This window comes from Pectinophora gossypiella, chromosome 1 (genome assembly GCF_024362695.1).
Source record: "Pectinophora gossypiella chromosome 1, ilPecGoss1.1, whole genome shotgun sequence".
Taxonomy (NCBI): Eukaryota; Metazoa; Arthropoda; class Insecta; order Lepidoptera; family Gelechiidae; genus Pectinophora; species Pectinophora gossypiella.
In genome coordinates this window covers 3502822-3574910 of record NC_065404.1, presented here as the reverse complement: position 1 = coordinate 3574910, position 72089 = coordinate 3502822, and the positions used below count along the sequence as shown (strand labels likewise).

The window sequence follows — 72089 nt, the reverse complement described above, 5'->3', positions numbered from 1 at the left end:
TACGTTATATGTCCAAACTGTCACTTTTCATACTTAAATGAGAAAAAATAAGCTTGGATTATAGTCTTTTGGCGTAAATTGACGTGGGATTTAACGAATTAACACGAAAAGTATGCATATTGCCAAATACAATTTTTTTTTTTTTTAACAAAATGGCTACAATTATTTTCCACCACACATTACACACATTGGCAATGGTTAGGTTGATCTTCAGGTTAGGTGAGCGGACTCTGTGAAAAACGGGACAATGCTAGAGAGATGTTGATGGCTACATTGGTTTCCCGACGTGATAAAGTTTTATCGTGACGGTAATTTTATCGAGCGTGACACGTATGTTAGGGAAAATGACAAACTTATCGATTTCGGTAAAATTTTATCGTTTTGCGCGTATTGGAAGAGCAAATCCTGGCCTGGGGCCTCTTGGGGGCCTTAAATAGCTACATTTTCTCAATTGCGTCATGTACGGTCACGAGCATTAATATGTATACACTTTGGTACCATGTCACATTAACTTTTTTGACAAATTGAACTGTAAGTCTCACTAAATGCCAAATATGTTAGTGCGACAGAGTCCTAAAGTGGGTACATTATATTGCTCATGACTGTAATAGGTTCAGGATAAATTATGAAATTCTGATTACTAAATAAATACAGATCAAAAGGTGACAAAAACATTTTCTTTTTTCTTTTTAACTTATTTATGAATTTTAATCAAGAACAACGTAACAATAAGTTCGACAATTTATCTCACGTTTTTCTACGACATCATAGTGTGTTATTTCATACAAAGTCCATAGTAATTTCGCGTTTTGGCGTTTAATAAAAAGTAACTGATTTGACTAGTTGGAAACTTGCCTATTCACCTAAAATCAACAACAACATTGCTATTTGACATTTTTTTGACATGGCAGACTTTTTTATATGCGCTTATGTCAAATTGTTTTTGACGTTTTTAATGACATTAACTGCTTGGCCGAACAAATGGAAAGTGCTGAAGGCTCTCACCTGATCCGGCTTGCTTTCATATTAGCAGTGTTAACTGAAACTACGTTTAAGTTCAAACAATACGTGGCTGTATTTGACGAATCAGTCACGTACTTACCTAAGTCTAGAAATAACAAGATAACGTGTTAACTCCGAAAATTCTTGCCTTAACACGAAATCATAATTCGTTTACACTAATATGAAAAATAACGTCAATGCTCTCTGGAAAACTCGTATACCTATACCACGGACACTCCATACAAAAATATTATTACTACGCGTGCCGCCTGACGCGTAAGAGCGAGAAAGACAGTATGTGCGCAACCCCTTACTCCTTAATGGTTTTGCGCTATTAAAGACTTAAAGTAAGATCCAGAGGGGGTGAAGTCAGCGCCCGAGACGTATTTGCGCGGGGCGGAGAGTTACCGTTCTTTTGTTTTATACAGGGTGTTAGTGACATCGTAACGAAAACTTTGAGGGATGATTCAGACCATGATTTTGAGTTGATATCAAGTGGAATATTTCCGTCGCAAAATTCGAGATTTTTTTTAGTTTATTTTTTTTTTTCAATTCTATACTTTTGCGATGGAAAATTCCACTTGATATTAATTTAGAATAATCAGCTGCACCCCTCAGTATTCGTTACGTTCTCACTTACAACCCGTGCAATTATATACGGTAGCCATACAAGTAGGTATGGGTGTTAGTGACACCATAACGAATACTGAGGGGGATGATTCAGACCATGATTTTGAGTTGATATCAAGTGGAATTTCCTGTCAGAAAATTCATGAAAATTTTAGTGTTTTTTTTTTAATTATTTTTCGTTCCATGCGACGGAAAATTGAATCATGGTCTGAATCATCCCTCAAATTTTCGTTACGATGTCATTAACACCCTGAATAACTCAAACAACACTTAGATAATTAGTTGTTATAGGTACTTCGGAATAGACGGTAAATCCCGGTAAGAGACGGTACTGAGAAATATCGGAGCCTAAAGGACTTAATATACGTATGATCCGGCCAATCAGCTCGTGACAACAAACACTTCAGCACCTCGATACCGCCCCGTCGCGTCGGCTTGGTCGAGGATTTCCCTCATTCAGTGCTTATCGTTATCGACCAATACTTTAAAATAAGATAGAGGAGCTCGGTGGCGCAGCGGTAAATGCGCTCGGTCTGCGATTGTTGAAGTTAAGCAACTTTCGCAAAGGCCGGTCATAGGATGGGTGACCACAAAAATAAAAAAAGTTTTCATCTCGAGCTCCTCCGTGCTTCGGAAGGCACGTTAAGCCGTTGGTCCCTGTTGCATTAGCAGTGGTTTAAGGCCCGATCTCCCTATCCATCCATAGGGAAGGCCCGTGCCCCTGCAGTGGGGACGTTAATGGGCTGGTGATGATGATGATGACTTTAAAATATCTCTCAGATGCCCTGAGCCGATGTTTGCACCTAAATGAGCACCCTCAGGCCTGTTCTCTTAAATTTTGGAGTGCCCTCAGCGCTCCTCGTTTCTACAAATCTACAATAAATCACCGCAAGAAAACAGTGAGAGAAAAATTACACACACGAAACGTCTTTCACATGCTCGAAAACAAGCCTTAACGACAACTCGTCACTAAAATTGCATGCCATTACATTTGTATGCTTTCTGTTTAAACTCCAAATATATCACGACCTGTGACAAATCTTCTCTTCTTAAAAATAAAAGCTTGGTTTGATAAGTATGTAGATGAGAGAGTTCCAAGATGGATGGGTCTATTTAAATTTGTCGAGGATATGGCACCGTAGTGAGGCAGACGTGCATCTCTTTCTATCTATTTAGGAAATATGTGAGAAGAATAAGTCTTAGTAAAATTTCTACTAGTTGTTTCAGCAGAATTTCATTTGTAAAAAAGTGATATAATTCGTCTAGGTACTGCAGCTATTTTTTTTATATTAGCTTATTATAAAGAAAAGCAAGAATCTTATTAGTAAGAGAAGTGAGTCAGGATCGAAGCAAATGAAGTCCATAGTCTCTGTTTACCCCGGTGGGAAATAGACGTGAGTTTATGTACATTTCATAGCAAGTCCACTACCTACTTCTTGTGACTCTCCGTGTTAGGTCAAATGTGTATATACACTAAACTTGTACAAATTATTATGCACAATATTTCAGTTAAGCGGGTTACGATTTGTAACAAAGTTCGTCCACAAATGGTTCTCGTATTTGAGATCACAATTTCATACAAAGTTGCGTTCCATCGAAACGGACAAAACAATAATAGGTTTGACCAAACTACTATCGCGTAAAAACGTTTTACGAGCTTACGAGCTTACGAGCGAAGTGAAGGATTTGGCGGGAAGAAGTGAAGAAGGGCGAATTACTCCACCGACAAGAGCGCAGCTCTTAAATAAAGAGAGAGAGATTTGAAGTTGAAATGGTGCTCAATAATAGCTGCCCAATTAGTGCCGCCTAGTGCCTATCACTCGAGAATTGCTTCCTAGTAAAAAGTTGCTCAAAATTAAGTCTAACTTTAGCTCGTAAAAAGTTTTTACGCGATAGTAGTGTGGTCAAACCAATTCTCGTTCTGCCCGTTTCGATCGAACGCAACTTTGTATGAAATTGTGATTTAAAATACGAGAGCCATTTATGGACGAACTTTGTTACCAGAACTTAACCCGCTTGATTGTAATATTGTATACCTATAATAATTAAGTTATAGATTTAATTATAATTATTAATAATATTAATTTATTGAATTGATGTGACATGATAATGCATGATATTATATATATTTTAATTTGTATATCTGAATTATAAGGTCGAATATGGCGGACATCTTACAAATAAAGCACTTTGAATTAGAATATAGGTTCACATTCTACCTAACAAAACGTGGAGACTCACAAGACAAGTAGTGGATTTGCAATTAAACATACATAGATATATAAACTCATGCCTATTGCCCACCGGGGTAAGCAGAGACTATGGAATTCCATTTGCTTCTATCCTGACATACTTCTCTTTGATCACTAGTGGCTTTGCCTACCCCATTTGGGATTACAGGCGTCTATTTACGTATGCACAACTCGGACAAAATTTTGATGAAGTTAAAAGACAGAACCATAGCCTGTAAAATGGCCGCTTTCCCTTGTCTATTTATTCGGGCGATCTTATGAAGTTACGCTAGGTTAGGACCCTCTTTCATAACCCATTTGCTGTCTCAATTTTCCGTCAAACAATCTTCGTAGACGACGCTCTATGACGTAGTAGAAACTTAAAATATAAATAATTTACTATGTGATAAGGTTTTCTTACAATACGCCTGCAAAACTAATTCTGCCTTCAAGAGCATTAATATGTATACACACTTTAATTATGAGACTGCCATATCCCCATTTAAACGCGGTAAGAACCCGTTATTAAGTGCTTTAATTATGATAATAACCGCGTAAACTTAAAACAATGTATACACTTTGGTACCATTAACATTTTTGACAAATTGAACTGTAAGTCTCACTAAATGTCAAATATGTTAGTGCGACAGAGTCCTAAAGTGGGTACACTATATTGCTCATGACTGTACCTCCGGCGATGTATAAACTAAAATCAACGTTTATGTCCTCAGTGGTCCAGTGGTTGAGCATTTCGGCTCACGCTACGGAGAATCCAGGTTGGAATCCCGGCAAGGACATATCACCAAAAATTACTTGGTGGGACCTGGTTCGGTTTGGAAATTACAGACTGATCACCAGATTATCCGAAAGTAAAGCGATCCGTGCTTTTTCAGGGGCCTTTGGCGCATGACGGCTCAATAATAACCCTGACACCAGTGTTGCTGAGGTACCCGTACTATAGAAGATGGTTCACATTTACGTTTGACAGAACAGAAAATTCTAGCGAAATCCAGATTGTTCGTAACGTTTCCACTTCACTGAATCTGAATGGAACAGGCGTGATAATGTCTGCAACAGATTTTTCCCTTCGCTTCAGGCGAAGAAAATATTACAGCGATACGCCACGTTTCGTTTTTCCCCTTCTCAGAATTTATTGTAGTCGACAATATTATTCGAGTTTTCAAAATGTTTTCAATTGTCTTGAAACGTAATATATAGAATACGTAACAAGGCAAAATACGTTGATAATTGCAGAGATTTTTCATATCAAATGCTTATCGTACTTTGTATATGGTTATTACGTGCTCAACCGTGAAGGAATTCATCGAGAGGTAACACACATTTCCGAGATATGTGACTTTAACTAGTATTGGGCTTGTGTTTCCTTCGCTGGTCGGGAGGTCACACAGGCAGTCGCTTTTGTAAAAAACCGGAGCTGTCAAATCTTCAGGTTAGGTAAGCCGACCCTGTGAAAAAGGAATAAGGCTCATGGAGGTTTTATACATACATTTATCAAAAAAGATCTATAAAATACAAATTCTTCGGCAGTTGATACGTTGAGCCTAATAGTAACGATCCTCTTTACATGTACCCGTCCGGCCAAGTATTTCATCCGGCCATTTATTATTATTATTTATTTATTTTTTATTTTTTATTATTATTATTTTTTTTCATGTAGTTAATCCGGCCACAAAGTGAATCCGGCCAGGTAGTTCATCCGGCCAAGTAGTTAATTTCGACCAAGAATTTAATCCGGCCCATTAAACCGACCAATTAAAATAGATATTCAGGTCAAGAAGTTAATCCGGCCAGGTAGTTCATCCGACCAAGTAGTTTATCCGGCTAAGTAGTTCATCCGGCCAAGTAGTTCATCCGGCTAAGTAGTTCATCCGGCCTAGTAGGTAGTTAATCCGGCCATGTAGTTAATCCGGCCAAGAAGTGAATCCGGTAGGGAGTTCATCCGGAAAAGTACTTAATTTCGGCCAATAATTTAATCCGGTTAATGTCATCTAGTTAATGTCATTTGCGGCAAATCTACAATAAGCCACGACAAAAAAAATTCATGTAGTTCATCCGAATCTACTAAAACATCGAATTGAAATTGGATCACGTTATCGCTATCTATGACGTTTTGCTTAACAAATTAAAACAAATAACTCTTGTCTGTATACAGTACGATAGACTACATTCATATGAATTATTAATGGTAACAGCCACTTTGTATTAGGACTCCATTTCCCGGTAGCTTATGAGGTACAATCAGAAAAGCAATCAGATAGAATGGTACAGACTTAGGGGCCGGCTAGGTTTGAATTAATGTTTGGATCATCTTTTTCTTCTATCGTGTGGTTTGTAACGTGAATTACCAACTTCATCAACCCTGGTGTCATGGTTATTGTTAAGCCGCCAAAGTAACGACTACTTACTTAGGTACATCAGTAAGTAGTAACCGGGACCAACGGCTTCACGTGCCATCCGAAGCATATCAGTATACGTTACGATGTCATTAACACCCTGTATGTAGTGAGCATAACTTCCAAATTGTTGTAACCACTTGCATCCCGAAGTCCCTATCATTATCATCATCACTAATTCAAGAGCCACGCTCTTGTCGGTGTAGCAGTCTCCATTCTTGTCTATCAAAGACCAATTTCTTCACTTGCTTATAAGACACGACGTTCACCTTCTCTTTGATCTGTTCCATGTAAGCTCTTCTTGGTCTTCCCCTTCCTCTCTTTCCTTGTAGCTTTCCTTCTATGATGTTTTAAATACATTCGTCGTGTTTTATTAAGTGTCCAATCATTTTGCCTCTTCTGTCCTCAATAATTCTTAATATTTGCGTCTTTTTCCGCACTCTTCCTTCTACTAGCATTCCTCATTAATAGCTCTTTCAGTCCAACTTATTCTTTCCATCCTTCTTCAACACCACATTTCAAAGGCCTCGAGTCTCTCTCTGTGATTCTGTGTCAATACGAGTTATTATAAACACGTTTACAATCGGGGATAAAAATCTATCCTGCACGGACGTTTATCAAATCCTATTCAGAACATGTCAAATGTCCTTTAATCTTGCACGAATTGACAAGTACCATGTTTTGCTAAATCAGAGCCAGTCGGACACCAATGGTATTCAAATTGGAACATGACACTGTGATGGCCCGTGGTATTAATAATTCATGCAAAATGTCGACACTGTAATACAATTAAAACGATGACGTTTTGCGATTAATGAGGATAAAAACTGTCTATTTCTTCCATCAGGTGTCGCTACTGTTGAGTGTTTTTAAGTATTGACAGTACCTTATATTATTTGAGAAAATAAATAGACAATTAAAAGTTAAGTTTCAAGTAATTTTTATGAAGACATTTCATTCAGTCTAAAAATTGTTTAGTGCTTTTTATTGCGAACGCAGTGGAGTGTGATAGTTTTGAACTGAATGTTGATTTTTCTCCTAACAAATAGTTCTATCCGAACATTTTACGATCTGAGTACCGCAATTTCTTGTCATGTAGAACCTCAAACTGAAAATACTGTACGGTGATCGTTAAGACACTTCCTGCTTCATTTTTGGTAATCTTAATTTGATATTCAACATATTATTATTCAATTACATGTTACGTACCTAAATGGCGGAAAATTCTAATGACGTACATGAGAAAATATTTACAAACAAACATGAATTTCAAAATGTAAATTTACTTTCTGAAAAGCTTTTATCAGAATGTTTAATTGTTGGAGTGAGATTCAACATTATTTCACACACTGATAATCTCTTTCCGTCAATCGCTTTTTCGGGTCATTTACAATTTAAACGATCCTGCATTTAATCTTTGCAATTCGCCAGCTCTATTATGATTAAAAAAGACATTATTTTGAGCTATTTGCACGCTGAACGGGCCGCTGATATCCACGTTAATTTATTCATTTTCGATTATACAATACTTTTTCTTTTTTTAAATAATTAGGCTCGCGTTTGACCGCAATCTCACTTGATGGTAAGTGACGATGTGGGCTAAGGTGGATCACGCTTATCCAGCTAATGCCTATTCACCCTAGCCTTGAAGGCTCTCAGATTATAACGAGTTGGAAAAACCAGACGACGACAGACAGTTCCAGTCCTTTGCTGTTCGCATCAAAAAGGAAGAGGCAAAATGTTTAGTGCGAATTGGTATATCCACAGCATAAGGATAAAATGCCCGCTGACGACTAGATTGTCTGTAGATGGAATGGAACAGACAATAAAAAAGATTCAATTTCTTCATTATTCAACTTCAACTATTGAATCACTTTTAAAAGTGGGTTTAAATGATTTATACTACAAAGAAATCTTAACACTCACTAGAAAAACTATTAAATAAAAGAACCGAAAAAAATCGTAGCTGTTTAAACAGCAAATATATAATATACTATACTTACAGAAAAATATATTGCCGATCGGTTTCACAAATCATTGAGCTGAAAAATTAAAACTATGGCGCGTTGCCGTTAACACAAGCATCGATTTATCATAAATACTATTAAGAAAGTTTATTTTTTCTCAACAAACAATTTTGCTTGTAAGGTGTATTGGAATTCTGAGATAAATGGTGGTAGTTTGTATGAAAGGGTTTCCGTTTTCGCATAACAAAACAAAAAGTGGGCTCAGATTATTGATATTTTAAAAACTGTCCAAAGCAGTCAAATAAGTAAAGGACATACAAGCTAGGAACAGGATGCCTCTGACTCAAAGAGACTCTTTTCCAAAATATTCCCATACATACATTCATCACATAAATAACATAGGCTAACGACTACATACCAATTGGTGTAGTAGTAGAGGTACATCCATCTCAAGGTAAAATCCATTCTGTTAGACCAACGTGATTGGTGGTGAGCCGTATCGCCGTTTATAAGAGTAGATCCAACAAAAGGTAAATTAATAAATCGATGGTGTAATTTCGTTACTGGCAGTCATTTCGAAATAAATAAATAAAAAAAACAAATACAAAAGCGCATTAGAAAAACACGCAGAAACTAAAAAATTAAAAGAAAGATTTTTCCAGATCCGTCCAGGCGTCTTCGAGTGATGTGGAAACATACATAAAAAAACAAAAACAAAGATCCCGACGAATTGAGAACCTCCATCTCTTCTGAAAAATAATCAGAATCTGAAGAATCTTTTTGAAGTCGGTTAAAAAGGAATCACTTCCCATAATGTTCCTTTCCCGAATCCATTCGTAACCTTTTAAAACATACATACATAAACTCACGCATATTTCCTACCGAGGTAAGCAGAGACTATGGAATTGCATTTAGTTCGATCTTGATATACGAGTACTTCCCTTGATTCTTTCACATTTTTCAATGGGTTCATACACGCACCTTTTAAAACACTGAAACTAAACGCAATAAGTCTTCCTCTGTCCCAACCAAAGGAGACACCAAAACTGCACGGGGGAGGGGGCGGTTTAAAAAGGCTACATCGAAGCAATTCATCTAAAAAAGCAATAGGTGTTGCAATTTGACATTTGCGCGTATCTTCTTCTTCTATCGTGTGGGTTGTGAGGTGGATTACCAACCGCATCAACCCTGGTGTCAGGGTTATTATTGAGCCGCCATAGGCCCCTGACATGACTCATGTGACGACTACGTACTTACATCAGTAAGTAGTAACCGGGACCAACGGCTTAACGTGCCTTCCGAAGCACGGATCATCTTACCTTTTGGACAATCAGGTGATCAGCCTGTAATGTCCTAACCAAACTAGGGATCACAAAGTGATTTTTGTGATTTGTCCCCACCGGGATTCGAACCCGGGACCTCCGGATCGTGAGCACAACGCTCAACCACTGGACCACGGAGGCCGTTTGCGCGTATAAAAAGTAAGTACGCAATGCAAACAAATGTCAAACAGCAATATTGCGTTTTTAGGAGAATAGTTTCTATGTGGCCTTTTTATTCCCCAGATGCTAGTAAACACACGTACGAAGCATCGTCTGGCATTGACACTCGCCAGATGTTTCACTATTTCCAAGCTTTACTCCGAGTTTACTCATGCTTTGAAGGGCACGTCTCGTTCGGTCGAACGTCGACTGTATTTGACAGCCTTCGTAACCCAGGTCAGGGAGTGAGGATGCTTCCAATATTGAAACATCTGTCTGATCGTTGCAAGGAACTGACAGAATCGATCGAAAATGTAATTGCTGAGGATCCTGGTATTGTACTGACAGCATCACATAAGCTCATGAATATTCGACTGTATTTAACAGCCTTCGTAACCCAGGTCAGGGAGTGGGGATGCTTCCAATATTGAAACATCTGTCTGATTGTTGCAAGGAACTAACAGTATTGACCAAAAATGTAATTGCTGAGGATCCTGGTATTGTACTGACATCACAATATAAGCTCATGAGTATTCGACTGTATTTAACAGCCTTCGTAACCCAGGTCAGGGAGTGAGGATGCTTCCAATATTGAAACATTTGTCTGATTGTTGCAAGGAACTAAAAGTATTGACCAAAAATGTAATTGCTGAGGATCCTGGTATTGTACTGACATCACAATATAAGCTCATGAGTATTCGACTGTATTTAACAGCCTTCGTAACCCAGGTCAGGGAGTGAGGATGCTTCCAATATTGAAACATCTGTCTGATTGTTGCAAGGAACTAACAGAATTGATCAAAAATGTAATTGCTGTGGGTCCTGGTATTATACTGACAACATCACATAAGCTCCTGAGTATATCCTAATTGGCTAGTCAGAAGTACATCCATTGCAAGATGAACTAAGTACCTACACCTCACCGAACTTTCTGTGATAGATACCGTGATAGATGATGAGCCGTATTGTGCTGTCAATTTTATGGATGATTAGCAGATATCTAGGATTTCACACATACATAAATTAGATCACTCCTATTTCACGTTGGAGTAGGCAGTGACCACGAAATTTCACCTACTAAGATGCCGACACACCACTCTTGCTTCTTCCACTCTCAGGAAAGTCTTCATGCATGCTCGCCGGTTTAGAATACTCATGACCTGGCCTTTCTTCAAAACTTGGATTTGATCGCGGATTTTTTTTTATGAAGATAATGATGAGTATGATTTAAACAAAAAATACATCATAGGCTTGCACCTATGTTATACATACATACATAAACTCACGCCCGTAATCCCACCTATGTTATAATATGATGAATAAAGACTTTAATATCTTAAAAATGAAATTGAAACCACATCTGCTGAACCACAAAACAAAAACAAAGCCCATATCTAAACATCTGTCTGTTATTCCAGAAAATATTATTAATATTATATTAGCTAAGATTTATTATAGTCGATATGTCCCAATATCCAATCCTTAATACTCCTAATATCCGATTTGGAACATAATCGGGCATATTACCGCGCACATGGTGCCACATCGACGTTATTCGCAAATTGATTTACCGGCCGGAGCGCTTCGATTTTACGCCCTACTTCGCTCCACTTAACGAACTTAGCTGCTCGGTTGATAAAAACAAAGGCTTAAGCTATTTATAGCTGACGAGGTTCAAAGTCGATGTCATCAGTGTCAATTTTGTACGCGCTGAAATTTTAGTCCGGGAAGAAAATGGATTTGTTTATGGAAGTTGACACCTGTGTACAAAGGCAGTAACTGAGGCGTAAGAAATAGCATTAAGTATCAGAAATCAGAATCCTTTGTTCAACTTAATTATCATGGATACACTTGTTGAAGGTCAATTAATCATTTTTATATCAATTGTGTTGTTAGTATGAAGAAGTACTGTTTTAACAGAATAATAATTATGAAAATAAAGATCCAACTACAACTTTATGAATAGAAAATATTAGTAATTATAATTTTAATAAAAAAATATATATTTTCAAAAATATTTGTACAGGTGGGTAGTGGTAATAAAGGCAAATATATTATGTACTAATTAATTATTGAACTCTGATCCCCTGAAGCTTAAGGGCCTGTATTTTGGAGATTAACGTCCGACCAACGATCAACGTAGTTTGAAAGAACAAACTGACGCTTTAAATTTATGTAAAAAGAAATCTATTAACAGATAGATAGAATAAGTCCTTGTTTTGTTTGAGTATACAATAGGAATTAAAAAATCAAAAAAAGATCCGAATCAATCTGGATAACTTACAAGACTTAAAACCTTCGTACAGTTGGCTATACGGGTTCAGATCGAAGAGCCGGAATCACTACAAAAACTCGGGTTCAATTGGAAACCTATTCCGAAGCAAAATCTCGTACAAATCTAGTCGGATATTGCTCTACGATTGGTGCCAGGGGCAAATACATGCAGGGTCGTAACACCTACCCGTAAGCAACCATAGGTGAATTGAAGTAAGGAGATTTCCCAAAACAGGTAAAGGTCCTTCGAGGAAATAGGATTTTTGTTATCAATTTGTCTGAAGTATTTTAGTAGTCCTTCTATTTTTGGCCTCAAGTATTTTTTAAAGGAAATGTCAATGTTGTTCATTTTCAAGTTTTATGAAGATCTATGCGGAAGAAATTTCGTACTCTCGAAGCTAGTAGTGCATAAAACTGATTGCCAGTTACTTTTGCTAGATTGCGCAGAAACAAAGACAGAGTAACGCCTACCAAAACCCGTTGTACAAACGCGGCAATGGCAATAGCGTGACGAGTTCGTTTGGATCAGGTCAGACTCAGAGCACCTAAAAACCTAAGCATCTAAATCCAACTGGATGTGACGTCGATAAGTATGCTTCTGATTATCTGTAAAAATAGATAACTAAGTACGTCAGGGTTTCATTTTCTTATTATTACTGGATCCATTCTTGATTTGAGGAGACTCAAGTGTGTTTAAAAGAAAAATAATGCGAACTTGGCAAATATAATAAGCCTCCTCATGAAAAGTTAATACACAAATACAACTCGACGGAAAACAAAGAAATCTAATGAGTTCTGAAGAAATAATTGGAAACCAGCTAACGTACGCATTGAAAAGGTAATGTTTTCATTATTTTTAATGAAGGACTTGATTAATGAGAAAAACGAATCTTGAAATGTTGTGATTAAAATTACAAATGGGAAGAATTTACTAACAGCGCAATCTTCAGGATTTTTGAAAGGAGGCTCGCTTTAACAAGATAATAAAGAGGTGTACTCTATATTGACTGCATGAAATAATCCATAGTGATTTATAAATGGAAAAGAAAATTATCTCAACCTTCAGTCACGTTAAGTCGTTGATCCCGGTTATTACTTACTGATGTAAGTACGTAGTCGTTACGTGAGCCATGTCAGGGGCCTTTGGCGGCTTAATAATAACCCTGACAGGATTGATGCGGTTGGTAATTCACCTCACAAGTCACACAATAGAAGAAGAATGAAGAAGGCAAAAGTGGTGCTTCAGGATCGTAGCAAATATAAGACCTTATATATAATATTTGTCTTCAAAATAGGCGTGATCGGTATTATTTGCAAAATGTACAAAGATCATAAAATTAAATCTCAACATTTTCCATATTCAAATAAAAGAATATCAGTTATAAAGCTTCATCATACGGAGATGTGCGGCAGCGATATTGCTGCAATATAACTATATGGTGCAATTAGAGTCTGTGAATGCGTTTACATTGCATCCGATGCAGTGAGCTGCATTTACCTAACAATGCCGCTACGCTTAACGAACGTTCCATATTGACAATATGTAAATGTGGTCTTTGGTTTTACACTTTATACACAGTAGAGTATTTGGTAAATCATTTAAATTTGATGACTAGAAGTTTAAGGTCAATGACTATTAAGAAGATAGGAAAGCATGGGAATTACCATCTGGGAACTAATATTAGGCAGCAAATTCAATTGTTTTACTACTACACTTTAATGTTTTTTTAAGCACGTCTGGGCCCTGTGCTTGGTTTTTGTTGCAGCTACTTTTCCTTGGCTATGCAGGTTGTGAGAAGCTGCAGTAGTTTCAAGCGGATAAGACGTTGACAAAAATATATTTACTTATGTAAAAATTGACGATTCAGTGTGTAACTGTGTTGTTGTAACTGATTGATTAAAATATTTTTGAGTTTGAGTTTTGGTTTAAACAACAAACAAAGCTTAGAAACGCTCTCAGACCTTCCTTTTTTAACGTGGCTTATTGTAGATTTTCCGCAAATGGCATTAACTACTTGGTCGGACAAATGGCGAGCGCTGAGGGCTCTCACCCTCTACAACATTTACTCTAAAAGCCTGAGGTTGCCCAGTTGGGCTGTCCTCAGCGCATTTTTGTGGCCAAATACCTAGTTAATGGCATATTCTACGTATCTACTATAAGAAAAAAAGAGCCTCCTTGAGTGACGTAGTTCAGATGAACGTAGGTAATCCGTTACGTCCAGCCTGCCGAGCAATTTGTAACTTCAAGGTGATTGGCAGATTGATCCTTTACCTGAGAGTCAAGTCAAACTGCGTATCTGGAATAGACGATTACACTCCAGTGCTTTGATTGCGGCCAAGAGTCGTATCCCTTGCAACTCCTCAATTCATCGAGCCGAATTCACACCCACCCACCTCCTTTAATCGTTATGTTTACATCTATTTTAATTTGAGCAATAATGTATTATTTGTAATTTTGTCTCAAATGATTACGAATTGTTTTTATCCAAACCTAAATTCGAAAACTAACTCAAATGATTACGAATTCATCCAATATCAACCTTTTCTACTTCCTTATGACTTTTTCTTTATCACACACAAAGTACCTACTGACAAAGATTTTCTTGTTTTTTTTTTGACGTGACGATAAGAAAGATACTTAGTTTACTAAAGTAATAATGCGTAATATTATTTTTTATTCTATCTTTGCCTTAAAGTGGAAACCACGTGAACGGCTTTTTGAAAAATAACTTCAGAGGTGATTATCTTTAAAAAAAACATTGATGTTATTATACTTTTACTCTTTAATATACCTTAATAATACTGAGTTGGTCATCTTTATTTTGCTCGCTAACACAAGCTAGTTTAGTAGATTTTTTTATTAATAATTTCAATCCCGACAAGTTTTTACCTGGATTTCGACTAACTTGCGAGGTTTTGTTAACAAAAATCCGAAACATCTCAATACGTGGTTTTTACTGTAAGGAAGCGTTTTGCTAAAACCTTGAACCAGAGGTTGCATTATTTCATTTCCTTCTAAAACGCCGGAGATATTAGCGTCTACTATAAGACGCAAATCTACTTATATATCAAAAATTTATATAATATAATATAAAGGATGAACTGTCATTAAGTATGCATGATTACAACCATCTTGTCGGACATAACGGAGTTACCTTTTCACTATTACGCGAAGCTATGCTGCTAAAACATTGTACCAACGGATGCATTATTTCTTACATAATTATAGCTATTTTAATCCGAGTACGTGATCTCGATTTAAGACTGGTGATTCATTACGGAGATGCCTTAGTAGAGAGTGCCTCGTCACTTAGTGTTAAGTCACTAAGATATACGATCAGCATCTATGCTTGATGTCAAAGTTTACTGGAATTGACACCGGCTTTTGACTTGAAGCCTTTCGTATGATTTACTTTTTGGCATTAGACACCGTCGATTATGGTTTCATGCAAATAATGGAATTCGCTGTTAATGTTCCGGCCAAGTATTTAAGGCCATCTGCGGTAAATCTACAATAATTCACGTCTAAAAAAGTAATAAAAAAATGATGTTAATGTTTGTTTGGTAACCAACAAGTATCATGTCATGTCTAGTGCGCTATCCTGATAGGTAAAGCTCCTAAACAAACCGACTAAAACTCTAAAATTATAATAACTGTGCACCTATTAAACAAAATATTGGACGTATAAAATAAAATGGATTGTGTAGTAAAACGTCGTAAGCAATAACGTTATAGTTTCTATTATAAATAGATATAACTGCATTCAATACGCGAAGCTATGCTGCTCATATTTTACGTAGCATGATGACAGATCACTCTTGATATTGTAGTGATATATCAATATCAGACCGGTCATAGGATGGGTGACCACAAAAAAAATGTTTTCATCTCGAGCTCCTCCGTGCTTCGGAAGGCACGTTAAGCCGTTGGTACCGGCTGCATTAGCAGTCGTTAATCAATCCGCACTGGGCCCGCGTGATGGTTTAAGGCCCGATCTCCCTATCCATCCGCAGGGAAGGCCCGTGCCCCAGCAGTGTGGGGACGTTAATGGGCTGATGATGATGATGGCTTAACGTGCCTTCCGAAGCACGGAGGAGCTCGAGATGAAAACTTTTTTTTTGTGGTCACCCATCCTATGACCGGCCTTTGCGAAAGTTGCTTAACTTCAACAATCGCAGACCGTTTACCGCTGCGCCAACGAGCTCCTCAACTATATCACGACTATATCAGCGCCAATCTATATATTTTTTTGGGGGAACAAAGCCTGGAGAGTCCCTCATTGTATTGTGAGCAATTTCACTTTTACGGGCCGCCTGAAATACCTTTAACAGCTTATTATTTGTTATTTTATATGGCTGACGTACCCGATCTTAGCTGTTAACGTGCGTGAGCAATGCATACTATGTATCCTATACAAACATACAGAACCGGGGTGAGCAGAGAATATGAAATTCCATTTGCTTCGATCCTGACACACTTCTGTTACGGGAGGATACAGTCGAGATCATTATAAAAGAAAAACGACATAAACTAAGTTATATACTTATATCTAGTGTATAGATAACATAATATGATTTGAGCAGTTCATTGGAATTGGGTATACAGGGTGTTAGTGACATCGTAACGAAAACTTTGAGGGATGATTCAGACCATGATTCTGAGTTGATATCAAGTGGAATTTTCCGTCGCAAAAGTATGGATAGGAAAATAATTAAAAAAAACACAAAAAAATTCATGAATTTTTTGACAGGAAATTCCACTTGATATCAACTCAGAATCATGGTCTGAATCATCCCCCTCAATATTCGTTACGGTGTCACTAACACCCATACCTACTTGTATGGCTACCGTATGTACTTGTAAGGGGTGTAAGTGACATCGTAACGAATACTGAAAGGGATGATTCAGCTGATTATTCTGAGTTAATATCAAGTGGAATTTTCCATCGCAAAAGTATAGAATTGAAAATAATTTAAAAAAACTAAAAAAAATACATGATTTTTGCGACGGAAAAATCCACTTGATATCAACTCAGAATCATGGTCTGACTCATCCCTCAAAGTTTTCGTTACAATGTGACTGTATACCTAAGGAATTTTATTTTTAAATAAAACAATATGCTGTTACAAAAAACAAATTTGAATAGTTTTGCCTTTCATGCAGATGTTAACTTTTATTTTTATTTTTAAGATCTCATCAAGTAGGCTGAATGACGTTTATACCTTTGCCTTTGCTTACTTTGTATTAAAATTTTAATATTGACATTTTGTTAGGGTAATCCCTAAGAGTACTCAGGCCCAGTAAAATACATATAAACAACATTTTGTTAATATTTCATTTCTGTAATTAAGTTTGTATAGTTTATGCTTCTAGTAAACGTGATGGGCGTTAGTGATCCTCATTATTATACAAGTTATTTAATTAGTTTGTTAACCGCACACTCGTAGGACACATTACCCTAGTGATGACCATAGATTAGGTATATTAAATTTCATTTATTATAAACGGCATTTTGCAACGACAGTTTCGATAAACGGACTACCTTTAAAGGTCATATGAAGGTCAAATAAATACACGATAATTGCTAAAATTTGAGAGCTAATGAGTAATAAAGTGAATTAAGACGAAATTTCGAAATGGATTTAGCGTAACTTTTTTCCCCTTACATACCGAATTGTCCACATAGATTATTCCATTTTCTCAATCACCTGAGTCAACTTTCAAACCAGAGTGGCTTTGACTGATAGTGGTCGTACTGTTGGTTTAGGCTCCTTTACACCCGAGTTGTTTACAGAAGGGGTGTGCGCAGTACAAGTTGGTTAAACGATGGCAGTTTCGTGTTCTCGACAGCCACTCTGTCTTCTAAAACACTCTAAAGTGTCAAGCGTAAAGATTGAGTCTTGTCTCTTGATATTAACTTTGAATTAGCAACGGCTTTGTTCTTCTGGGAATCTCTGACGCCCTGAGCCGAGTGTCGTACCCAACTGGGCACTCTCAGACATGTTGTCTTAAATGTTTGGGCCCTCAGCGCTTCCCATTTGTCCGTCTAAGTAGTTAATGGCATTCTCGGCAAAACAATGAATAAGACTCGAAAAAAAAATATTGAATGTATTGGTACAAAAACGAGTTAAATCTTAGGGCGAAATAATACCGTAAAAGTGTGTACCTATATATATACCTACTTATTATACGTAAGAATTATAAATTAAAATTGTATTTATAAAACAAAACTTACCGGTGAGCCGTTAATATATTTTAATTGCTTCCATAATTAAAATCACAACAGCTCCTTTACCTGGAACAAAATTAATTATATTTAATTATAAAAATAATTAAACGTTTTTATATTCGTATTAAATCCTATAGATAGATTTATTATTTCTTAACAACCATCATAGTTACCTACCTAATCAGAAGATTTGACAGGTCCGGGTTTTTTTACAGAAACGACTGCCTATCTGACATTTCAACTCAAAGGGAAAACCAATCTAATACAGGTTAGGTCCATACCGCCAAAACGCGATTTCGTCACTATGTTTTCGTTCACAGCTGAACACGTGATAATAATATATGATCCAAACATGAATTCGAAAACTAATTCGAAATCGATAATCATTGGTGAGGGCTCGAGCGTTATTCGTACTGGGCTACCATGGCAGGAGGAAAAAGTAATAACTAAGGAAAAAGGAAGGTTTGTTACCTTCAAGGCACAATTACCAAGTCCATCCTCCTCTAAGTGATATGATTTTTAGTCTGTATATTATATTTTAATGTCGTCTTAGGCGATTCTCACACTGCTCCGCATGAACGCGCGTGGATGCACTTTCTGTGTGTTAGACCGTGCGTGTTTTCTATACAAACGGAGATACTTACAAGCAGCTGAAGAACAAGCATCCACGTGCTACGCTGCATCATGCGGGGCAGTGTGAGAATCGCCTTATTATAGTAAAAATCACGTAAGCGCCTTTTTGAAAAATCGCCCGATGTGATTTTCTTCAACAAAACCTCTAGTTTTTTTATCTGGATTGAAACGAGAGTCTTTTGTGCGACTAGTATTCCGATCCCGAGATCCGGAATCCCGGGATCCCGGTCGTAGTTTAGTCCCGAAATTTTCGGGACAAAATTTAATGAATCCCGGTATTTCGGGATTATCTACAGTTAATATCGCGATCCCGGGATAGTTCCGGGATTTTATTAATAATTTAAAGTGGTAAAAAATGGACCGGAATTGAATTCGCTCAGTGCGGGGTTTTGTTAGGAGATTTACATGATTTACATGGCGTTTACATGATTTTCAATATACGGTGACAATATATATACTAATTTTATATTTTAAACACCGATTTTAAAATTCCATAACCCCCTGTATATTTATTACATCGAAGTAGGTTAACAAATGAGCTTTCCATTTAAACTTGCAAACTCCCTGACATAAATAATAGCGGTTCTAATCACGGAATTCACGCTTCTAAATGAAGCTTAAAATTTATTCCTAAAATAACGAAACTCAAGTTTTTAACTTTAGAACTTCGTACCGATCGTTTTTGTTTTCCGGCCATCTTGCACCCAAAGTTTTGTACCTATACCTACCAATAATATTTGGGAACAGGGTTGTAACATTTATGCTTAAGGGTGTAGGGACCTTCGCTCAGCAACAACAGATGGCGTAAGTATAGCGGTGATCGAAATTATAATTTTTGTCATAAATAAACTTAATTAAATGAGCTCTTCACGTTTTTGCCACTACTTGAAGGTCTGGAGAACCTACAAACAATACAAAATATTATAAATTCTTCCTATTTTCTTCAGGTTTACTCTGGGTCTGAAGTTATTGTCAACTTCGTCGGGTGATCAGCCTGTAACGTCCTAAGTCCTAACCAAACTAGGGATCACATTGTGATTTTTGTGATATGGCCTCACCGGGATTTAAACCCGGGACCTCCGGATCGTGAGCCCAACGCTCAAACCACTGGACCACGGCGGCCATACCATGCACATTGTACGGGATGGATATGTGGACCATCACTATCAACCAATGTACCTAATTATCTTACCTTTTAATAACTTAAAGAACCTTGAGAAGTGTAATAAAAAGCCACCGCCGATTGTAACTCTTCTGTCTTATGTGTATTTTTCCTTTTTGTCATGTTTATGTTTGTGCAATAAATTGTTTTGAATTGAAGAATAAACGAAAAATGACACGTAATGTGCGTACGGTGACGAGCATAATAATAATACATGGTTAAAACACATAATAACGGGTTCGGGTTCGGGTGCCCGTAGAAAATTATGGATCTACCTACTCCATTCCAATCGAATCTCATCAGTCATCCCGTGATCATGGCACTTGCAACAGTGTCGAAATATCGGGAGTCTCATATCCCCATTTAAACGCGGTAAGAACCCGTTATTATGTGTTCTAATTATGATAATAACCGCGTAAACTTAAAACAATGTATAATACATGGTGTTAGTAACACCGTAACAAAATCTTTGAGGGATGATTAAGTTGCTAACAAGTGGATTTTTTCGTCGCAAAAGGATGGAATTAAAAAAAAACAAATCAAGTAGAATTTTCCAGTGTAAAAGTAAAGAATCGGAAATAATCTTAAAAGACACCAAAAATATAATTGAATTTTGCGATGATAAATTCCACTTGATGTTAACGCCGAATCATGAGTTGAATCATCCTATATAGGTACAATGTCACTAACACCCTGTAAATTATGTATACACTGAAATACCGTGTCACAATAACATTTTGACAAATTGAACTGTAAGTCTCACAAAATATCAAATACCTATATTAATGCGACAGGGGACGTAGTTTATGGTTTTGCTCTAAATTCTATTTGTTTCAATTCAAATAACTGAGTAATTTCTTCTTTACAACCCTATAAGAAGACTTCCGAAGTGTGCTTATAAATTTTAACAAGATCAAAGTCTTGTTCCTGCCGTTTTAGAGCCGCTTTAATGAAATATTGCCGTTATGATTTGGGTTAAAGAGTTGTTTTTAAGAGATAAGCAAGCTATAAAGACTGCCAATAATTAAAGGTCTGTTTAAGAAAAATACATGTTTTTGAAAGATTAAGGGAAAGACAAATATTGAGACACATATATAGATATGTCTATCTATAGTATTATAAACTGTATGTCTCCTTCTCACGTAGTTCAGCTGGAAGAAATCTCTTTCTTAGAGATAAAAAGCTTACCTGTACTGTCTGTTTTCTTTGTATATTTCTTTCTCTGTTCTATTATGTACAAATAAATAAATAAAAAAATAAGTTATCGAGTACTGAATATGTAAGATGATTACTAGACACTTAATAAGACACGACTAATAAAAACATAATTAAAGGGAAGATAGAATGAAAGAGTGGAAAGGGACGACCGAGAAGAGGAAGCGAACGTCGTGCCTTATAGAGAAGTCAAAGAATTGACCTTAGATAGACAATAATTGAAAATACTACACCTACAAGAGCGTGGTTCTTAAACTGAGTCGTGTACAGTCATGAGCAATATAATGTACCCACTTTAGGACTCTGTCGTACTAACATATTTGACATTTAGTGAGACTTGCAGTTCATTTGTCAAAAAAGTTAGTGTGACATAGTACCAAAGTGTATAGATATTAATGCTCATGACCGTACTAGGTTCAAGATAAATTCTGATTACTAAATAAAGACAGATGTAAAACTACCGAAAAACGTTTTTTTTTTTTTATTTAACTTATTTACGAGTTTTCATAAATAAAGTAATAATAAGTTCGACATTGTATTATGTTTTCTATGACATCATAGTCTGCTTTTTGATACAAATTCCATAAGACTTTCGTGTCTTAACGTTTACTAAAAAGTAACTGATTTGACTACTTGGAAACTACCCTACTGACGATGATGATACGTTTTTGAAGAATTATTCGGCGAGAATATGAAAACGAAGACTTAGTTCTTCACATTTCTTGCATGTAGGTAATAAAATTAAATGTGTATTGATATGAATGAATGTACTTACTTACATCAAATTTAACAAACATAAAATACACAGTTTTATCATTAGACTACTTAGGCACTTTGTTGGTAAATAAGTAAGTACATAAAATATCTAACATCTGTTATAATATAACGTTAAGTCAGTATTCCCGCGAAACGCAATAAAATTCTGGGATACCCAGCATTTCAACGAACACGTCATAAAACACAGTTGTCAGTGTTGTAAAGTCATAAAACCACATAAATTTACTTCAGTCAAAATCATCTGTCATTCAGTCTGTTAACAACTTTTACGTGTGCACTTTACGTTATATGACTTTGTGAGTTTTTATACAAGGTGTTAGTGTGTTAGTGACACCGTATCGAATAGTGAGGGGGATTATTCAGCTCATGATTTTGAGTTAATATCAAGTGGAATTTTCCGTAGCACAAAATATGGGACTTCTAATCCTATTATCCCCTCTTGGGAAGTAGGGCTCGAATGACAGATTTCCACTATTTCCGAACAAAACAATAAAAAAAAAAAAACAATAAACAGGTATTTTAAAACGCACATATAAAAATCATGAATTTTGCGACGGAAAATTCCACTTGATATTAACTCAGAATCATGAGCTGAATTTATTATCCCCCTTACCATTCCGCATGGTGTAACTAGCACCTCAACCATCTCCCTCAGTATGGTATCACTAACACCCTGTATAGGAATCATAGCCTGTGAGATTCAGGTGTGAATTGACTGACAAAGGGTGAACGATTGGCCCTTTTGTTTTTGCAAAAAGGCGAGTCGAGAGCTCGTAAAGTTTTTTTTACAGGTTTGATATAGGTTCGGATTTCAGTTAAGCTCGCAGTCATCAACTACAGTGTCGTCCGTATAAAGACAGCTTTCCGAATAATTTATCCTAGTATACTTTCTTGTAAGTCGACTACGGCAAAGCAACACGGAGGGTTTTGTGTTCATATGCCAATGACAATCTGTCCCATGAGTTCGGTAACTGAGATGCCATTATACGACCATTGTTATCTTCTGAACATCGCTATATGTATAGATTTAGGATGTTCTAAATCTTTGATTATTTGGTACCTATTATATAAAAAACACATTATCTACTTATTACATTTAAATGCATTAATTTAGGATAGAATGTCGCATAAATAATTGTCTTGTTTCATGTTATTTAGAACGCGATTTTTCCGTAGTCGGGATATCATCACTAATTTAAGAGCCACACTCTTGTCTGTGTAGCATTCTCCATGCTACTTTTTTAGGGGAAAATAGGGCAGTGGTTTCGCTCTTGCCTTTCGCGCCGCAGTACTATCTGACGCCAGTGGGATGGCGTCCAGAGTAGTCTATTTCAAAGCGGTAGGACTCCTGTCCTCCGCCTTTGAATAGTACTCAGTACTATTCAGTAGTACGACTTCTACTGACCCGACAACCCAACGGTTATACTTGGTTTTTAAACGTATATGTTTTATTAAGGATGGTCTTATTAAAATTCTCAATAGTAGACACTATTACTCCTACATAAATTAAATACAATATCATCAATGACTTACATAAACGACTGACAAAATAAGTAATCGCCCAAACAACTAGACAAACGAGTGACCTGACGTGCCAATGCATCATTTGTGTTAATAAAATAGTGACCGCTAACCTATACTGGCTGCAAACGCGGAAGCGGATTCGCCCAACTGAGCACCACCGGGCCTGTTGTGTTCTATTTGTAACGGGTGACGCCTTCAGGGCTCCCTATTTGTCTAGCCAAGTCAATGCCATTTGCGGCAATCATCACCAGCCCATTAACGTCCCCACCGCTGGGGCACGGGCCTTCCCTATGGATGGATAGGGAGAACGGGCCTTAAACCATCACGCGGGCCCAGTGTGTGATGGTTATTAACGACTGCTAATGCAGCCGGGACAAACGGCTTAACGTGCCTTCCGAAGCACGGAGGAGCTCGAGATGAAAACTTTTTTTTGGTGTCACCCATCCTATGACCGGCCTTTGTGAAAGTTGCTTAACTTCAACAATCGCAGACGGAGCGCGTTTACCGCTGCGCCATTGAGCTCCTCAAATAAAAATAATATAAATAATATACTTAAAAGCGGGTTCGGGTGTGGGTAAATCGTAGTCGTTCAAAGTTCTCGGAAACAAAATCAAAATAGGCGTCAATCGTCGGGTTGGAAAAACTACCTCTTCAATACCAATACTAATTGAGTAGTGCCCTGGGTAAAAAAAAATATATTCTGATCACTAAATTAAGACAGATTCTCTTTTTCTATTCAACTTATTTATGAATTTTAATCAATAAAAACAGCCTCCGTGGTCTAGTGGTTAGAGCGTTAGGCTCACGATCTGGAGGTCCGGGTTCGATTCCCGATGGGGACATTGTCGAAATCACTTTGTGAGACTGTCCTTTGTTTGGTAAGGACTTTTCAGACTTGAATCACCTGATTGTCCGAAAAAGTAAGATGATTCCGTGCTTCGGAGGGCACGTTAAGCCGTTGGTCCCGGCTATTAGCCGTAAAAACACCTCCACCAACCCGCATTGGAGCAGCGTGGTGGAGTATGCTCCATACCCCCTCCGGTTGATTGAGGGGAGGCCTGTGCCCAGCAGTGGGACGTATATAGGCAGTTTATGTTAATCAATAAAAACGTATTTATAAGTCCGACATTTTATGACGTGTTCTTATGACGTCACACTGTGCTTTTTCATAAGCATTTTACAGTAATATCGTGTTTTGACATTTCGTTATAAAGCAATTGATTTGACTAGGTGAAAACTAGCCTATTGTACTTCCGTATTCGCGCCATAGAATCCATTATGATACTGTAAAAGCCCGGACTACGGTATATCTAATAAGGATTTACAAGTAAACTAAGTGTGATAGATTTGAACGTACACTTAATACAATCAATTCCTTCAAACAGCGCTTTTTGCTATCGACCCAATTCAATCAATTATTTATTTCCAATGTAATCCTCTCAAACAACGCCCGAGACGAGGTTTCCTTGTCTTAAATTTTGTACCAGCTGACAGCCCTCAGCTGTTCCTATTTAATTTTGTCCGGCTAAGTAGTCCATCTGCGGCAAATCTACAATTAGTCACTTCAAAAAAATTATAGAATCAAGTAGACGCAAACTTCTTTTTTCGTGATGGAAAATTTCACTCGATTTTAACTCAAAATCATGGTCTGAATCATCCCCCAAAGCGTTCGTTACGTTGTCACTAACACCCTGGTATTACTTCAAACTCGCGTCCGCTTCCGCGCCCTCTAGGCACCGTGAACAAGCCTGGAGACAGTACCTCGACAGTGGCCAGGAATGACAAAAGATAAGGGAACCTCCGAGCACGTCATTAGACAGAAGAGGAAGTTTACTAATTGGACCGTCTAGCCTTCTTAGAACTAGGTACATAGGTGGAGTATGGGCAGTTCGTGACCGAGAACACGTGCTGGAACTAGGTGAGACTTCTATTTGCTACGGTGTTTTAATTTACTGCGTCATTTCTTTTGTGTTGACGTTGGTTTAAATTTTCAAATAATATGCCTACGCTTGTTTTAGCTGTTGCGCAACACATACTTAGTATGTATATCCATAGGTATAGGTAACTGGAGACCATTGCTCCTTAGGGAAATAATATTTTTGAAAATTATTCATACTATCGATAAAACGATCTCATTTTGAACTCATTTAGTTCAGTAGTGGTGTTGATTCCGGCACACACCATCTTTTTTTTTTGTTTCTATTATAAGTATTAATACTATGCGTAACTAATAATAGGACAAGTAACATTATGACATGGTAAATTATTACATAAACTTTTATGCGTTAAAATAGAGAACCGCCGTCCAAATACAATAAATATTATGACATTCAATATTTTTGTAGTTTTGCTGCAATCAAATGTTACGTAATGGTTTATTATTTCATGCAATGGCGTTAAATAAAAAAAACGTGGCGTGCTAACGAATAAATTCAACCACCGCAACTTCACTGAAATTCGAACAAAAGCCACAATATGTAACCCGCCTGACCTCCCATGTAAAAGGTTATACGAAACATGAATTTCGACAAATTATAAGCCACGTGTGTGTTTATCAATTTTCTCTTGGTCGACATAAAAATACAACGAGACCCTAACATTTATTATATTTGCACCATTTTTTGGCGAAGTAATTTTAGTAATGAGCTTGCTTTTAAAAGTTGCTACGTTACAGTTGAAATGAATTTTATAAAAAGCGTAGAGACGATGAAAGGGATGTTCTCGCAAATAAAACAAAAATAAACTTTATGAACCAATGAATGAATGAATGAATGAGTTCTAAGTATCATGGCTACCAAGCTTTTTACCACTTATATCTAAGTACAAAAGAAAATTCTTTTGCCAAAAAAAAAAAGGAAACATTTTCAGGGATTATTTTTTTCAAAAGGAAAAACTTGTATCTCTGGGGAACGAAGAAGTGAATGGAAAGTTGGACGTTGGATTTCTGAATAAGATTGAAAGCGAACAAATTGTTACTTTGTTTCCACCTCGAAGCTTAAAAACTTGTCAAGATTATGTCAGTTATACCTACAGGGTTCCGTAATCATTACAATCTGTTTTGCCTTTATTTTTACCCAATAACCGTGAATAATTACTGTCAAAATTCATCATAATAAAAAAGCAGATAAATTAATAAATTTCAAACGAAAAGTAGGGACCACGGTTACTGTAAGGGTTTCTTATAGATTACTGTACCCCGAAAACAAGGAAACATTATTTCCCAATGAAGACGCATAATTTATCAACTTACAAAAAAAGACAAAGCAATATGACTGTCGGTTATTTGTTTTTGTGAATATCATTTCAAAGAAAAATAAATCGAAATGTATATTAATAATGTAGAAGTACAAAACAAACAGACTGAATATTATTTATATGGTGGGAATTTTCATGACGAAGAAAGTATACTCAGCAAAGGAAATAATAATATCATGTTCTTTTTTAAAAGTCAAATACTTGGAAGACCAAGTAGTCTAACAGATGACAAATATTACAATTTTTATTTCTAATGATTTTTGTTTTCATAGGACTTACCCGCGCTTATCGAAAAAATCGAAAAAACTTCTAATACACGACATGAACCCGCTTTTAAATTATTTCGATATCGTCATTGTACTCGTATTATTCGAGGACCCGGTAATGGTTAAGTAACAAAATTTTAATTATTATATACCTATTCGAGCTTTTCCTATGTTAGCTAGAACATTTTAGTATCGACTATCATTTCTCCATGTATAAAATGACAGTTATGCCAAAAATACCTATGTCGAAATAGTAAATTTAAATAACATGTTTTATCAATTTTTTTTAAACACCAAATAACATGTTTATTATTATACTCGTACAAAATTTTCCTGTACCCAAAGGTTGCCTGGAAGAAATTGCTACATGAGCAATAAGGCCGCCTGTTGTGCTTTTCTGTATATGTTGTCCTTATCTCTGTATTTTGTGTCCATTGTGCTCTATAAAGTATTTTATCTATCTATTTTTTATCTATCTATCAAAATAAAATTCTCAACAAATCAAAAATTCGAATTAAAATACATTTTTGGACAAAAATGTTTTCGACGTGAATTTAAATCGTTAAGGAACGAACGAAGAATGAATGAATGGATTTTTGGCTTTCCCTTTTAACCCTTGTATTGCAAGGCGGGACTGGCTTATGAATCTCCTAGGAATTTCATTACGGCATTTCGTTCGAGGCTCGCCGTGTTATCGACGTCATTCGGCATCGCTTATTCGACGTGACTATTGAAGGAAGTAGGCAATGATTCGCTGATATTAAATTGAGACATTGAATTTTGTATGTATTTCGAGTGCTGGAATGTTATTCTAGGGACTTCTTATTCTTCTATCGAGTCGGTTGTGAGGTGCATTACCAACCCTGTCAACTCTGGTGTCAGGGTTATTATTGATCCGCCAAAGGCCCCTGATATGGCTCATGTAACGACTGCTTACTTACATCAGTAAGTAGTAACCGGGACCAACGGCTTGACGTGGTTTAACGTGCCTTCAGGAGCACGGATCAATTAGCCTGTAATGTCCTAACCAAACTAAGGATCACAAAGTGATGTCCCCATCGGGATTTGAAGCCGGGATCTCCGGATCGTGAGCCCAACTCTCAAACCACTGGACCACGGAGGCCGTTTATTCTAAGAGAACATCGACAAGCACACGTCACACCCATTGACGATGGAGCTGACACACATCACTATCTAGTGCTGAAGTTACATATTATTATATGTATAGAATCACATAGCTGTATTATTAAACACTTTCCTAAAGAAGATTTACACACGAATTACGTGTGTGCTTGCATAACTGTCAGCTAAGTCTTTAAAATACTTATAATTTAAAAAACGAATTCTTCGTTTACCCAGTTAGTCTTAAAAAGCTTCAATTTCATCGTGATTTTTTAATAAAAAAGATATTGAATAGCTGAACTTAATTTTCAGCTACCACTATGGTTTATCATAAGCGCTATTTCATTCACTCCATACTATATTTAAGTACCTATTAATAAATTATTCTTATTTTAAATAGAACTGTCACTACCTACTTGTAACAGTAAAATTGCAACCGGCGATAAAATCTGATTGCAATTATTCGTGATTTTAATGAGGTACCGGGTACCGGGGTCTCATTAAATTCTTCCACTATTTGAATATACAATTTAAACTTTTTTAAAATATGACTTTTTAAACTGGCAGCCATTTAGACCAACTAGCTTACCTTATTTGTCTGAATAAAGTAGCGTATCATTAGTAGGGAATGCAATCCCGATCTCGTAAAATCGGGATCCCGCGAGATCTCGTCTAATTTTACGGGATCAATCCCGAAACATAATATGACGAGATCCCATTCGAGATTAACGGGATTAGGCGATTCCCCTTCAGTTATATTTTTTGTTTTGATTATGCTGATCCAAAGAAAACTTAATTATTTAGTTAGTAATATTGAAGAATAAACGTGATTTCTTTTAAAAATGTTCTATTTTAATTAACCACTTTATGACAAACAAGCAGTTTTCATCATTTTCAACCATCCTAACTTTACATTTTTTTTAAAACCTGACGAAATCCCGAAAATTTCGGGATCTCGCGGGATTGATATTTCCAATCCCGCAGGATCTCGAATTTGCGATCTCGAGTCGGGATTGCATTCCCTAATCTTTATTCGTCGAAATATGAGTCAAGGAATAATTAGATGCGGAGGGCAGAGACCATCTTAATTTACTACGATCCTAACACACCACTTTCGATTCTCCCACTCTCATCAAAGACTTCTTGCATTTGTTTATAATTACTCTTGACCAGGCCTTTCTTTAAAACATCCTGCATATGATCGCGGTATGTACGCCTAAACCTTACTCTTCAAGCTTTTCCACTAAAAGGAAATATCATAGAATAATTCAATGGGTGAATTAATTATGTCAAAAAAATCTGCTTCTAATCCCTTTAAAGAGGAGGTGAAATTTTATATGGCACTTCTAAAAAACTGCCGTTTTCAAGTTAGGAAGCTAAAAATTGGTACATTAGGAATGTGGAACCGTGTTACCCGGAATTTAACGCGGGCAAATCCGCTGGCAAAATCTAGTCAGTACATTATAAACTTAAATCGCAAAGGAAACCTAAGTCTGCAAATATAAAGAAAGATTCTAACAAATTGGCATAAAACCAGGCTTAAGTTCTTTTGTGATGATAAATCTTCCGTCTGTTTATCCATTTACCCTGACGTTATGCCTCCTATCGAATTCCACTGATTAATCTTAATGCCAATCGGGATATTAGGAAGTTTTCCTACCAATATTGATAATGTTATTGTGGTCTTAAGGGAATATTTGTTTTATTTGATATTGTAACTAGGTAATGATCATTATCTTGTACTCGTGTAGGTACTGTTATGCCTAAAAAATGCTTCAGCTGTAAAAACAGGGTATTAGTCACATCGTAACGAACACTGAGGGGGATGATTCAGACCATGATTCTGAGTTAATATGATATGTATGGGTTTATAAACAAATACTGAGGGGATGGTTCAGACCATGATACTAAGTTGATATCATGGAAATTTTAGTTTTTTTTAATTATTTCTTTTCTATACTTTTGCGACGGAAAATTCCACTTGATATCAACTCAGAAACATGGCCTGAATCATATCTAAATGTTTTCGTTACGATGTCACTAACACACGTATAATAACGGTTGTATTGTAATAATATAGGTATATACAAGTAAGAATCCCGGTGGGGACAAATTACAAAAGTCATTATCCCTACTTTGGTCAGAATATTGCAGGCTGATCACCCGATAGTCCAAAAGTAACAGGATCCATGCTTCGAAAGGCGCGTAAAGTAGGGCGGTCTCGACTAACATTTACTTAAGTAAGTATTAAGTCGTTATACAAGCCATGTCCGGGGCCTACGGAACAAATAGTAACCCTGACACCAGGGTTGATGAGGTCGGCTTCTAATCTTACAACCCACATGATAGAAGAACCTTCAGACTATATTACCAATTGGGGTAGTCAGAGATACATTAATCGCAACACAACCGTTTATTTAAATTAAGGTTATTTGTGTAAATACACAAAAATCAATACAAAATAAAACCAAAATATAAAACCAATTAAACAAAATAAAATAATATATTTTAAATAAAATATCTATTGTTATTTAATTTTTTTAAGACAGATTTATTAAAGATTAAATGTTCCTTTAATTATAAATTATTTAATATTAATATTCGCACGCTGTATGGTTGAGTGATGGACTTTTTTTGATATAATATATATTTAAGATCTTTTGTACCACTCTAGAGCGAATAAATTTTATTTCATTTCATTTCGCATGATGTAATTGAGTACCCACGCCTCACCGAGCTTTCTGTTAGACCAACGTGGCCAACAATGTTAGTCAAAATTGCACGTATGAGAAATTAATAAAAATCATTGGCGGAAATCCGGTACTGGAAGATCGAACGGTGAATCACGTATGTTTGTTTGTAAAAATAAATTGATATTTGCAGGAACACAAATATAAAATGTGCTCTCTGTATATTCGGGCTAATCTCGACAACCTTTGAATGGATTTTTGCATATACAATTTTGCTGTTATGAATAAAAAATGTACCCACGCAAAGCCGATTCAAGTTGAAAATGATGTATACAGTGACAGTTCCAGCAGTATTTTTAGATTTTACAACAACATCAACCACAGCATCGCGCCTATATTCCCAAAAGGTCAGGCAGAGGTGTTTAGTTTATAAACTTCACCTATTGCCATTAACCGAGCACAAATCCTGGAAGCCAAGCGATGTTAATTATATGATCCAAACACGAATTAACGACCTCCGTGGTCCAGTGGTTGAGCGTTGGGCTCACTATCCGGAGGTCTCGGGTTCGATTCCCGGTGGGGACATATCACAAAAAATACTTTGTGGTCCCTAGTTTGGTTAGGACATTAACTGGCTGATCACCAAATTGTCCAAAAATAAGATGATCCCGTTGGTCCCGGTTACTAATTACTGATGTAAGTAAGTAGTTGTTATATGAGCCATGTCAGGGGCCTTTGGCGGCTCAATAGTTCCCCTGACACCAGGGTTGATGAGGTTGGTACTCCACCTCACAACCCACACGATAGAAGAAGAACCCGAATTCAAACTCACAAAGTCGAATTAAGTGGTTTAGATCCCGAGTCGGGATTCAAACCCGTGACAGTATTATTATTGCGTATGGAAGACCAAAATAAAATATCCTGTATGGATCATATATCCAGCTTAAGCTCCCCTAGCCAAATCTCTGCCGCATTCGTCACACCACGCAGCTCGGCTATGCCACATGGGAACCGTTGTAGAAGGCACTCATTCACTATGGCGATTCTCACACTGCCCCACATGATGCAGCGTAGCGCGGGGTTGCGTGTTCTTCCGTTGCTTGTATCTCCGTTTGTAAAGAAAACACGCACAGTCTAACACACAGAAAATGCATCCACGCGCGTTCATGCGGATCACGCGCATACAAGCGGAGAAACATGCACCCCCGCGCGTAGGTGCGGGGCGAGACGCAAGGTATGGCACACCGACTCCCGCAGTGCCGCGCGTGATTTTGGAACGGCATTGAATGAAATGAGTGCCACCGTGCGTTAATCTACAAAACGCCCCTACGCGCGTGAGTGCGTAAAAACTCCGAACGATGATGCAAATTTGCAGGTATGCGCGTAGGTGCGTCGACACGCAACATGCAGCATGATACGGGGCAGGGTGAGAATCGCCTATGTGAGATAGGGTTTGATCCGGGTGACCACATTCACACCATGGCGACTCCTTTAAGCCCCATTGTTTGGTGGTTTGGTGGTGATGGCTTGACTTTCCATGGTTGGTCCTACACCGATTCAGTCGGGTCCAGATTTTTCGTTTGGAGTCAAAACCAGGGACCCTCCGCGCGGGATCCTGAATAAGGTCCGAATTTTTGTCGTCGAATATGTTCCACTCCAGCCTCCACATATCTTCCAAAATCGAATTCAGTGGTTTATGTCCCGAGCCGGGATTGGAACCCGTGACCCTAAGATGTAAGTCACGCTTTCTCCGAACAGGGTTAGTTTTTTAGAGATTCATTTTTAAAATTAGTGTTGAAATTGTCACGTCAAATAGCGAACAGTGACATACTAACTAACTTTGTCAGTGAGTAACTTCGCATTGCCGAGCTGATGTGGTAACTACTCTCACTAACTATTACAACTATAATATGGCAATTATTGCGTAGGAGAGCTTACCGTGTTTAGGGAATCAGTTTGATCACGATTCCAATCTGAATAAATAATTCAACATTGGATTGCATTAGTTAGTAAATCAATGACGGTATATGTAAATGTAACGCTTAGATATTTAGGTAAGTATTAATCAAACACTAGGATATTCTGGGACTAATATAGTTAATACCTAATATTGTAATATAATAGTGCCTAGCTATTTGACGAAGTTTAATATCATTGCTGTTTATAACATTTTTGACAAAGCCTGTCTACAATGCCTAGTCGCCTTCTTTTTTTAATGTTACATAATTATTCATTAGATCTAGTCCGATAACGTTTTATTATTTCATTACCTGGTATCCAGATAAGTAATTTAGTTATAAAAAAAAAAAAATATATTTTTCAATATCGAAATTGCGGACCTCCCAGTAAGCAATTTAATATGCTCGTGTCGGGAGTGACCACACTTCTTCCAAGGGCTACAATAAATAAATACTTAAACTTAAAAATAAAATAAAGTGAAAAGAAAAACAAAAAGTTATGAATGAATGATGGCCAAGGGATTGACTTTGGATTATCTGGTATCCAAACCTGAGTTATGAGGGTTCTAAAATTCGACGAAACGTTTCGAGAAACGGTTGGTAGTACCCTGGCCTTGCGGTGCGCTTTGCTTGTCTTAGCGGGGCACTCCCGTGCTCCCAGATTTACTAAGCACTCTTTTTTTATTAAGATGGGTTTGCTCTTGACTTCGTTATTCCACGAGGAGAAGAAAAAATCGACAGTAAAACGAGCTTACCCAGAAAATGCCTAATCACCCGTGATTCAAAGGACCCCAGCTTATAAGATACAGGAAACGCCGACGCCGGCAGCCCATTCCATTCCTTGGCTGTGCGCATTATGAAAGATGAAGCGAAGCGCTTGGTGCGGATTAGTGGTATGTCAACCAAGTAAGGATGGTAACCCGCCGTACGTCTGGATGTCCTCAGATGGAATGGACTTGGTGGAATGAGCTGATGGAGCTCATGTGCACACTTCCCGAAGTCTCTCTTGTCCTGTGGTCCCACAAACGGGGAGCAAGTAATGAGTAAATACTTATTATTTAAATGCAAACCCGATGGAAACATGTACAAGCGCATTCAGATCTGTTCACAGCAAACACGCAGTGTAAATATACCTACAGCAGCTTTGTAATTAGTACAAATCGTATCAATTTAAAGCAACATGCGTCCTAATTGGTACTCACGCATTTTGTGAGCTTACTCGTGTGCTTTTGGTGGAATTAGGTTACATGCGCTACAGATCTGAAGTGAGAAAGAGAGAAAGCTTTGAATCTTCTCTCTTCTTAAGGAAAAGATTAACGTGTATTTGCCACGATCACAGTCTTTTGTGTTGGTCTAAATAGCTTCATTCATTTTCGTGTAAGGGATAATTTTTCACAAATTTCTCAAATAAACATCTACTTAACTACACTATGATTTACAATATTACCAAAATAACTCCTATTTATATTATGAAGCTCAACACGTGTAGCCCAGAATTATAAGTTTAAAACAAAATTGATACCGACCCCGCCGGCGTGGTCGACGATAGTAAAAAGGCCAGCGGGGTCGACATCGGAGTCCTGAAGAGTTTGTTCTCGAGAGCTGATTGGCCGCCTCTATGGCTATAAATAATGAAGCGAGCTATAGAGTACTATGACTTATTTGTAGGTTGACATGAAACTATCGGCTAAAGTTAGCGAGGACGCGAACGTGTACAAAATACCATTTCGTCTGTCCAACCGCTGAAGCGTGATTGTGTTACTAATAAACTGACAGAACGTATTTTTTCCGAGGAAGTGGCCCTGTATTCTATCCTTAAACACATCATAATATCGACATTGGATTTTTATCCCGCAATAACATGTGTGTGACAGGTAAGCATAAACCTAATAGTAAACAAACATGGCGGTTGTTAGTCATGCGGATTGAATTAAAATTACTAAAAAAAAAATATTATAGGGGTGGCTAGCAAAGTGTTGAAAGAAAAACTGCCGGATCTCAGTGTAATCTTGCGTTATTGGCACGATATATTCAGATTACGCAAGTTTTACAAGATTGGCACACTACTTGTTTACTGAAATAACAGAAAAGGGCGCGTATAGCATACATTGGAATCGCTCAGAAGAAAAAAAATATGAATTTGACAGATAGCGGGGGCGCGCAGGGAGAGGCGCGGCACGCTCGTTTAACAATTAAAGCGCGCGGGCATTTGACCGCGCGAGCCTCGTTCAGAAATCTGTCGCACCAGACCATGTTGGATAGGCCGGGTTGCTATACTATTAAAAAAAGTTTCTATACGATCTACTTCGCGCTTAACTGGCGCGCGTGCACGAAAGGATTGACGAATATGGAGGAATTAATAGAAGTGTGTCAGATATCAGGATCGAAGCAAATGGAATTCCATAGTCTGCTTACCCCGGTGGGAAATAGGCGTAGACTATGGAAATTCAATTTGCGATCCTGACACACTTCCCTTGCTTCCTCCACATTCATCAATCTTTGCATACACACGCACGCCAGTTCAGAGTACATAGTACTAACTAAAACATGCTGAAATGAACAGTTAAATATTAAAATAAGTACAATCTACTCCTAGATACAACGTGGCTCAAGGGCACTGACATTTCGAGTCCACAAAGTTTGTTTCGTTTAAAAAAAACACCCCTGCTTTGTTTAATTAGCCGTGAGGTAAACACGAGGTGCCCAGGCGGATAGCGGTGACCTCCAGCCTTTGTAAAGCTCTACACATACCTCTCGGCATATGCCACGTATTTAGCATGATCTGCCATTTTTGGCCGAGGTATTCAAGTGAGTCGGCGGGAGGAATGAATGTTGAATAAGGCATGCTATTATGTATACCCCCGTAAATAGCTCTAGCGTAGAGGTAGGTAGTGGTATATCTATATAAATATTTTATTGTGAGTAGGTACCTACCTATTTTTATCTTTTTAAGTTAAATCATAGAGTAAGGAATAATACTACGTATAGAACGGCATCTCTCCGCTTCCCACCAGCACGGCTGAGCTAGCTTTACCTCACCCCCTCGGTCTTACATTGGTCTTGAATCGTGAAAGCTGGACGCGGACCTTTGTTTTTATTTTTTATAGAATAGAATAGAATAGAATAGAATAGAAAAAGTTTATTATAAAAGGACGCCACACACAAAAAAAGACAACAACATCATATCAAATTTCCACTAAAACAATTACAAAAAAGCAAGACGGATGTTTGTCGAAATGACCATAAGGTGGTGGTGGACGTCCTGAGATAAAAGGGCCTCACTCAGCACAAGTCGCGGCGTGAACCACGACGCTGATATTATGTGGACCCTGTTGGGTGACGCACGAACATCGTATTTCATAAACACGTGTTAATGGTGTATATACTCCAATTCAATTCCAAAATATACATTATAATATATACCAAATTATATTAATAGAATTAGAGTGTACATAGACAAATATTATCGCAAAGATGTATACGTAAATACTTAAGGTTAGAATAAAAAAAAAAGAAAGTTATTAATATAGGTAAAACTAGTAAACAAATGTAATAATATAAACAAATACGAATTCCATGAATGTGTATTGTGTAGTCTGTCTGTGTTAGTACCTATATATCGCGCGCGCCGCACCCCGATTCTAGCTCGGTCGGTAAAGTAGTTTGGTTACTACTAGTACTTACAAACAAAATATTTTTTCCCATTCGACCGCCGCGCCGCCGAACGGGCACGACGTGTTCCCAAAGTAAAGCGAAATAATATATTTGTAATAGAATTGCGTATATTAATTAAAAAGAAAGAATAAAGTGAATCAAATAAAGCAAATATTATACATTAACCAAATTAGAAACAATAAATTACGTCCAATACACTCAACAACATCCATAGTAAATAATAGAAACGTGCAGTCGTTTGAAAACCCCAATAAACAAATCCATGAGGTAAGCCAAAACAAAATATAGTGTTTTATGCTTAAAGTACCTACCTATACTATCCACTTATATTGAATAAGTACGCACTTTTTATTTTTGATTGACGGATAATATCTATAATTAAGCCTGTGTATAACATTGCGATTACTTTTCAGACCATGCAAACATTACCCGAAGGAAAATAATAATAATCATGACAAAGGTTGTGTCGCCGCATCCAGCCCGCTAGGAGGACTCCGCCACGTTGACGTGTCGAAACCAATTAGGTAAAATATTAATTAGCTTAATAGTTGCATATCTAGGAGATAGCATTTGTACTTTGATTTAAAGCTGTAAATTGTTTTCAGACTACGAAACGGCGGCGGCAAATCGTTCCAGCACTTGGATGCGGCGAACCTGAAACTGCCACGGAAAGCGGTGGTGCGGTGACGAGGTACCGCGAGTGAGTAGTACGACGCACGGGTCCTGGCAGCAGTAACGTCGCGGGACCAAACTAGTTTGTCCGCAAGATATGGCGGTAATTTAAAATTAACTATTCCGAACATCAGCGTTGCAAAATGAAACTGTCTGCGATATTTCATTTTTAGGATTCTAGCCTTGTTTATGTAGGGTGTTACGTGTGTGCGGGGAGGAATTTTGAAGCAGAATCTAGCGCAAGCATTCTGTACTCTCTGAACCAGTTTTTGTGAGCGCGCCAGAAGCCGAGGCCCATACACAGCGTCCATATAATTAAACTTAGAGAGAATTAAAGAGTCGCATAGTTTGATTCGAATGGGAGTACTTAAATATTCTCGAATTTGGTACATTACTTTCAGTCTGTAAAAACAGTTGCTAGCAGTATTCGTAATGTGCTTTTCAAAAAGTAACTCTTCGTCCATTAGCAACCCTAGGTTTCGCGATTCAGACACTCGCTGTACGACTTCGCCCCGAATACTAACGTTCAACCCTTGACGCGTAATACCGTCTATCTGTTGTTTAGTTCCAAGAATCATATACTTCGTTTTACTTGCGTTAAGTACTAGGGTGTTCGCTTCTGCCCAAGCTGCAACACGTTCTAAGTCTTCTTCTAGTCTAATTTCCGCCAGACGAGTATCACAAGGCTTACATGAAGTGTAAATCTGTATATCGTCGGCGTAAACGTGGAATTTACAGTTCTTTATTTGTTTCACCACATCGGCGCTATAAATAATGAACATAAGAGGACCCAGTATTGATCCTTGCGGAACTCCCCTTTTGACGGTTTTAGAGTCCGACCTGACAGATGAACCGTCCTCGTTGCACAATTCGACAATTTGGGCTCTGTTTTCAAAATAGCTACTAAACCACTTTATGCTGTCTATGCTAAATCCGTAATAGTGTAGCTTCGACAATAGCATTGGAATATTTATACAGTCGAAAGCCCTGGAGAAGTCCAGCAGAGTCAGCAAAGTCCCCTCACCATTGTCACGCGCAGCCAGTATATCATCTACAACATGTAGCAATGCAGTCGTGGTGCTATATCCCTTCCTGAACCCCGACTGTACGTACGGTAGTATGTTATTCTTTTCCAGAAATTTTGTAAGCTGCGAGGCAACTACTTTTTCTAATATTTTGGACATACATGGTAGGATACTGATTGGACGAAGATCTTTCAATTCTGTGGCATTTGAAGATTTTGGTATCGGTTTTACCAATGCCTTCTGCCATAATGTAGGATACGTATTTGTTACTATTGAGCAATTAATTATATCGGTAATCACAGTCAACGTATCAGGCAGGGTAAGCAGTAGCATATCCAGCGAAATACCATCAATTCCAACAGCATTCGTTTTAATATTACGGACGACTTTCATAATATCACTTTCTGTGACCTGGCTTAAAGTAAATGTGTCGGACACACATTGATGACATTCAAAATAAGTCAATTGGGATATTTTTACATTATCGCTACCGGGTACATTTAGAAAATAGTTATTTATTTCGTTTGGGTCCTTGAAAATACTTGCTGGCAATTCGGGCCTACTTTTAATTCTCACATTTTTTTTAATATGTTTCCAAAGCGTACGCGAGTCATTTTCAGTGGAGTTAATATAATGTTCGAAGTATGCCTGCTTTTCCCTATACAATGCCTCACTCACCAGCTTTTTTAAATCTTTATAGTATTTTTTATGGTTTTCCTGCTTAGTAAGTCGAGCCCTGGTATGTGCCTCGTCCCGCTTCTTCATCATAAGTTTTATGTTATACGTTATCCACGGGTACTGTTCGCACTTTACTGATACGGTTTTGACGGGAGCATGGATATCGAACAAGTATGAAATCATTTCACTGTAGATGGTGACCATGTCATTTACATTTGTTAAAGAACTAACGTTGGTCCAATATAACGATGACAGATCTTTATTGAACATATTCAGATCGATGTCCCGTAATGACCTTCGCGTGATTCGACATGGCGCGGGTTTACATTTGGGGATATTTATTAAACATGTAAGGAATGCATGTCTTCCTAGTTCGGGAACATAATAGACATCAACAGAGCTCCCCTTTACATCTGTACAGACCAAATCGATGAGAGTCTCGCTGTGGCCAGTGAAGTGTGTTGGCTCAATAACAAGTTGATTTAAATTGTAACAGCTTAGGAAAGTATTTAACTTCTTGACGGAGCCGTCTCGATCAGCGACGTCCAACATATCGACATTGAAGTCCCCAAGCAGTACTGTATGATCACTCCACGAAAATGTAGACACAGACTCGGACAGCGCCCCCAAAATCAAGTCTACTGTTACCCATTGTGGGCGGTATGCGGTGCCTATAACGACTTTTTTGCCGTTAACTGTAATAGCGAGCCACATCTGCTCGACACAACCAGACGGCGGGTGAGGCAGCACGCGGGCGGAGATGCCGCGGCGTATGTAGAAGCCAACGCCGCCACCGCGCTTGCGTTTGCCCGGCGGCCGCGGCTCGTGCCGCAGCCGGTAGCCCGGCACGGCGGGGGCGCACCCCTCCCGGCCTTCCTTCAGCCACGTCTCGTTAATAGCCATTATGTCTACGTCGTGTCGGTCCATAGCCACTAGAAATTCGTCATGTCCCGTACCGAAAGAGCCAGCATTAAACAAACCAACTTTTAATTTGCGTGTTACAATCATTTTAAACACATTAAACCGGTGGTATACCCATATTCATCAATAATAATGAGGAGTGTGATTAGAGTTGATCGTGTTAATATATTTGTAGCGTAGTTTAAATGTAGTGTTGCTGTGTTGTTTCTTGTGTGGGTATGAACATGTATGTAATAAATGTAATATAATATTATTTGTAAATAGGATAAATTAAGTGATATTAGGCATATACGATATAATAGCAAAGAACAAATATAAAGAATAATTTTCCATTCAATCCGCTCGGATATCCCCACCTGACCAAATGAGTCATAACGACTTTGTAAAGATACAATAAACGCACAAATAGACAGTAAACAATGAACACTAGTAAACGACAGCAAAATACATTCAGTACAACCGGAAAATATCGTTACTTCATAACAACGGCTTCTTCCTTGCTGTAGCCGGGACCAAAAACCGATAGAATGTCGGCTTCCGATCGGATTCGGTGTCCAGCGGATCCAGATGCTCGACGACAATATATTTTCCCGTCTCTTGACCAAACAAACCGCCAGTCCAACCGGTTTGCTGCTTCGCGAGCCCGGTAGAAAAGGTGGCGATTAGTTTTGGTCAATCGTTCGTTGACGTAAAATCGTTGCGGGGCACCCTGCAGGCCGAGCCCCTCGGTGGTGGTAGTACGGCGCACGCGAGCTGCTCGTAGCAGCTCATCGCGGGGCGCGCGGCGAGCTAGTCGCACGGCGATGGCGCGCGGCCGCGGCGCTGCTCCCCGCTCCGCCGCGCGGGTGACTCCCACCCGGGCACAGCTCACAACTTCACGCTCGTCCAACGTCACACCAAGCTTGGCAGCGCAAAGAGTAAACAGGTGGACAGGGTTTTCTCCACCTACCTCTGGAATACCAGATAGCTCCACATCATTTAACAGGAGCTCCTGGTCCCTATCGTTTAACTCCATTTTTAGTTGGGCGACTGTAGACTCCAGCGCCTTGACCACCCCACCAGCCTCCCCACCCTTCCTCTGCTCCAACTCCATCAGGCGAGTCTCCAGCTTGTCGAGACGCGCATCGCAGGCACCGACCGCCATCCTGAGCTCCTGCATATCCTGTCGGAATGCACGAATCTCGTCACGCGTTTGCCGCATCTCCTCCCGGAACTGCCGAAACTCCAGAGCTAGCTCGGAGTCCCGGAACTCTGTGATGGTAGTGTCCAATGTAGGTCCTGCCTGTGGGCTCTCCTCACACGACTGGTGAAGCGGTGGTGACACGACAGGGGCTCTTACAGGGGTGCTATCCTGGTTTGCCCTCGGGACTTTGGATGTGCACTCAGGACACTTCCAAGTCCGGCCCGCAACCGCGCCAGCAGGCAAGCCGACACACGCGCGGTGGTACAGCTTTGTGCAGCATGTGCAATTAACGCCATCTACACTTGCCAGAAACTTCCCGCACGCACCGCACTTCGACTTTGACCCAACCATATTGATAGTTTTATCAGCTTAGTTTATATGTTTCAGTTTCCCATATTGTAATTGTAATTTTTGTTGCAACGGCAATTAAATATTGCCGTTTCATGGGTATAGTAATGATTCATACCCCCTCCGGTTGATTGAGGGGAGACCTGTACCTAGCAGTGGGACGTGCTTTAACTGTTTATGTTATATTATGTTTATGTTGTATCTATAAGTACGTATCTTACATAAAATATGGTTTATATTCAATAAGTTAAGGACGGAAAGGGTAAGTCACAGGAACTGTACCCTGGAACCTGACAGAGGGCAGCAGTAACTGTCAGAGGCGGAGGACAGGAGTCCTAGTACGACTATAAAATAGACTACTCTGGGCGCCATCCCATTCGCGTTAGATAGAGAACTGCGGTGCAGAAGGCGGGAGAGAAAACAGTTTTCTATATTTATCTACAAAAGGAGCGTCGCTTAAATTAGTGATGATAATCTTCAATGATCATCATCTTTTTTTTTTGACGTGACTTATTGTAGATTTGCCGCAGATGGCATTAACTACTTGGCCGGACAAATGGGGAGCGCTGAAGGCTCTCACCCAATGATCATCATCATCTCCCTAACATTATCCCGTTTTTCACAGGGCCCACTTACCTAACTTGAAGATTTGACAGGTCCGGTTTTTACAGAAGTGACTGCCGGTCTCATCTTCCAACCCGCGAAGAGAAAACCAGCCCTATACACAGTAGGTCACCGAAAATGCATTTCTCGGGAATGTGGGTTTCCTCACGATGTTTTCCTTCATCGCTGAGCATGTGATAGTAATTTATGATCCAAACATGAATTCGAAAACAAAGTCGACAGTCGGTTTAGGCCAGAGCTGGATTGTAACCTGCGACCTCAAAGTGAGAGCTCCGAATAGGATAATCTTCAATGATAATAAATCAAAAAGTACTTTTACAGATATTTTGGTCAGCCTATTTGTATTTATATTGTATTACTACCATTTTGTAAAATGTATGTAATTTTGTAACCTACAATCCTGATAAAATAGTATGTGATTAATTCAACCTACTGATATAATCATCATTACCTTTTCCTGCTGAGGAAAATGTGTAGCTGCCTTTAACTCTAAATAAATAATGGAGATACTAACGTGTACCTACAAGCCTTAAGGCAATACATCAACGAAAATGTTCATGTTTCTTTGTTATTGTTATTTTTTTCTGTTTTACTTTAGTTATAGAAAAAACCCACGAATGAAGTAAGTATATAGTTTTTATTTTTATTTTTTCGTGCTTTATTATCTCATTTTTGAATCATGGTAGTGGAATCGATGCGAAACGTTCACCTCTGACCTTTGCTTTAGAATGGATAGAAAATTTGACAACTAAACCAGAGGTCTCCGGTTCAAACCTGTGTTGAATTAAGTAAACGAACTTTTATTAACAGCTACGGGTATCATTGTAACTCTACTAACACCATAGTCGCTGTCTATGCGAATAGGAACCAAATAAAAAATAAAAACATAAACAGCCTATATACGTTCCACTGCTGGGCACATACCTCCCCTCAATCAACCAGAGGGGGTACGCAGCATACTCTACCACGCTGCTCCACTGAGGGTTGATGGAGGCATTTTTACGGCTAATAGCCAGGACCAACGGCTTAACGTGCCCTCCGAAACACGGAATCATCTTACTTTTTTCGGACAATCAGTTAATTCACGCCTGAAAAATCTTTACCAAACAAAGGACAGTCTCACAAAGTGATTTCGACAATGTCCCATCGGGAATGAAACCCGGACCTCCAGATCCTGAACCTGACGGTTTAACCACTAGACCATACGGAGGCTGTTCTAAATAAGAAATAATAATGAAACAACTTACGACTTATTGTACGCTTGCCTCGAATGTAATTAATTAAATGATGAACTGTAAGGGCTCTCACTCGGTATAAAATTTAAGACAGGGTGTCGAGTTGGGTGCGAATATCGTCTCTAAGCGTATGAGAGAAATTAAATGAAAATTTATTGTCATAAATGTGGTAGGTATATCGATGGAAGTGAAGCTTATAGCTCAGCACATTTAGTCATACAATAATAATTAGGTACATAAGGTCCTGATAAATAATCACAAAAATACTTATCTATATAAAAAAGTATCATATTAGATAGAATCAGTCGACCCTAGCGAGCCGATAGCGGTAAGCAATGAAAGAGGGAAAATGTTGACCACGCCGTGCGACGGGGTCCTAAAGTGTTTGCTGTCGCGAGCTGATTGGTCGCCTCTATGGCGAGAGTAATCGGGTTGTCATGACGAAGCATATAACACTATAAAACACTTTTGAAACTACAGTTTCGTATGGCAACACGAACAAAACGTTTTCTGAAACGATTCATCCACATTTGTCTCCAAAAACTATTTCATTCATACTAATATTGTTCTGGCGGACAACCGGACACATGCAATGAATCATCCTCAGAACAAAAAGATATTGCACTGAATAGAAACTGCGCTGTGGAAATTTCTTCGTTTAGTTTTTGTTCTATTACTCATACTATTTACGTTTCACAAGTTCCATGATAAGCGCCTTCTGAGAACAGCTTTTTAACAATTGCTAATTTATTACGATAGGCGGTATTGAAAGAAAGAAGAAAGAAAATCATTTATTAGCTAGGTTCACAGAATAGAATAGTGAACAAAATAATTAATTTAAAACTTATCTCTATTGAAACATGAGAGTCATGAAACACAATTCGGTTATTACCCGACTGCGACGAAGCAAACAGGGGGGTTTTGTCTTCCACCGCTATGTATGTTTGTGTGTATGCATATATGTGTGTATGCACGTCTGTTCCAACCTAACTTCTAAACCTGTCAGAATTTACTACAAATTAATTTACTGTGACAAATGATTTGTCAGTAGCGTCTTTATTGTCCGGTGGTTATAGGATGTTATGTCACGCTAAATTCAATTTGGCGCCCTCTAAAGGACATAAACTGAGGCAGAAAAAAAATATTGGAATGGTATTGTGTTAGGTATCAAATGAAGTGTACATTAAATAACTAGTCTATTTTCAGGTTGCCTTGTATTTACTCGACAATTACGTTGACACCAGGGTTGATGGGTTTGGTAATCCACCTCACAACTCATACGATAGAAGAGAAGAAGAGATATGAATAAAAATAATCCGACTACGGAAAAATTAGGCTTTTAAACTATGAAACAAGAAAATGTTTCTATGAAATTCTTCTAAATGGTTGAAGAATTTGCTTACCTCAGCATGCAATAGTCGGGTTTTCGTTTTTAAATTTACATTATATTTTTATGTTTCAAACAGACTAATTTGTTTCACAGCTTTACGCAGAACGATCTAGTAATAAATAAGTAAGAAATCAGAACATTTTTTATTTAATTTGATTCATAAAAAAAATACGCTAGGCACCTAATTACTTTTTAAAATACCAGATTGCTACTTAGCGTTCTTGACTGCGCCGTAACGAGTTAAAAAGTAAAAAATAACTGCGCTTTTCCTCGGAACTTTTCTTTAGAGTTCTACAAACTTCATGGTCAACTAATACGCGATAAAGTTGTAGTTGGGCTACGTAACGAGGTACTGTTAGGTAAACTACGTCATCGATCAATTAGGGACCTGTTAACTGACCTACGATTTTATAATAAATCTCATTTTATGCGAAATCTTAGGGCGCATATGTAAAAGTACCTATTTGCTCTGCTTAGTGGCATATCTACCTATCTACTCAGCTTGTATCCCACTGCTGGGTATAGGTCTCTCCTCCTTCACGCCATCCTTTTCGGTTCTGTGCAAGTCTCATCCATTTCTTTCCGGCTCACAATGCGTTAGCCCCGTGGCATAGAATAAGGAATAATACTTCGCATAGAACGGCAACTCTCCGCTCCCCACCAGCGGCTGAGCTAGGTTTACCTCACCCTTCCTCGGTCTGACTTTAGTCTTCAATCGTATGGGCGTTAGACGTCACACACACAGATGCGCGTGTACGATAACGTCAATGTGTGTGTAACGTGTCTGTGGTGTCCTAAATAATAAATGTTTCTTTCTTTCTATCAATGTGTAGTGTCCGTGTAAAACGAAGTGTTTTGTATGAAGTGTTCGGGACGTGCCCTTGGCTTACTGACCCTGATCTTGAAAGGTCCTTCTAATATCTCTTAACATTCCGAAAGCAGACGCATTAGCAGCCTTAGGGTCGTCAACATAGCCATTAAAATCCATTTACCACAGGCCCGTTGGTGGGTTGAATGCCAAAATGGCATTCGCAAGGTCATCACAATAAAATACCTATTACCCATAACAATTGTTCATCAGGAAAGAGAGTAAAAAACATAATAACGGGTTCTTACCGCGTTTAAAATGGGGATATGAGATTCCCGATATTTCGACGCTGTTGCTGTTGCAAGTGCCATGATCACGGGATGGCTGATGAGATTGGAGTGGAGTAGGTAGATCCATAATTTTTCTACGGGCAGACATATCTGACTACCCTCTTTCTTTGCCGCTTGTTTATATTTTTGACATCGGAATGTTCGGAACCGCGGTAAGAACCCGTTATTATGTTTTTTTAATTATGATAATAACCGCGTAAACAAAGGAAAGAGAGTGTTAGAAAGATCACAGTCCCTGTACCGGATTAACTAAATAAGGATATATCTACCTAAGCCTTATATACGTTTCCCTTCGCCCCTGATCAAGCATAAAACACTAAAAAAGTGAAAAAGGATGTATAAAACTGGAATGTGATATGGCATCCATAGAATACGGCGTGTTATAAAATAAAAGTATGCTCTCAGCCACATAAAGATAACGCCTATTTCAAAGGCTTTAAGCCACAAACATTAACATCACCCTTCATACTTCACATATAAATAACCTATAACGCAGGCCTTTGAGAATCCCTCACACTCTCATATGATTGCGGGAAACGCAATTCTTAATACCGGTTAAAAGCGGTTACTATGAATAGGCTTATTTTGTACCAAATAAGTGCGCGATCGACGGAATGCCAGAGCTTTTAATGGAAATTGTATCCCCTATTTTAGGAGAGTGATGGTTTTCCGGGATTTTGTTTTCAACATTCCTGGTCAAATATATTCGAAGTTGAAATTTTGGAGATCTTTTATATTTTATAAAACACGAGCGTAAAATCTCGCTAGGTACATATTTTACGCTCTTTTGTTTTATTATTTCTCTAGGTAGAGCGAAAATGCTCTAGAACAAATACGAAACAATATGGTAGTTTCCATCTAGTTAAATCGGTTACTTTTTACTAAACGTCAAAACACGAAATTAGTATGGAATTTGTATGAAAACACAACCTATGACGTCGTACAAGAAGTGACAAAATGTTGCACTTATTATTACATTTTTCTTTATAAGAATTCATAAATAAGTTTTTGTGTTAAGTACATTTTTGTCTCCTTTAGTTCTGTCTTTATTTAGTAATCAGAATTTCATAATTTATCTTTGATCTAGGAAACTAACCACTTCTTTAAGTCATATTGGTAGTATCAACTACTAATGTGTGGTATTGGTAAATTCTAATTTCAAAACTGTGGTAACTGTGGTAGCCCAGTTAGAAGAATGCTTGACTCTCATTGTAAAGTCGCAGGTTCGAATCCAGCACGGGCCTAAACCCATGACAAACAAAAGACAAACAAACAAAACAAAAAAATATCTAAACCCATGATTTTCGAAATCGTATTTCGAATTCATGTTTCGATCATAATCCAAATCACGTGCTCAGTGGTGAAGGAAAACATCGTGAGGAAACCCATATACCCGAGAAATGAGTTTCGGAGGTATGCGACCTAACCTGTATTGGGCTGGTTTTCGCTTCGCGGGTTGGAAGGCCAGACAGGCAGTTGCTTCTGTAAAATACCGGACCTGTCAAATCTTCAGGTTACGTAAACGGATCCCGTGAAAACGGGATAAAGCTCAGGGCAGATGAGTCACTGTGGTCCTGTGGTTTACCGGCTTGCTTCTCAATCGGGGAGCGTCGGTTCAAAACCTAGCACCGGAGTTGTACCAATGAGTAAGTAATTAATTATCTTAAGTGCAGTTTTCATTAACACAGTTGGCTCGACAGTTACGTCGATACGGCTCACCACCTATCATGTTGGTCTAACAGAAAGCTCGGTGAGGTGGGGGTACTTAGTATATCTTGAGATGAATGTACCTCTGATTACCCCAAAAAGGGACTTTCCAGGCTATGGTCACCAAAAAAGTATAAGTAGATGGGGCTGTACAGAATTTTCTTCGTGTAACCTTCTAATTTCGTGGACAACGGATATATATGCATATTTTACCTTGTTTTTTGGTATAAATGTTGGAATGATGTTGAAAACTCAAATAGTTAAATAGATTACGATATTCGCACAACACAGCTCACGACATTGTGCAAATTTGCGTAGGTACCAACAACGTTGTTAACAACTGAACTTGTATATAAGTATACGTATATATATTGCGTAACGACGCGGAACAACCCTGTCCATACGAGTTCAGTTGTTAACAACGTTGTTGGTATATATATATTTCTATATAATATATGTGTCAACATAATAATATGTATACATATAATATTGGTATGTATGTCAATGTTGCTTAATGGATAAGTACAGAGTTTTAGGCTTAGTTAATACAAAATCGCCTTTTTGTCGGGAACGGGACGGTTGCTTTCTTCATTGAATAATCTTAATAATTAATACGAAGTGGTGTTTCGTGGATAATGATCGCATCAAATTAGTCGGAAAACATTCGCGATAGTGTTATTATGTCGGAATATTCAATAAACAAAGTGTACCTATTTATTTTCGCATCGTGCTAACAAGCTTTAATAACTCGACAGTTTATGCGGACTTTTGAGTTAATTCGATTGGAATTCGGAGTAGGAGTCTGCTCCGAGGGTGGGGGCTAAGGTTTCATCATTCACCGTCATCAACTTTCATCATTTCATTAATCAACATCAAGAAAAAAAATACATAAGACATGGCTGTATGGGCATAGGTCCCTTTGCCTTGCCCTTTGGGAAAACCAAACAACAATAATACAAAATCCAATCACTCAATAAAATACTGACTAAGGGATAGGTACTTACAGGATTTCATCGGTATTTATTGTATCTTGATCCCGGGGTATCCTGGAAAGCTCCTTATGCACTTTTAACGGTTTATAGACGAATTTATTAGGCTTAAATTCACTTTTATTTGGTTTTAAAATTTCTTGTAATAAAACGCGCACGATGGCGGCGGGTAGACTGACGTTTATTTTTTTTAAGAGCTTTGGGTAGCGGGAATTTTTGGCGGGGATTCTTAATAGGTTTCCCAGCACAACCCGTCTCGGTATGAAACCCTACAAATGGGAGACCGAAAAATTATTTCGTAATTTTGATTCCCATTATTAGTATAGCTGGTAGAAATTGTTCTTTTTAAGATTTTTAAAAATTACATACCTAACTGTTGTTTTAAACGAAACATTAACTTTATTACCAACTAATCATATACGAAAGACATGTAGATATTATACCATAGGCAAAAATAATATACTTAGTGGGGTCAATGAAGAATTTGATTTGCCGAAAACATTTTTTTTTTTGTTTTGGTTTTCCCCGAAGGGTAAGGCAAAAGGAACTATGCCCATACAGCCATGTCTGACGTATTTTTTTCTTGATGATTAATGAAATGATGAAAGGTGATGATGATGAAACCTAAGCCCCAACCCTCGGAGTAGACTCCTACTCCGAACCCCAAACGAATTAACTCAAAAGTCCGCATAAACTTTTGAGTTATGAAGCGGCTTCCCGGCACGAAGCGAAAATAGGCAGATACACTTTGTTTATTGAATACTCCAATATAATAACACTCGCGAATGTCTTCCGACTAACTTAATGCGATCATTAACCACAAAACACCACTTCGTATTAATTACTTAGATTACTCAATGAAGAAAGCAACTGTCCCGTTCCCGTTTCCCGCCGAAAAGCCTTGCCAAAAACAGTTTGGGTGGGATATGGGTCGTGTACTTACTAGGTTTAAGATAAATTATGAAATTCTGATTACTAAATAAAGACAGATCTAGAATTAACGGAAAACATTTTCTATTTAACTTATTTATTAATTTTAATCAAGAAAAACGTAATAATAAGTCCGACATTTTATCACGTTTTCCTATGTCCTATGACGTCACACTTTTTTTTTAGGTTTGGCAATGGGTCGCTTAGAAGGACGTTATACTGTGCTATTTCATACAAATTCCATAGTAATTTTGTTTTGACGTTTATTAAAAAGTAATTGACTAGTTGAAAACATTACAAACTACCCTGGCGTTTCTGTAGTGTTATTTCATTTCTAACTTAGACATTTATATTCTGTATGTCACTATTAGGACACCATGGAAGCGCCACCAGCGAGAAAATTATTCAGGATTCGGTTGTCGGCGACAAAATTATTTGCGTCTCAAAATTCTTACAACATACATTCTGCCCACCATAGCGTCCTAGTGAGATAGGGCAGTAAGTCGATATGAAGTATTTATTCATTTTCTTATATACCTACAGATTGTTAGTGACACAGTAACTAATACTGAGGGGAATGATTTCAGACCATGATTCTGAGTTGATATCAAGTGAAATTTCCTGTGGTACATTTTATGAAAAATTTTTTTCGACTCGATATCAACTCAGAATCATGATCTGAATCTTCCTCAAAGGTTTTGTTCGGGATACAGGGGTGATGCTGTTATGTTAGAAGCTTCTTATGAACCCATTTGTAGTAATAGAATACGAAAAACCATCCCATTGCGCACCGTGGAATGTAAGGGTGAGCGAGCATCCCTTGAATCCAATATGTTGAGGAAATGCGAAACCAAAATGTACTTACCAGGTAAATTACTATGTCGGCTTCCGTGTCTCTTATTAAACAACTTGCTTATACAGCTATATAATATACGTAGGTATTTATTTTTGAATATGACTTTCCTTCCTCACCACGACTAACACGTGCTTAGCGGTAAAGGAAAACATCCTCTAGTTATTAAATAACTTGTAATGTACCCTCATTGATTTGAAAGATGTGTTGCTGTTGCAGTTTCTTGTCATTTCTTCTTCTCAGCCATAACACCTTGCGAAATGACGTAAATTCAAAAATGTTACATTGACCTGCAACAAGTTTATCCATGATAATTACGTTGAATAAATGATTCTGATTCTGATTCATCGTGAGAGAATCCACATTCTCGAGACCTAACCTGTATTAGGCTGGTTTGCCCTTCGCGGGTTGGAAGGTCAGACAGACAGACGCTGCTGTAAAAAACCGGACCTGTCAAATCTTCAGGTTAGGTAAGCGGACCCTGTTAGAAACGGGATAACTCTAGGGAGATGATAATGAACACGATGAAAGTCGTAGTTGCTAACTTCTCTCTAGAGAGAGTTGATACCGAGGACATTTGAATTATGTCCACTATCCGTTGGTCTTTCATACAAATTAGTAGGTATGGTACTTGGGGTTGGGGCTATGCACAGTATGATTATGAATGTAAAAAGCCATCAAGTAATCATGTGTCAATCAAATCCTATTATAACTCTTGTCTATTTCACTGTTTATTTTTTTTAAGCTTAAACTGCTGAACCGATTAAGATGAAATTTGGTATGGAGGTAATTAGAGAGTGAAAATGGGTAGTTTTTTTCTGGAAATCACCCCTTAAGTGGAGGAAAAGGGGATGAAAAAAATGTGCCGCGCGCGGTAACCGAAATCCATGCGGGCGTGTCGCGGGCGGAAGGTTAGAAGAATTATATGGAAATATTTGTTTAACAAAAACAAAAGCATTATTCTGTCGGTGACAATAAAAAATAGAAAAATGAAGTTAGAATTTAAAATATGCCGTGTACATTCATTATTTGTAGCGTGGTCGGTGATTTTGTGAACGTGACAAACTAAAGATGGTCCACTTCCAGGACTGTTCAATAAAAACACCTCGTTTTACACAGACGACCCGATTACTCTAACCATAGAGACAGCCAATCAGCTCGCGACACCAAACACTTTAGGACCCCGATACCGACCCCACCGGCGTGGTCGACGACTTCCCTCAATCAGCGCTTATATCGCTATCAACCCACTAGGGTCGATTAACTCTTTCCAATATTTCCTCCTCTCAAACGACGCCCTGAGCCGAGGTTCGCGCCCAACTGGGCATCCTCAGGCCTGTTGTCTTAAACGTTGTACCAGGTAAGACCTTCATCGCTCCCTATTTGTCCGGCCAAGTAGTTAATGCCACCTGCTAAATCTACAATAAGTCACGTCAAAAAAAAAACACAGACACTACATAATGCTGTTATCGTACACGCGCCGCTTGCAAGTAAAACCGAGAGGGGAGCGGAGAGTTGCCGTTCTATACATATTCCTTATTCTATGGCAGGTCTTTTGATCTCACCAGCCCATTAACGTCCCCACTGCTGGGGCACGGGCCTTCCCTATGGATGGATAGGGAAATTGGGCCTTAAACCACCACGCGGGCCCAGTACGGATTGGTGGTTATTAACGACTGCTAATGTAGCCGGGACCAACGGCTTAACGTGCCTTCCGAAGCACGGAGGAGCTTGAGATAAAATCTTTTTTTTTTGTGGTCACCCATCCTATGACCGGCCTTTGCAAAAGTTGTTTAACTTCAACAATCGCAGACCGAGCGCGTTTACCGCTGCGCCACCGAGCTCCTCAACTTTTTGGTCTTTTGATATTTCATCAATATTTTTAAAACTTAAATAGAATAGCTCAATTTCAATGCACGGTACATTATTAGCATATTACCTATTCTAAGTAATTAACCTACTTTAAGTACGTGAATGAAATAGGTACCCTTTCCTTTTGAGTAGTATAATCCTTTAATTTAATTTTGAACGCGGTTTGGTAACGCACTCAAAAGGAATGGAGCTTCTCCGAGTGAAGTACCTACTTATTATAATTATAATATGTGACGGCCTCTGTAGTCCAGTGGTTGAGCAATGTACTCACGATCCAGAGGTCCCGGGTTCGAATCCCGGTGGGGACAAATCACAAAAAACGCTTTGTGATCCCTAGTTTGGTTAAGATGTTACAGGCTGATCACCTGATTGTCCAAAAGTAAGGTGATCCGTGCTTCGAAAGGCACGTTAAGCCGTTAGTCCCGGATACTACTTACTTACTGATGTAAATACGTAGTCGTTACATGAGTCATGTCAGGGGCCTATGGCGGCTCAATAATACCCCTGACACCAGGGTTAGAAGAAGAAGAAGAAGATAATTTAGGCGGCCTTATTGCACTAAAGATTATTCTTCCAGACAACCAGTATCAGGAATCGGCCATAATAAAAACTTAGATGCGGGAGGATGCAACAACAACGATTAATATTGTTATATTTTAATTTATTCAAATTCACTGTATATTATAAAACGTACATACTCAATAATAATACAGGATGTTAGTGACATCGTAACGAAAACTTTGAGGATTCAGATTATGATTCTGAGTTGATATCAAGTGGATTTTTTTGTTGCACAGAATATAAGCCTGTATAGAATAAAAGATCTTACAATCAAATTAACATTACTTACAAATAATACCTAGTAACAACAGGACAATAAAAAACAATTAACATGAAAACACAACTATATATCAAACTTTCATCAAAGCTTCAAAAACCTGCTGCGGGCTCATTATAAATCTCATTGAAATTATGCTGAATGTATTTACTATTATGATGTATTCTATATAATTATTTCTCTATTTATTATGTTGTGTGTTGGGCGGAAGGCAAGAGGGAAACAAATGCCCTATTTTTCCCTAAAAAGTAGCATGGAGAATGCCACACCGACAAGAGCGTGGATCTTAAATTAGTGATGTAATGCGTCTGTGTATAGTGTATAGTTTATAATTTCCTCTATAGTATTTTGTGTATGTATTTTATATTAAATTATAGGGACCCGGGGTAGCCCAGTTAATAGAACGCTTGCCTCTCACTTTAAATTCGCAAGTTCGAAACCGGCACTGGCCTTAACCAATGATTGTCGAATTTGTTTTCGAATTCATGTTTGGATCATAAATGATTACCACGTGCTCAGCGGTGAAGGAAAACATCGTGAGGAAACCCACATTCCCGAGAAATGCATTTTCGGAGGTATGTGACCTAACAAGTATTGTGCTGGTTTTCCCTTCGCTGGTTGGAAGGTCAGCCAGGCAGTCGCGCAAAAATCTGGACCTGTCAAATCTTCGGGTTAGGTAAGCGGACCCTGTGAGCAACGGGATAAAGCTTAGAAGATGATTTTATTTTAAATTATAAAATGGTATACCCGGGAGTAATAGCAAATACTGCTAAGAACTAGGTGCACTAAGCCATCAAAACGGAGTGCCTACCTACGAATATTAAAATACTATAACGGGCTATAAAAGGTAATAAAACACAGGATTATGCTAAACGAAGCTAGCGTAACTGGCAGTTTTCATGCTTTTATTGCATACTTGTACTTGGAACTATAAATATTTTTACTTTTTTATTCATCATACTGATCCTTTTTTAAATTCCGTTGATTTTCTTTTTTAATTCCCTATCTCTGTCGTTGTTTGTCTGACCTACGAGGTACAACCAAAGTATCCTTGCCCAGTGATACGAGTGAAGACCTCATCGGTTGCAGAGGCGACGATTAGAGCCATCGGTACGGCAAGTCACAGGAACTGTCACCTGGAACCTGACAGAGGGCAGCAGTAACTGTCAGTACTATCCAAAGGCGGAGGGCAGGGGTCCTTATCTAATCGGATCTAGCCTACAAGATTCCACTGCTGGGCAAAGGCCTCCCCTTCTTCTTTCCATTTTTCTCGGTCCTGTGCGTACTTCGGCCAGTCCCTCCGGCAAGCGTCCAAGTCGTCACGCCATCTCTTTCGAGGTCTATCACGACGCCTATACCCGTCATGAGCCATCCAATGCGTGACGATAGGACGGCTTTGAAATAGACGTATTACTAAATAGATAAATATAATCCTCTCTGACGACACTTCTCAGAGATTACCCTAAGCCAACACTTGTTTTTTTAAATTTTGTACCGGGTGAGAGCCGTCAGCGTGCCAATTGCAGCGAATCACAAAGTCACGTCAAAAAAGACTTCTTTAAATATATTTGAATTTAAAAGTGAACGAACTGGTGCCACGTTCACTCTCCGATAAATACATACAATCGTATGACATTCACTGAAAATTGGTATTTGTCAAAAGCCAGAGCTAGTTCAACGTAGCACATTGATTATTGGAAAATTTAGTTCGTAGAACCAACAGTCTATCCGTTCTATATAATATCGAACTAACATTGTAACTTCGTACAGAAAATGATGTTTGAAGAGTTACCAACTCCGTTTCCCTCATTTATTTCAATCCTTTCATAAAAATAACAATGTCTGAATGTACATTATATTATAATATCAGAAAACATAAGTAAATAAATCAAATTAAATTAAATATACTTAATTACACACGACATACAAAACAAAACAGAAATGGATGATAGATACAGTACAATCTGGCGGCCTTATTGCTAAGCAGCAATTTCCTAAGAAGAAAAGTGAGCATTTAAAAAAGTTGAACTTTGTTTTCCAGTAGAGTTTCAGGGGCGTTTCAAACGATTGTGACAAGTTTTCTATAGTGTGGGTTGTGAGGTGGTCAGGTAACAGGTACTCAGTTCTACTCTAATTTCATACCTACATAACATAAGCTCACTCAATTGGGGTGCATCCATCGTAAGTACCCCCACTTCACTTTTTTTTTTTGACGTGACTTATTGTAGATTTGCCGCGGATGGCATTAACTACTTGGCCGGCCAAATGGGGCTGAAGGCTTTCATCCGGTACAACGTTTAAGAAAACAGGCCTTAGGATGCCCAGTTGGGCGCGAACCTCGGCTCAGGGCGTCGTCTGAGAGGAAAAGTATTTGAAAGAATTAATCGACCAAAGTGGGTCGAGGGAAGTCGTCGACCACGCCGGCGGGGTCGGTATCGGGGCCCTCCCCACTTTACCGAGCTTTCTATTAGACTACCGTAAAAAAGTGGTGAGCGCTATCGCCATCAATAATGGTCGAGACAACTGTGTTATGGAAAACTGCACTCAAGATAAATTAATAAGTCATTAGTGCAAGCCCGGTAGTAGAGTTCGAACAACCGCTCCCCGTTTGAGAAGCATAGACAATGTAAACTCTTGTTTATTTTTTACCTAGTCAGGACCTTGTCTACGATTCTTTTCATGTGACATTCACACAGGTGCTGTCGAGCTCAAAGTGAGGCTTTCAACTCACGGTGAGTGTGTAGCAAATATACGCAACGTGTTTTCCACTTTCAAGTCAAACTGAGTGCCCTCTCTAAGGTTTTTGTATTCTATTTAGAGAATATAACAAAAGTGCCTATTGTGAGTGAAGCCAAATTAATTTAAACTTAGTGAAACCATAGAGTTAAAAATTCGCTTTTTCGTCTCTTGCGTGAATTTTTATATGAATAACCAACCACACCAACCCTGTTAGGGTTACTATTGAGCCCCGAAGACTACGTACGTACATCAGTAAGTAGTTACCGTAAATAGGGACTGCTTAACATGCCATCCGAAACACGGATCACCTTCTTTCGGACAGTCGGGTGAGCAACCTGCAATTTTATGAGACTGTTTAGGCTGGAACATTACAGGTTAAATCACCTGGTTGTTGGAAAAAGAAAGATGATTCCGTGCTTCGGAAGACACGTTAAGCCGTTGGTTCCGGACTACTAGCCCAAATAGCTCTAATCTCAGAGCAGGTTGCTGGAGCACCTTTGCTCCATACCCCCCTTCGGTTTACTGGCTTACCTATATAGTACATAATAATGTGCTATTTATATCACTGGTAAAATATCTCAAGGGTCGTTCGAAACCTATGCATCGTGAGGACATGCACCGACATGCACCACAGGACATGGACCACATTCCCGAGAAATGCATTTTCGGAGGTATGTGACCTAATCTGTATTGGGCTGGTTTTCCTTTCGCGGGTTGGAAGGTCAGAGAGGCAGTCGCTTCTGTAAAAAACCGGACTTCGTAAATCTTTAGGTTAGGTAAGCGGACCCTGTGTGCAACGGGATAATGCTAGGAAGATGATGATGTTGTTCGAGGCCTATGCTGCGTACCTATACTGTATATTTGTCCCTGGTGGATAGCTTGAAGATAGGTACAATAACATTCGATCTCGAAGCGCCACTTCTCCAGTGCTCGCATAGCAGTCAACAGCTGGGCATACAGGGTGTTAGTGTCACGGTAACGAAAACTTTGGGGAAACTTTGGCGAAAAAATTTAAACCATCATTCTGAGTTGATACCAAGTGGCCTTTCCAGTCGGTAAATTCATGAAAATTTAAGTGTTTTGTTTAATTATTTTCCGTTCCATATTGCGCTTTAAGCTGCATAGAGCCTTAACATTAAAATAAAAATGCAAATAATTTAAAAATAAAAACCATCAATGAAAATCGAACGCGAACACTCGCTAGACTATTAATTTTACGTAGCGACTGTTCGCGTTGTTCAATTTACATTGCAGCGCAGCAAAAGGTCTACATCTGAATTGAACATTTCCGACAAGAAATAAACACCTACCATCGTTTTCAGTACAATTAAGTAGACGTTCTAATTTCTTTTTCGTTACGGTGTCATTTACGCCTTGTATCATGTATCTTAGGTATAGTTTGTCACTCCGTCATCACACACTTCCTACCAGTCTACCAGTTCCTGTAGGAAACTGTCAATATTTTTACCGTTTCACTAACACCCTGTACAATACCGCGACCGTCTCGTTCCTTCGAGTGGCTGGATATTGGATACTATTCTATTTTGGTATCAAGAGATTTTCGACGCATATCCCTTGCAAGGTATTTTTTGTACAAACGATTTTTTCGGGAGGAATGTTGATGTAAGTAAGCAAGTATGTGTTAATAACGAAGAGCTTTATATTGTTAGGAAGGCAATGGCGTGAATTAAATAAATAAAACAGGGGCGTTAAAATGGCCACATCGCAGCAAATCATCTAGGAAAGCAATATTGCAATTTGACATTTGCGCGTAGAAAAGTAGGTGCGCAATGCAAACCACTGTCAAATTGCAATATTGCTTTCCTAGATGATTTGCTTCGATGTGGCCATTTTAACGCCCCAGATGTTAAGTTTTCGCATCGTAAGAGATTTTTTAACCTCAGTTGTTACAAAATATCCGCGATCGCCCTGTACTGAGAACGCGTGACTTACACTGTAGTGTAACGGGTTCGATTCCCGAGTCGGTTTCTAAACAAATTCGACTTTATGAGTACGAATTCATGTTTGAATCATAGATAGTTGATATCACTTGCTTTCCAGGATTTTTTCACGGATACTGGAAATAGGCTCGCCATATTACATGGGACTTAAACATAGGTGGAAAAGTAAAATACACCCCTGCCTACCCCTTCGGGGATAAGGGCGTGATGCTATGCGATATATAAAGAAGATAGTCACTAAGTATGTAAATAAATCAAAAGTATGTAACCTGATACATTTTCAAATTTTATAATATTTTTATCAAACAAGGTAACGTATAATTTCTACCCTTAGATGTACAACGTTTGAGACGATACAAAAACATTTGCGACAACCATTGATTTCAATAAACAAAAGAAACATCACAACGAAAACAAAACAAATCTCACTGGCGATACTAATTGTCCTAATCTCAGCAAACAAATTCTAAAATCTGGATAACCAACCAGGGTTGATGGGGTTCGTAATCCACCTCACAATCCACACAATAGAAGAAGATTTAAACATTCTGTTCTATTCTATCCTAAACAACTCGTCAACTTTATTCAATTTTGTCAAGTACAATAACGCACGTCGCAATATTGTCGCAATTGGTCGTCCCAAAAACGTTGCACAGCGAAGATCTGCAGTTTGAACTATTGGACTATATACCCTAAGACAAACGCTCTTCGTAAAAATAAAGTTTCAGAATTCAGTATGAAATATGAGCTTGAAGTTGAAAACACGTCTCAACGAATAAAAACTAAAAAGAACACTTGGAAGTTTCGTCGACAGTTCCGGAACTCGAACAGGCTTTTTAAATCAAGGTTTTGAATTCGAAAAATCTTTTTGTCAATTGATTTGATTAACCTACTAATTTATTAAAGTTTACCAGTATTACGAGTAAGTCGCTAATTCAAAGTAGATATCTAAATTCGACAACAGACAATACACAGGCCGCCGTGATTCAGAGATTGAGTGTTAGTCTCACGATCCGGAGGTCCCAAGTTTGAATCCAAGTGGGGACATATCACAAAAAATACTTTATGATCACTAGTTTGGTTAAGACATTACATTCTGATCACCTGATTGTCCAAAAAGTAAGATGATCCGTGCTTCGGAAGGCACGTTAAGCCGTTGCTCCCGGTTTCTTCTTACTGATGTAAGTAAGTACAAAATTAAAGACAACAGGCCTGAGTGAGTTTACTTGGGCACGACGCTCAGGGCGTCGTCTGAGAGGAATATATTTGAAGGAATTAATCGATCCTAGTGGGCCGATAGCGAATTTGAAAACCGTCGACCACTCCGGCGGGGTCGGTATCGAGGTCCTGAAGTGTTTGTTGTCGCGTGCTGATGCTACGCGAGGGTTAGTAGAGTCAGTACTGTGATGGATGTAGCCATTTAGTTTGAAGAAGCTGTCGAAAATTCTAAGGCAAATTTACTTTAATTTTGTTATTTAAATTTGTTTTAACACAGTTCTTGAATTTTGTTTATCGATAAGATACACAAGAAAGAAAAACAGACGATACAAACTTATTCATTAGGTCCTTACCTGAACTTTTAAATATTCTTCTTCTATCGTGTGGGTTGTGAGGTGGATCACCACCCTCATCAACCCTGGTGCCAGGGTTATTATTGATCCGCCAGAGGCCCCTGACATGGTTGATGTAACGACTACTTACCTACTTACATTAGTAAGTAGAAACCGGGAGCAACAGCTTAACGTGCCTTCCGAAACACGGATCATCTTACTTTCTGGACAATCAGGTGATCAGCCTGTAGTGTCCTATCCAAACTAGGGATCAGAAAGTATTTTTTGTGATATATCCCCACCGGGATTCGAACCCAACGACGACGATGTGCCATGTACACACAACACTTACCTACATGGTGAGATAGGGTCAAAGCCAATTAGAGTTTGACTAATATCTGTCATCAACCACAAACTACGCAGGTAGAACCTCCAAAATACCACTATAATTATACTAACAAAGCCATCCGTTATGCACCACATCGATCAAAGCAAAGCTTAATCGAATAATCAAATTTCAACATGGAAATTCAATGGCTTATCGTAAATAAGCGTCAATGAATAGTTTATACCCATGGGTAAACATCGAATGTTGGCTTCAGTTCGTACAGTGGTGAGTGGGAATTGAGAGTCTGTAAGAAACTTCAAAGAGTAGGCTGGTACTTGACATTTTTTGTGAATATCTGATTTTATTTTATTAAGTAATTATTTAACAGCCTCCGTGGTCTAGTGGTTAGAGCGTAAGGCTCACGATCATAACATAACCCATCAGTGGGTCGTATATAGGCTGTTTATGTTATGTTAGTAAGTGTAAGAACAGATAAGACATAGAGATTGGTTTGGAGACGTAGAGCAGATGAAGGATAATAGGATTACGAAAGCAGTTTAAACAGCGAAGATTTGTGGTAGGGCTGGCAGAGGACGACCTAGAAGGACGTACATTGACCAATTTGGAGATGTCTTAAGAAAAGGTTCAGTACGATCTACTCTGGACTGGCGTTTCGTGTGTAGATCGATTGATGAATGTGGAGGAAGCAAGAGAAGTGTGTCATCGAAGCAAATGGAATTCCATAGTCTCTGCTTATCCTGGTGGGAAATAGGCGTGAGTTTATGTATGAATGTAAGAACAGATGTTGAGGGGAAATACGTTTCAGCTGGTTTCATAATTTGATGACGAATGCAATACTGCTTGTAGATTTATGGAATAATATAACATAATTATAAGCTCACGACTATAATTATAGCAATTGTGGTGGTAGTCAATAAAGTTCAAGTGTCGCGCTAGTGCAAAATTAAATGAAGTGACGGTGACAGAGTGTGACATTTTGGTACCATGTCACATTAACTTTTTTGACAAATTGAACTGTAAGTCTCACTAAATGTCAAATATGTTAGTGCGACAGAGTCCTAAAGTGGGTACATTATATTGCTCATGACTGTACCGCGTGTGTAGATAATAAATTCAAGTTCCCTTGAACTTAGTGAGTTTCCTTCCTTTTCCGAAATCCACAGTACATCCATCGCAAGATAAACTCAGCACTCACCTAGCTTTCTGTTAATGTGTAGCCTGTTCTGCTGATAAAATTTTGATAATAAAAGGGTTCCCTTATTTTGTAGATACGGAAGAGAAATTTCATTAAATTCCTTTGAAGAATATTAAATTCTACATACATTCTAATTCTACTTGTGTGAAGTCAGTCAAACGGTAAAATCTTGTCCTAGTCAAGCTATAAGGAACAGGAAATTTTAATAGACATCGGGAAGGTTGCCCCACAAAGACAAAACGGAGAAGTTTGTGTACATGCACTGAATAATTCAGCGATAAACGTTCTTTGACAGAAACTAAAATTATAACAGACATTGATGCATGACAGTCAAGATTAAGAGCCGTGGTAGCCCAGCTGTTAAAACGTTTGACTCTCACTTTGAGGTCGCAAGTTCAAATCCCAACATAGGCCTAAATCAATTATTTTCGAATTTGTTTTCGAATTCATGTTTGGATCATAAATGATTATAACGTGCGATGAAGGAAAACATCGCGACAAAACCCACATTCGTATGTAACCTAATTAATAATGGGCTGGTTTTTCCTTCGCGGATTGAAAGGTCAGACAGGCAGTCCCTTCTGTAAAAACCGGACCTGTCAAATCTTCAGGTTAGGTAAGCGGACCTCGTAAAAAACTGGATAACGCTAGGGAGATGATGACTTATTAGACAGGATTATATTTTTATTTTTCTCTCTTACTATTGGATTAAGTACAATTTACGATCTTGATGATATTAGAAATAGAAAATTTTATTAACTATTTGGCCGGACACATGGAGACCGCTGAGGGCTCTCACCAGGTGCAAAATATAAGACAACAGTTCTGACGGTGCCCAGATTTTGTTTTTATTATATTTAAAAGCATTAACCCTAGTGGGCCAATAGCGGTAAACGCTGCATGATGGGAAATCATCGACCACGCCGGCGGGATCGGTTTCGGGGTTCTGAACTGTTTGTTGCTCTTGCATAAATGCGGAACCCCGAGCGAAAGCTAGTAATTTCCAACACCGCATAATGCTTTGCCGAAGTAGACAGCAACGTAAACAGAAGGGAACCTGCCTGTGAAGAGTTGTTGACATTTCGAGTGATCCAATACATTCCACAATCGACAACCTTGAGTGCAAGCGGACGTAATTAAACAAAATCCACCTGCTCTGTTTACGTAGATACAGTATATTCATATATTATGTGATAGTAAACATAACATACTCGTATCATAAATAAATACTTATTGCACATACAGGAAATTCATAACGCTTTTTAAATAAAAAAAAGTCAGTCATCCCGTGATCATGGCACTTGCAAAAGTGTCGAAATATCGGGAGTCTCATATCCCCATTTAAACGCGGTAAGAACCCGTTATTATGTGCTTTAATTAAAAAAAACGCCTTTAGAACAAATCAAACATAAAAAAGAGCCTTAAAAAAACACGCGGTAACTAAAAAGTAAAAAAGAATTTCGAAGAAGTTATCTCCAACACTGTCATCTGTCAAACATACCCTCTTACACACATGGAACAGCTTTAATTATTATTTCATAGGTAGTAGGTATCTATGTTTGATGGGTATACATTCTATGAAAAAATAATTTATTACATATTTGGTTTACTGCGCCTATATGTAAGTGTACAGGGTGTTAGTGACATCGTAACGAATACTCAGAGGGATGATTCAGACCATGATTCTGAGTTAATATCAAGTGGAATTTTCCGTCGCAAAATTCATGTTATTTTTTTAGTTTTTTTAAATTATTTTCAATTCTATACTTTTGCGATGGATAATTCCACTTGATATTAACTCAGAATAATCAGCTGAATCATCCCTCTCAGTATTCGTTACGATGTCACTTACACCCCATACTAGTACATACAGTAGCCATACAAGTAGGTATGGGTGTTAGTGACACTGTAACGAATACTGAAGGAGATGATTCAGACCATGATTCTGAGTCGATATCAAGTGGAATTTCCTGTCGGAGAAGTTATGAAAATTTTAGAGCTTATTTAAAATATTTTCCATTCCACACTTGATATCAACGCAGAATCATGGCTTGAATCATCCCTCAAAGTTTTCGTTACGATGGCACTAACACCCTGTATAATCAAACAATGACGATTTAATTTATTCGGATAACTTACTGATATCTTTGTTATTACAAAATAAGGTAAGTAAGTGTCATTTGTTGAAGGCGAAATAAGGTGGGCGCATAATATACGCAACCACAAGAAGTGGAGTAATAATTGAAAGAGGTGAAGTGAGCCTGTTGTTTCGTTCTATAACTCCATTAGTGACTTAAGGGTTAATTTCGCTACTATATTAATTAGGGGGCTGAGCAGAAGGCAAATATTGACAAAAGCGATAACACAGGCGTATCGCTTGTATGTATGTACCTTCCACACTATGCTAATTTCATAAATGAGTAACGGCCTCTGTGGTCCAGTGGTTGAGCGTTGTGCTCACGATCCGTAGGTCCCGGGTTCGAATCCCGGTGGGAACAAATCACAAAAATCACTTTGTGATCCCTAGTTGGGATAGGACATTACAGGCTGATCACCTGATTGTCCGAAAGTAAGATGATCCGTGCTTCGGAAGGCACGTTAAGCCGTTGGTCCCGGTTATTACTTACTGATGTAGGTACGTAGTCGTTACATGAGTCATGTCAGGAGCCTATGGCGGCTCAGTAATAACCCTGCACCAGGGTTGATGGGGTTGGTAATCCACCTCACAATCCACGATATCATCATAATATGTACTTACTATACGTAGATAGCCACCACCTGCCACCTATCACGTTTCTGTTATACAACAGAAAGCTCGGTGAGGTGTGTGTACTTAGTTCATCTTGCGATGGATGTACAGTCATGAGCAATATAATGTACCCTCTTTATGACTCTGTCGCACTAACATTATTTGACATGAAGAGACTTACAATGCAATTTGTCAAAAAATTTACGTATGCATATTGATGCTCGTGACCGCATCTCTGACTACCCCAATTGGGTAGTTTCCTAGGTCAAAGATAAATTACGAAATTCTGATTACTAAATATACTAAATAAAGACAGATCCAAAGGTCACAAAAAATGTTTTCTTTTTTTATTTAAAATGTATTAATAAGTGCGACATTTTAGACACGTTTTTCTAGACGTCACAGGTTGCTTTTTCATACAAATTCCATAGCAATTTTGTGTTTTGACGTTTAGTAAAAATCAACTGATTACTAGTTGAAAACTGTCCCATTGGGATTTAGCCGTGAATTTATGTTATATGTTATGCTGCAGGTAATTTAGATAAGTGACACACTCGAATTCAGTTAACTAGGAGCTTTATTTTTTATACATATTTACAATTTTTGTTTTAGCGGTCCGTTTAGTAGTAGCGAGCGTAGGGGTAGGCGCCGAATTTGTAGGGGTATGCTCCGTAGGAGTAGGGGTATGCGCCGTAGGGGAAAGCGCGGACGATGGGGGCGATGGGAGCGATGGGAGCGATGGGGGCGATGGGGGCGGCGATGAGAGCAGGGTCCTTGCGCACGGCGGCGTTGAAGCCCCCGGCGCCAGCGGCGTAGTCCACGGTGCGGCGCGTGCCGTCCGACTCCAGCAGCGAGTACTGGCCGACCACGTTGTCGCCGGCGCGGCTCTCCGTCTGGTGCTTGAAGTCGCCGGTGTAGGGGTCAGCCACACCGTACGAGAACGCAGACAGGTCGGAGGCGGCGGCCACGGCCACCAAGGCGAAGAATACGACGATCTAGGTGAATTAATTTTTAAGGTTCAATCGAGGACATTTTTATTTTGTTTTAAAAGCTAGTGTAAGAGTACAAGAGTGAAACTTGATGAGCGGGACAATCATCAAAACGGCCATCTTTGCGTGACGCTAGTTTTAAGTTATCTTCAAAACTAGAAAGACAACGCAGCTTTTATCGAGTTAAAGAGAAAGAATCGATAAAGAATCTGAAGAATCTGATATTTGAAATGTATACATGATAAAACCAGGATTAATTTAAAGTAGATGAGAATGTTGTTTTATGGAAAGTTGAAATCGTGCCGTCACGGAGACTAATATGGACTAATATAGGTACTTACATCGTCATATTGTAGCGTTACAGTGAAATATTATATAGTAGAATTTCGAGCTATAATATCACATTCGAATGTGATCTCAAATTAATTCTAATACGGGTAAAAATTAAGACCACTTTTTACCTGGAATGAAACTTGTGTGTCTTTTGCGAGGTTATTGAAAAAAAAATACATCCGTAAGTATGGGATGTTTCAAAAAGTCGCTTACGTGGGTGGGTTTCACTTTAAAGCAACGATATACGTGATTTTTCTAAAGCGAAATATTGTCTCATACTGAACAAGAGTAAATCTAGAAAACTTGTTTTCAGTCACGCAGACATGTGTCGTCAAAGGATATTGTTTTATAAACCATGCAAAATTCCTCTGATATTATGTGCATATAAAATGAAATACTGAATTATGTTTACCTTAGCGACCATTTTGGATGAATGGGTTGCTGAGAGTTGTTGAGTTGGCGAATGATGTGGATGTGATGCTCAACCGAGAAATCGCCATCCTTTTATATATGATCGAAATGCGATCCAGTTCTGAACTGCACGAGCCGATTTGTAAAGACGAAAATCAGGAAATATTTAAATCTGGTTTTATTCTGGGCGCATAATTAAAGGTTATTGATTGTTGATTCAATCACTTAGGTACTTATTTTTTACCAACCAACTTTGTGATAAAGCAATCGTTAAAAAGCTATTAGGTTAGAAATGTCAAATGTAAATATATTTTGTCCTTCCACCTATTCCATTTCCCTAGCATTATCCCGTTTTTCACGGGGTCCGGTTTTTTTACAGAAGCGACTGCCTATCTGACCTTCCAACCCCAGAAAGGAAAACCAGCCCAATACAGGTTAGGTCACATACCTCCGAAAATGCATTTCTCGGTAATGTGGGTTTTCCCACGATGTTTTCCTTCATCGCTGAGCACGTGATAATCATTGACGATCTAAACAGAAATTCGAAAACAAACTCGACAATCATTGATTTAGGCCTGTGCTGGATTCGAAACTGCGACCTCAAACTGAGAGGCAAGCGTTATACCAACTTGGCTACCACAGCTATTGTATTGAAAAAAACCGGAAAAGATGGTGTGACGATCTTGAATGTTGTCGTAAGGCGTGACGGAACTCGCACGGGACCGTGATTTGTGGAAAGACACGAGGGAGGCCTTTGCCCAGCAGTGGGATCTAATGGGCTAGTAATTGTAATAAGCTATTGTGTTACCCGGAATAGTAGAGTGTACATTTGATTGTTCTTATATAAAGTAGTTGCATCAGCGCGTTGGTGTTGGTGTTAATAAAAATAAAAATACTTAAAATTATGAATGACATCAATGCACAAATTCCTGTAATTATTTTTTGTACAAACTCCTGTAATTTATTTTTGCACAAATTCCTGTAATTTTTTTCGCTCTCTATCTCAAACCGTATTTATCAAAGAACGCATAAATCTAAAAAGATCCGAATTCAGCGTATTTGTTCATGTCAAAGGCCCAGATGACTCCGATTCGAATTATGGATTCCTAATAAGAAAGCTGGTTCGGAGGAAATCCTACTTTTATTGGAGTTTGAAAAACGAACATATGAGCGAGCACCGTCATGAGGCAGACATAGATATACATAAAATATTTAGTGGATTTAAATATTTTATAAAATTACTTGTATATCAATCTAGTCACTAGATTTTAGTGACACAGTAGTCGGATTTTTTTTTTACACAAATGACTAATGGGGAGCACTAAGAGGTCTTACTCAGTAAATATTTTAAGATATCTTAAGTGTGTCTCAGATGGGTTGGGATGGGATAAACCTCGCTTTCAGTTATGAGAGGAGATGACTCTGTAACTTTCCCCTGGATAATGAATGTGAGCTTGTGTATCGCATAATAAGCAATATTCTCCTAGATATCTTGGCACAATACCTAAAGAAAGTGGTGTTATAAAAATATAGTATTAAGGATATTATAGCATCAACACGCACCCGGTAAGGGCACTGCAACTGGTAGAATGGAAAATTTGTCAGTAGTAAAAAATATAATTATCTGTTTTGTATATGGTGTAAATAAAGTTTAGTTCAAAGGGATTATCATACTATATTTCAACAATATTATTGCACTTATTTTTTAAGAATTGTTTTACATGTTTAATATAATTTATTTTATAGAGTTTTAAATAAAAATATGAATTTATACCTTGTTTTTGCACGTCTAAAGCATTTATTTGTTATATAGGTACATAAAGGTACATAAACTTAACAATTGAATTACAAATAATTACAACTAGACTACTAAAACTAAAAACAAAAAGAAACAAAAATACATAACTATAGGCTCAATTGAAAATGCTTCCTTTTACCACCTCTCGACCGAATGCGCCAATCACGCTCGCAGCCGTTACCCCATACTTGTTATTTATGTATTCTTTAGCTGTGGGTTTGGATTCTTATTGGACTTTGGGCCTTCAAACTATATAAAAACATTGGATACATTAATTAGAGCGTAGGGAGAAGTGACAAGTTACAGTTTGTCAGGGGATTCTACGCTAGTGAACTTCAAACAAGATGTTTTAGTGACGTCATCAACAAATACCCGCGTCCGGTCAGAGAGACTAATGAATTTACATTAAGCCATGGAGTGGAATCGTTTAAAGTTAGGTATCTGTTTATGTGTTGAATGTAAAACATCTTATGTGCGTATATTTATCGTACTTAGGCCTATATTTTTTGGTAAGTATGGATAGAAATAAGACAAAAATACTTTTCATTTTTTTGGAGCATATCATAAAAGCTCACGAGGAGGTCAGCTGTCCTAGTACGGCTTTGAAATAGACTGGTCTGCGGGCTTAGCACCGTAAGCGTGCGACTCTTTCTCGCCTCGACATAGGTCACCCGTCACTCTCTCACAGTACAGCACAGAAAGAGACATTTGATCTCTGTGAGAAAGAGTCGCGTGCTGACGGTGCTGCCCGCTGGGCGCCATCCCACTCGCGTCAGATAGAGTACTGCGGGGCGGAAGGCAAGAGGGAAACCACTGCCCTATTTATCCCTAAAAAAGTAGCGTGGAGAATGCCACAGCGACAAGAGCGTGGCTCTTAAATTAGTGATGATGAACGTAAACGTTGATTCCAAGCACACCTCGGACATTCCATATAAAATTTTGCATTTTTATCGTGTAAGTTCCAGCGAGCCACAGTCCGCGCGTACTAGCGGCTTACGTCCATTAATGACTAAAGTAAGACCCAGAGGAGGTGAGGTCAGGGCCCGATCGTATTGGTGCGGGGCGAAGAGTTACTCTTATATACGTACGTATTATTACTATTTATTCTAAGTTACTAGACAGCTTTTTTTGTGACTTATTGTAGATTTGCCGCAGATGGCATTAACTACTTGGCCGGACAAATGGGGAGCGCTGAAGGCTCTCACCCGGTACAACGTTTAAGACAACAGGCCTGAGGGTGCGCAGTTGGGCGCGAACCTCGGCTCAGAGCGTCGTCTGAGAGGAAAAATATTTGAAAGAATTAATCGACCCTAGTGGGTCGATAGCGATAAGCGCTGAATGAGGGAAATCGTCGACCACGCCGGCGGGGTCGGTATCGGGGCCCTGAAGTGTTTGGTGTCGCGAGCTGATTGGCTGCATCTATGGCTAGAGTAATCGGGTCGTCGGGATCGTATATTACGTCCTTCGGACGCCGATACTTTTCAGTACCGCTACTAGACAGTCTTCCTCTTTATTGACCATCATATTTCACCACTATGCGCGTTGTTCTATCGGTAAACGCGCAGTTGGATGGAAGAGATTTCTTATTAAGATAAACCCACCTAATGTAACATTTTGTCTTTTCGTTTTCATTTTTGTTAATCTAATCAAACCATAACTTTATTGCACACAAACAAAAAAGCAGACCACATACCGCCCAAACACACACCAGACAAACAGTACGGCAATCAATTTATGTGTACTTACCTACAATAAACAATTAAATATACTTACTTACTCATAAATGGAAAAAAATCACATATCGTTATATGCACACAATCCCTATTCTATCTACGCCACCGCGGGTTATTAATTGTAAATAATATTCCTATTTGGATAAGGTAATGACGTGGAAACGATCGTATCAAAACGTTGTAAACGTTGTTAAACATTACAGAATATTAAACCCTATTGCCACAGATTCAAAGACTTCATAAGCTCCATTATAAATGGGTTGACTGAACATGAAACGTCTTTGAAACATTCGCTTTAATGGTTTATTGTCAAAGTATAATTTTGAGTAATGTTATGTTGGTTTACCTCGTGCGACTCTCGCTTGAGGGTATGTGAGGAGAAGATATCCATACTAGATCAATAAACGTCACGTGCTATTAAATCCAATAGGGTACAAATAAAGTTACCTTATGCGCTATTTGGCAAGAACGGGTACACCACCCAAACCCTTTGGTTCCGCCGTCCGAAACACCTGCGGCCAGGTCTTGATTTGCCTTGGCTTACCTGGAAGTCTCTAAATAGACTTCGGACTCAAGTGAGCCGAAGTATGAACATTCTGGTGGGGTTTCGCGGATGGCTCGGACTTAAAGTGCAAGTGCGGCACTGTTCCCCAAACGATGGAACATCTTACATCGTACCCAGCGTGCCAGAGCTCCTGCACGCAGGAGGTTCTGGTGAGCAATACAGATAGCGCCACACTTGTTGCCAAGTTTTGGGCCGGTACTGTTAAGTTTACCATCAATACGATAAGAAGAAGAAGATTATAGTTTATTTTACGGCGGCGAGGCGAGTGACTAATACATTAATAATCTTTTCTACATTGAAGTTATGTTATAAGTAGGTATGACGAATCTTCTTTTGAACATCGAATAATGATAATGAGATAACTTTACAGAAAAAATAATACGTTCAGCTGCGTAAAATCCCGGGAATGTGAATCCATAATTATGGACGATAGGCTAAAAATCTGAATGCGTCCATGAAGTCTTCTGGGGACTTGCGGTTCGACTTACGGATGAGTATCATGATCACGTGATACATAAGGTGGAATCAGCTTAAGGAAACATACAATAAAATACAAATCCACACAAACCAACTAAATATACTCTGATTGTCAGCCACATAACTCTGGGCGGAGTTGTCACTGCGTCCGGAGATCCGGCCGCCACTGACAAAAGCCGTTTTTCCCCGTGTATATTTATACTAAGACCTACCTAATAGATCAGGGAACAAGAATGACTATCTCTGTGCATGGTAGGTACCTTGATTAACAACAAGTCACGATTCCACACAAACCAACTAAATATACTCTGATTGTCAGCCACATAACTCTGGGACGAGTTGTCACGGCGTCCGGAGATTCCGCCGCCACTGACAGAAGCAGTTTTACCCCGCGTACATTTATACAAAGACCTACTTAACAGATCAGGGAACAAGGATGATTATCCCTATGCATGGTACCTTAAAATACAACAAGTCACGATTCCACACAAACCAACTAAATATACTCTGATTGTCAGCCACATAACTCTGAGACGAGTTGTCACGGCGTCCGGCCGCCACTGACAGAAGCCGTTTCACCCCGCGTACATTTCCGCCTCACTCCCAGTGACCCTACTCAGTAATGCTAAAGGTAGGAGTAATGAATATTGTAGAGAAGGCACTTCCTTTGATTGCGGTTTGTGGAGGAGAAACGTAGGAAGTTTATTACTTACTTAGTCTGGGATTGATCTAGGCTTCCTTGAATGATCTAAGTGCTTCTATTTTTGTAATAATGCGTCGGCAATCATAACATTTCCGAATACAAACGAATGCTAATTTCCATTTTCATCGATTTATTATTGTTCCGTGAACAAAACCATACTAAAGTAAGTAAGTAACTTTTTAGTTCTGAATTCAAATTCGGATACAAAATAAAAATAATTGATAAACATGGAAATCAGCATTTGTTTGAAGTCGGAATTACGATGATTTCCGAAGGACATCAAGAAATTACAAGCACTGTATATTGATGAATTATATCTTTACTATGTATAGTTGGGTTGATAACTGGGCTAAATATAAACCTCAGAAAACTAGTCAAAGATTATCATAAGTCAATCTTTGTTCACAGTTTCTTCGTCTCCATTGTTAAATATCATTCATCTTATTCAAACCTCTTAGACGGGAAGCCTTTTAAGATATCTGAAGGGCACCCATGACCCGTCCTGATGGCGGAAGTGTAACGTCTTTTCCTCTGTCATTCTATACCTCGCTATTTCGTTTACCTAACGTTTGTATTCTCATTTCTATTTAAAGGTTCCTTCGCCTACGGGAAAATATACCTCTAGTAAGCGCCTGTTTGAAAAATCACATTCGGAAACGGACACACTATTTTCATTTCGAATTCGGTTGAAACTGGATTGAAATTACTTAGTAGGTCTGTTATCGGGTTTCTAAATAAAAAAACACATTTTGATGTGATTCTCTATAAGGCGCTTACCACTTATCATTATAAGGTTACAATAATATAGGGAGTTAGTGACATCGTAACAAATACTGAGAGGGATGATTCAGACCATGATTCTAAGTTGATGTAAAGTGGAAATTGTAAAGTTTTTTTTTTAAATTATTTTTAGTTCTATATTTTTGCGACGGTCAATTCCACTTGTTAAAATCATGGTCTGAAATATCCCTCAAAGTTTTCGTGGCGATGTCACTAACACTCTGTATAAATACCTAATATAAAATAGATTATTACAAGGTATGTATATACCTATCGCGTGACAATTGGATGTTAACTCATCTATGGTTTGTATACTTAAAACGGCTGCTAATAATGTACAAGAGGTAATGAAACTGCTGTTTAGTGAGTACAGTTTTCGGTAAATATAAGGAATTATCGGCTATCATTACAAAAGTGGTAATCATGAAAGAGTATAATCATTTTTGTAAATATTTGTAGGTATATAAAGCTAAGCATATTTTAATGGGTGGGTACGAAAACTCTTGTTGACGATTGACGAAAACTTGTATCGAGAAGCAAAATAAAATATTAATAATAATAAAGGCTTCGGCCCCACGCACGCCTTCCAAAAGTTCGGGACTCCATAGACCCGAGATATGGAAACGACATAAATAATCGTAATAAAATATAATTATTTATAATATCAAATTTTATAATTAAAGCACATAATAACGGGTTCTTACCGCGTTTAAATGAGGATATGAGACTCCCGATATTTCGACACTGTTGCAAGTGCCATGATCACTGGGTGACGCGGTAAGAACCCGTTATTATGTGCTTTAATTATGATACTAACCGCGTAAACTT

The 72089-nt window shown here is 38.4% G+C and overlaps 1 protein-coding gene and 1 long non-coding RNA gene across 2 annotated transcripts; one reads left to right on the top strand and one right to left on the bottom strand.

Moving 5' to 3' along the window:
• The first annotated feature begins 36638 nt into the window (after positions 1–36638).
• LOC126381763 (uncharacterized) lies at positions 36639–37516 on the top strand. The gene is made up of 3 exons (XR_007568964.1): positions 36639–36773; positions 36920–37030; positions 37112–37516. It is a non-coding gene; the product is annotated as an uncharacterized LOC126381763 (long non-coding RNA).
• A 26576-nt stretch (positions 37517–64092) lies between these two features.
• Positions 64093–65257, bottom strand: LOC126366893 (larval/pupal rigid cuticle protein 66-like). The gene is made up of 2 exons (XM_050010235.1): positions 65207–65257; positions 64093–64467 (listed from the first exon to the last, which is right to left on the bottom strand). The coding sequence occupies exons 1-2, from the start codon at positions 65216–65218 to the stop codon at positions 64093–64095; spliced, it is 387 nt and encodes a 128-aa protein (XP_049866192.1). The 5' UTR covers positions 65219–65257.
• Between the last annotated feature and the right edge of the window lie 6832 nt (positions 65258–72089).